The sequence below is a fragment of the Plectrocnemia conspersa genome, unplaced genomic scaffold, assembly GCF_051122295.1.
Source record: "Plectrocnemia conspersa isolate PC_06_02 unplaced genomic scaffold, ASM5112229v1 ptg000005l, whole genome shotgun sequence".
Lineage (NCBI taxonomy): Eukaryota > Metazoa > Arthropoda > Insecta > Trichoptera > Polycentropodidae > Plectrocnemia > Plectrocnemia conspersa.
In genome coordinates, this window is record NW_028277169.1 from 2,143,634 (window position 1) to 2,215,722 (window position 72,089).

At 31.8% G+C, this 72,089-nt stretch overlaps 4 protein-coding genes and 1 long non-coding RNA gene across 6 annotated transcripts in view; 3 read left to right on the forward strand and 2 right to left on the reverse strand.

Moving 5' to 3' along the window:
* The first annotated feature begins 9,812 nt into the window (after nucleotides 1-9,812).
* On the forward strand, nucleotides 9,813-15,498 carry LOC148234655 (acyl-coenzyme A thioesterase 13). The gene is made up of 3 exons (XM_088186302.1): nucleotides 9,813-9,926; nucleotides 10,418-10,608; nucleotides 14,839-15,498. The coding sequence occupies exons 1-3, from the start codon at nucleotides 9,840-9,842 to the stop codon at nucleotides 14,993-14,995; spliced, it is 435 nt and encodes a 144-aa protein (XP_088042428.1). The 5' UTR covers nucleotides 9,813-9,839; the 3' UTR covers nucleotides 14,996-15,498.
* Nucleotides 15,499-18,098: 2,600 nt separating this feature from the next.
* Nucleotides 18,099-24,309, forward strand: LOC148234656 (uncharacterized). Its single transcript, XR_015809618.1, has 3 exons — nucleotides 18,099-18,201; nucleotides 24,001-24,104; nucleotides 24,180-24,309. It is a non-coding gene; the product is annotated as an uncharacterized LOC148234656 (long non-coding RNA).
* Pxn (Peroxidasin) lies at nucleotides 19,946-40,258 on the reverse strand. The gene is made up of 7 exons (XM_088186152.1): nucleotides 40,024-40,258; nucleotides 29,292-29,507; nucleotides 24,660-24,731; nucleotides 24,356-24,597; nucleotides 23,940-24,233; nucleotides 23,594-23,866; nucleotides 19,946-22,997 (listed from the first exon to the last, which is right to left on the reverse strand). Exons 1-7 carry the CDS (start codon nucleotides 40,185-40,187, stop codon nucleotides 20,209-20,211), a joined length of 4,050 nt encoding a protein of 1,349 aa, XP_088042278.1. The 5' UTR covers nucleotides 40,188-40,258; the 3' UTR covers nucleotides 19,946-20,208.
* Nucleotides 40,259-64,294: 24,036 nt separating this feature from the next.
* Nucleotides 64,295-68,646, forward strand: LOC148234658 (uncharacterized). Its single transcript, XM_088186874.1, has 3 exons — nucleotides 64,295-64,629; nucleotides 68,051-68,432; nucleotides 68,516-68,646. Exons 2-3 carry the CDS (start codon nucleotides 68,057-68,059, stop codon nucleotides 68,560-68,562), a joined length of 423 nt encoding a protein of 140 aa, XP_088043000.1. The 5' UTR covers nucleotides 64,295-64,629; nucleotides 68,051-68,056; the 3' UTR covers nucleotides 68,563-68,646.
* Nucleotides 68,647-70,788: 2,142 nt separating this feature from the next.
* The window catches only part of LOC148234659 (protein-lysine N-methyltransferase SMYD4-like), a 13,013-nt gene continuing 11,712 nt past the window's right edge, over nucleotides 70,789-72,089 (reverse strand). For both annotated transcript variants that reach the window (XM_088185683.1, XM_088185684.1), the window contains one exon: nucleotides 70,789-71,396. The gene's annotated coding sequence lies outside the window, so the exon portion shown is untranslated. The remainder of the gene's footprint in view (nucleotides 71,397-72,089) is intronic.

Sequence of the window (72,089 nt, forward strand, 5' to 3'; positions counted from 1 at the left end):
GTTTTTACGATTGTTTGCAATTAAATGATGTGGCATGTATATCATCTGGACACGACTAAGGACTTGATATTCACATACAAGGGGTGCGTAGCAGTGGGGTGCCTGTGCAATTGTGTACGTGCTGTGTTTAATGGGGAGAAAACAAAGCCAAGTTATTTTCTGATGCACTCGACAGGTACGCTTTCATAAACTAGAAAGTTATCCCCAAACGAACTACTGACATAAACAAAATTAAAAATGTTGTATAAAAATATGTACAATATATACAAATTTAATTGAAAGTTTAAATACGAACAGGATAATAATATAAGCATTCACATGATGGTGTCCATCCGAGCAAGTAATTCAAATAACCATGGATCACTTTCGCACCACGCATACTCTAATTGATAATACGCATCCGCAGAGACGTCGTACAGTGCGCGCCGAAAAAGTTGTTTCTGCTGTGGAGCGTAGTATTGAAGAAGACCCGAATGAGTCGATTTGCCATCGTGCACAGCAATTGAAGCTGTGTCCATCCACTTTATGGAAGGTTTTGCGGAAATATCTTGGTTTACGAGCTAATAAGATCCGGCTCGTGTGAGAATTGAAGCCACTTGACGCCGATTAAGAGATTGCTTTTGATCCTCATTTCAACAAAAAAAATGCTAAGTCAATTTTAATACGTTTGGTTAATTTTAAGTCATTTCAACCTTAAATTGTTATGTTTCTTTATAAGCTACATAAAAAATTATATGTCAAAATAAATTATAAATGTATCAGATTATATAACTTTAAAACCATTGTGTTGCGTAGTATAAAAATATTTTTTAATCAATTCAAACGCAAATTTTTAAACATCTCTAAATGAAAGAAACATGACTTAATCCGTTTTCATAATTATAGGCTCAATTAACATTTGTATAGTTTGAAACCTGTCAAGTCGTGATAGTCAATTTGTAATCAAATACGAGGTGACAGAATAACTAATTTTCATCGGTCTAATCAAACAAGGGATAATGTTTACTATTAAAACTAGTCAAAAAATGTACATTACTATATACAACTGTAAAGGATGAAATTAATTTTAGTTCCCTACGGTAGAGTCAAAAAATCACAAAATGTTGCTTTTGAAGTATTTTTAATTTAGCTCTCTATCTTGCATATGATAATTAATTTTACAAACATACTGTTATATACAGTACATGATACTAGTTTATAATTATGTTTACTTTGTTACACTCAGGGCCGGTCCGTGAGATATTTTTTCTTTCGCTCGCTCGCGTGTTAAGTTACGAGAGTAAGGGAGAGATAACTGTGTTCAAATGCACGTCCTTATCTCTCACTTACTCTAGCTATTTAACGCCCAAGCGAGAGAAAAGGTAATTATCTCACCGACCAGCCTTGGTTACAATATGAGTAAAATAAAAATAAAATAAGACGTAAATAGTTAAATTTTAGTATGATTAGCTGAAAATCTACAACAATATGTGCTTTGACATTTTGTGCTTATAAATTCATCGTAGTTTTTAATACGTAAGATAAGTGGGTTATTGTGTAAATATAATACTTATATCGTCAGCGTATTTTTTAATATATATGATTTCGTTTGTATACAAAATAAACAGAAATGGCCCGAGTGTACTTTTATATAGTATCTAATGTTCATTATTTAGAGAAACAATTTAACTTTTAGCACATTAGGTGTAGCATATAATCATGACATACCATGTCGAAAGTTTTTCTACACCTATTTCTATGAATAATGCTTGAAAATTAAAATAATGTTGATACGTTAAAGGACCTGTACTTTTCTATATTCGCGTTTAAAAAATCTCCAGATATTTTTTTAAATAAATATAAAAAGCGTTTTATTTCAAACATATAAAGGAAAATTATGATAATATAGATTATTCAATTATTATTGAAAAAACTGAGCTTTGAAATAAAAATCGTAGTAATATAAAAATATTTAATAAATACATTTTTACGAAAATATGTAGAGAACGAGTCTAATATTGAATTTACTTCATACATATAAATATTTATTAAAATGTTTTTGCTTCTTCACTCTAATTATAAGATTCTGGATTATAGTTTTAATTCTCGGAAATTTCACGATACTTGAAAAAGTCGAGAAGTGTGAGACCGGAACAGGGAAGTAGCGTTCCGATACATATTTTTTAAAACTACCCTACTGCATTTATATTGTCCTTTAATCAGCCCTTGCTACAGGGGAGTATAAATTGCTGATTGAATATATCTGACACTGCTAGGGACGTCCTGTAGGATCCGATATATTCATTCAGTGTCCTGCGGTGCATCAAAAGATCAAAGAACAAGCTTCCAAAATGACAAAATATTTTTAGCACACGAATTTAGTTCACAGTATTTGATAAAAAATGTTTAAAAAAACTTTATTGTAAAAATACAAATTAATAAAGGTGAGCGATAATGTTCGGGTCACAAATAATAACAAAAAACACTGTAAACCATGCAGGCCTGCCGAGAGGAAGGGGAGAGGGTACAAATTCCTGGGGTCAAAAAAAAAGGTTAAAAAATCATTTATAAAAAAATTAAAAACCGATCTAAAATAATGAATCTGAACTAAACTACAGTTGTTTGCGATGTGTGTACTAATGTATTTAGGGTATAAGTTCCTTTAGCCCTTTTTATACATACAAGAAATAAAAGGAGCGGAACATTGCCTTCAAAACCATGAACTTTCTATGTAGTACTTTCATAATAAACATTATTATTCAAATGGACAGATTGTAGTTTTTTGAAGCGGCTCCGTTTGTGTTAAAATTTATTTGCAAATTATTGGTAACTTTATTGCTTTATGAATGAGAGGAAATATTCAACGAATGTAAATTAGTAGCAGTAAATTTAGGTATTCGATCTGAATTTTCTGATCGAATACCTAAACGTTTTTATATATTGTATTATCAGTAATTTGACATATGGATTTAATGCAGAAAAATAAATAAATAATACATTCAGTATCAAGTGGTTATTCCTGAAAGAAAATCTAGAAAAAACAGACTCGAATCTATGACGAAAATATTTTTTAAAATACGTTATTTCAGTAAAATCATATCGAAATACATTTTCACTAGTAGATACATATTTTTACCGTGGAAAATATAAATTATCTGGCAGGTGCTAGTACCTTTAATTATATGATTTTAACTTTTCTATATGTAGTAATATATATATTTACATACTTATCATTATTTATTTACATCTGATGTATAAACGTTACAGTGAATGTATATTTTTTTGTAAAGGTATATTTTCACTATTAAAGTCCAAATACATTTTCACTAGTAGATATATATTTCTACTAGCGAAAATATAATTTAACTGATACTGCTCTAAAATCGTATAAAGCTCAATTTGCCAGTTGCGAAACGTCCATTTGCTGTTCAAACCCAAACCTAACCTAATGAAATATAATTTTTTGAGATCAAGTCCAAAATACAAACTCTCAGGGGAAATTATGCGAAGGAATAAGTATAGACATACATCGCATCTTACATATTGCTCCATAGTTTATCTGCATTTCGATATTATAACTGGTTTCAAAAATATGACAACTATCCTTACCGATATTACTATGGACTTCTAATATAAGAGGGCTGATCAAAACATATTCAAACCGAATTTTGGTCAATAGGTGAGCGCTAAAAACAATTATCACTTCTCAGAAGGCAAAAATTTACGTCAAAAGCAATAAAATCGTGTCGGTGCCATCGCAGTGGGACGCTCAAACGAGCGTTCCCACTGCTGTTAATATTACAAACTAGTAACTCTGAGGTTGCGGGTTCGACCCCCGGCAGCGGAACTCGAATTTTTATTTATAACATTGTGCTTTTATTGAAAACCGGCCCCAACTAAAGTGGCATATAATAATTATAAATTATAATACATATATTAACTAATAAGTATTATTAGATATATAAAAAAATAAGAGGCAAGAAATAAGCTGAGACTAATGGAAATGCGAGTACTCTTAATAAATATTTAATTCGACTGTATATTAGACCAAAACAACATGGATCCTATTTTTAATTGTTTTATACCATTAAAAATAGGAACCAAGTTCACCGATTACGAACTGTGTGAAGAATTAAAATTACTCTGCAGATTGATTAAGTCACATTCTCCGCCACAAAAAGTCCTAAAATGATTTAACGATCTGAATTTATTTGCAGAGATATATCCCAACTGCAATTCGAATAATTTTGACAATTCCTATATCTGTACCCAGTACTGAGATAAATTTTTCAAAATTTAATCCTCATAAAAAAACATTTAAGGTCACGAATAACCGAAGAAAGATTTTGATTCTGAAATGGAAATTGTTAACGATTTTGCGAAGATAAGTAAAGTTAAATTTATATAGTGTTTAAAGTAAATTATAAATTTAAATGACATTTATTTATAATATTAATGTATATCTTAACTTATTTTAATAGTCGATCCTTAAATCAAGTAAGTGCATTTTAAATTTATATTATTGTTTCTGTTGTACAGAGATTGTAATAAATATCTTATATCACAGAAAATGACTGGAGAGGATCTTTGTCAACAATTTAGACATATAATATACAATACAATTTAAAAAAAATAGTAAGCGTAATCTGATTATGGGCGGCATATAGCTTAGGGAACAAACGCTGCATAATAAGAGTTATTAGTAACTGATTCGGAAACCCTAATTCTATATATTATTTCTCAGAAGCTTGGCGTTTGTGCATATCGGATATTGCAACGGGTCTAATTTATATACCTTTGAATTGCCGCTACGATGTACAATGTCTATGTAATTTGTGTTATCAAATCTTTGATTATCGATTTGAATAGTATCATAACAAGGTTATGAGACTAACCAATAAATAGCTCCGCCGAGTAGATACCGCACTCCTGATTCGCAAAATCTATTAAAATGTAATAATGCCATTAATATGATATGAAATAATAATAATAAAAATGTATCAATAATCATTTTGGTGACAAATATGATTAATATTCATATTCGCGAATTTATTAAATTGCGAAGTAATTAAGATTGAATTAATATTAGTGCTCACTAAAAGCGGAATTATAAAATTCGCTTCCCACACAAGCGTCCAATATCATAATTACCATTGTTAATTATATTATTAGGTATAGAACTTTGCAAGTTCTTTAACGGCTTTATTGAATTTTGCTTTGTTGCTTAGTAATATTGATTGCTGCCACTTTTTGCATACCTTACGTTTTTCTGCTTTTTTTGTTAATATTACGAGTGATTATCTCTTTTTTATTTATGTTAGATTGTTTGACTGCTTGTTGTATTTCATCATTGCTTTTCAATGAAATGTTCAATTAGATATTTCGATTGAAGCTTTACCTGAACCAATCCCAATCAGTTTTATGATTATACAAGGTCGGAGTTTGACGTTTGTGGATTAAATTCGTTTGTAATTTGACTAGTATCGGCAAATTGATATGTTGACAGCTCGAACCCTGATTCAGTTAGAATTCGTTTTACATCTATGCCTTTCATAATGAAATAGTCAATCAAGTCAACATTATAAAAATTACATTAGTTTAATATACGATGTAATATAAGTTGTTTCAATCAAATTGTTTATCCGTTATTCTACGAATATTTTAACATTCCTCGGTCCTGTAGCATGGCACGATTTTATTGCTTTTGACTTGGACTATATGCCAACACTGAGCAGCAAGGAAAACACGACTAATTATCAGATAAATATTATGAGTAGATATTATTAATAATTTTTAATGCCCAATTAAAATATTACAGAAAATATGTCATTTCATGAAAATATATTCATTTTTATCGTACCTATTATTATTCATTCAAGAAATTATATTACGATATTAAAAAATATATAAAATGCCATTTTTGTCATGAGGTCCGGAATCATAGTTTTCGTCGGCTCTGGTTGCATTATTACTGCCCAATAATATTATATTATTTGCATCTAAGGACAAAAAATCATTACGATGTACGCTAAGCGTGGCTTATTAATTATGTACTATTCCCATATAGTAAATTATCATATTATGTAAAAAAAAAACAAAGAGGAGATGTTTAAAAACGTAATTTAAAATCATATATTCATATGGAAGATTGCTTCGATAAATATCAAATATAACCAAATATCAAATATGAAACTATGTAAGTAATTGTAATATGCATATATAAATATATTTAGTGTTTCATATATTAAAGTAATAAAAACAACAACGATTAAAAATATGTTGAGAACTGTGGGGGATCTTATTATTGAAATTCACGCAGTAATTACTGTAACCAATGAATGATAAGTGTTGAATTAGACAATAAAATGTAAAGGATGGGACCACACAACAGCCCTTGTTACGTCTAGAAAAAACGGGTTTCACATAAATAACACGCGAATATTTCTTTGTTACGAAACAATATATAACACAATATATTGCACAATTCAACCTTAACCGAGATAAAGAGACACGGCAGACGTGCAGTCACGCAGACATGATCCGACAGGAGATACACTGAGATACGGCCCGTAATGGAATGCCGTCACAAGAGAGGGACTCCGCCAGACACGACTGCTGCAGAGGGACCAACCTCCACTACATCGCCGCTGCCTCACCTATAATACCTCTGAGGATCTTCCTCTGACATCATCTCTCCGCCAGCTTATCCACCACCACTCGGAGAAAACAATCTCAAATTAAAACAAATTTTAATTTTCTATTTAAGCAATATTTTATTTTTTTGTTTAAATACTATTTAAGCAAAATACGAAAATCAATAATTTTAATTAATAATATAAATTATATCATGTGTCAGTATATAATAGTGGACACAAAAACTGATTACCCGGTTAAGTATAGGAAAAATATATGGGTCATGCATTTGACCGGGTCCTAGATCCAAACGTGGTCCTTGTATATTTCTAAATATAATGCACAAATATTGATCGAGAGAGGTCTATTTTAAGTCAAAGATATTGATTTTCGTTCGGATTTAAGAAAAAAGTTATTAGTATCATGAATTACAAAACGGGGAAAAAATTCTTTGCAATTGGCTAATTTATTCGATTTCGAAAAGTTTAATATGCTGATTTTGCTGTAAAATATTCGGAAATAATAAAATAGTTTACCGCACAAAATGGGGTTTTCCGATTGGTATCGTAAGTTACATAAATTTATTCGTGGTTTTTTTCTGAATTCAGGACTAGCTTTTAAACTAAAAGTAAAACTTTTTCCAAAATAATATATACTAAAAAGTCTACATTTCCAAGCTAACTGACGAGCATCTTATAAATAAATCCCGGTTGTAAAATATTAGAAAATTTGTCGGGGGGGGGGCTTATCATGTTTGTATACAGCAGTGGCGTAGCTATGGTGGGGCGGAGGGAGCGGGCCGCCCCTGGCGGCACTTGCTTGAGGGCGGCATATTCGCGATGGGATCGTCTAGTGTGGCTCTTAACCCTGAATACACTATAGCATATGTAAATCCACGGATAACAACAGCTTAATAATAACCAATTTATTATTTTAAGGAATGCTAATTTTATGACCCTGCAAAAAATGTATGGGGGGGCGAAAATTTTAAGGTTCGCCCTGGGCGGCACATACCCTAGCTACGCCACTGGTATACAAACAGTCAACCTTCTAGTCGCGGCCCTAATCAAGAGTCACGATCGCGTCCTCTTCTGATGCCCTTCAGAAATATGACGGCTGCACTAGCCGACATCGTCATCCAGCTCCTTTACCACTTGGCAGTTTTGTAAAAATTATACCACCCACGCCAAATAAAGACAGGTCGTTTTTTACAACTCGGCAGTATAAAGAATGTTGCTCATTGAAGAGTAGAAATAGCAAAAGAATTTGAAAGGAAACACGGTACTATTGTCTGAATTGTGATTTAGGGTTATGTATTGAATGTTTCAAAACATACCATATTGAATAAATTCCATATAAACATTGTATTAATATTACTAGGTTACAATTTTCTAAAAACATCCACAAATTTTCAGACTCCCTTTCTCACCAAAATCCAACTGTTAGTGGTTAATACGTCGGTATTGCACATTGACCTATTTAATATTAGCTACGACGAGCTGGTCCGGTTCGTATCGTTTCGTTTTCTAATTTTTTTTTTTTTTTGCTTCTAATCTAAAGCAAAAGTGTTGAATAACAAGTAATTAATAAAAAATACAAGGGCCGGCCCGAGAATATTCAGCGCCCCGAGCTGTAAAAAAATAGGTCAGGGCTCTAAAAAACCTAGGCTGGAGCTAGAAAAGGTTATTTAAGACAAAAAAAATCCGGGGTTACATTTTTATAGCTAGTTGGACGGGCGCTGATTAATAGAATCAAATAACGCCCCCCATTTGGAATAATTGGCGTCCCAGTGTTTAAACATAATTATAAAACACATTAATTATAAATAAACAAATAACGCATATTTATATATTTCATATAAATTAATCATCATAAATATAAATTGCAATGATTAAAAAATTGTTATTAATCTTAAGTAACAGAATCTTGATTATTGAACGCTTTAAACTATTTTTAATAAATTTATAACTATAAACTATTATGATTAATATTATATATATATATTATATTATTATTAAACTAGATTTTCATAAAGGATGCTAATAACTGACGGAGCTTCAATATAAAATGCGTCTCATCGGATCATCAATAATCAAGAATCAGTATAGTATATAAAGAAAATCTAGATTTGCTCTTAAATTACGACTATGAGAAATACTTAAGAATGATTGAAATTATTAATTAAGTTAAAACAACGAAATAAGAGAAAAATAAAACATCGAATTGTTTTTAAAATCATATGGAACAATTATTTAATTAAGTAGTTAAATGCGTGCTAAACTATATGTGCCAAAACAAGTTAGAAAATTGTTTTACTAATTTGTTCGTAGTTCTTTGTATCATTTCGACTTTACCGATGATAACAGTGGTATGTGCAGAGAGGCGTTTCCCAGAACGCAATACATTGAAAATCGAACTGCGCAGTTTCATTAGCTAAGAGAGATTTGTGGGACTAGCCACAATTTCAGTGGAAAAATATATTACTACATATTTGAAATCTAAATAAAGACAAGAAACTTACCATTAGATTAAGAGAAAGAACATATTACACAATCGAATTTAGAAGTGAAAAATTTTAAAATGAAATAATATATCACGAACAATGTTTATTAGGTTATAATATTCAATACAAGTTATTTTATATTTCATTCATTAATACTTCTAGTATGGATGACAGAGTAAAAGATCCGTCAATTAGTAGAATCCTTTATGAAACTCTGGTTTAATGATATTATAATATATATAAATCATAATAGTTTATAGTTATAAATTAAATAATAATAGTTTAAAGCGTGCAAGAATCAAGATTCCGTTACTTTAGATTAATAACAATTTTTTTAATATTGATTAATTTATATGAAATAATTAAATAAATATGCATTATTTGATTATTTATAAATAGTGTATTTTATAATTATATTTAAACATTGATTAATCATGTTTTTGTGGATTATGGTGAAATATCGTGTGTTCAATTGTCACTTTAGTGAATTTTAAATTTTTATTTTATAAATAAAATATAGCTTAATTTTAATTTTTATATATATAATTCATATAATTTAAAAATGAAATAATGAATTTATATAGCAGATATATTACTTTTAGATTTTATAGACTAGAATTGCAAATGAGTAAATCTGTTACTATTTGATAGGTGTGTAGCATCTCTACGTATGTGGAACATCACTATGATCAATTTTAGGTTAGATCGCATGTCAATTTGAAAAATGACTACTCAGAAAGGATTGACCCTTTTAAGGGTTATTTCTAAATATTTATCGGAAACTAATGGATTCGATAAAGTTATAGACAAGGTTATATTCAGATTTATGTTTATCCAAACGAATAAAACAGTAAAAAATAATAGTTTTTACAATTTTAATTACTGAGAAAGGAAATTCTAGACTAAAAGAAATAATAATAGGTAAAATATACGTAGTAATATATTAGTGAAATACTCTTGAACATTGGCTGCTATAGGTTAAGAATTGTCAACGATTGTTTAAATATGTGACAACTGTGGTCTAGCAATTTTTTTTTACTAATAACTCATGTTAGATGTAATCACTCCTTTAGAACTGATTTGGAGACCTCTTATCCATTTTTTACTATTCTCTCTCTGTACAAAATCTATTTTTCATCACATATAATGCATTATTAATATTTACTATTTTCAAAGGGAAATGAAGTATGATGACTTGATTCCACTCAGCGAAAATTTTGATCATATCGAATCGAATATCCTTTTAAAAAAAGCTAATTATACTATTGATTATCTTCTAATTTTATTCTATGCACTTTTCAGGTGAAATTGGTATCGGGCGGAGATGGAAAATGCACTGCTGAATTCAAAGTTGGCCCCGAACACTTGAACGGAGGTGGAGGATTACACGGAGGCTATATTGCAACTCTAGTAGATTGTATATCCACTTATGCCCTCATGACTAATGAAGGCGCTGGTAGTAATGGCGGCGTATCAGTCGATATTCATGTCAGGTATGATAGTCATCATAATATTAAGAAAATAGCAAAAGCAATTAATAAAAGAAACTTTCACTAAACATTTTAATAACATTGAGCTGAAAATAATGACTGATCTGCAAACGTTTTGGAGCTTCGTCAATTTGACGCAAATAACAAAAAAATTGATTTGATGTACATAAAAAGGGAATCAAATCTATTGTCAAGTGTCGATTTTATAACCACCGGCCAAAGTATTCGAAATCATACTTCATAAATGTGCTTCAAAACTTATTTCTATTCTATTTGCGTTAACACAATCAGTTCGAAAGCTATCCATTTCATCATTATACATAATTGAACTTGTTACACATATGTAACATTATGCAATAGGAAACCATTTGGAAAACCGCAATAATTCACAGATAAAAACCAGGGGAAAAAAGCTACAATTCAGATAAATTATCTCTGTATTAGTTTATTGCCGTTATTAAGTAAAATATTTGAAAAAAATAATAATGAATGAATAAATATATTTTTTTTATTCCGTGTAAATTTAAAATGGTTGCAACGGTTACAAACCAGTTGCTTATAATTTAATAATATATATACTTAAATGCTTCTATAATTTTTTGTATAAACGATTTATAACAAAATACCCATTTATAATATAATATAATTTGCACTCACCAAATTTTTCGGCGTCCATTTTCTGCATACAACTGTCACAAACACATTTATTTTCACAATACACTTATAAACTACACTACATCCTTATTTATATTTATTTTTATTATTTACACTTTTTTTATCCACTTCAATAAAATTTTTTTATAAAAACACACCCGTCAATATGAAGAACTTTCACAACTTCTGCACATGTATGCTCCATCTTTCCTTATTCCATGTGCAGAACAAACACGACATTTTCTTCTCACATATTTCTCCCCACTTTTTATTTTTATTGACATGATTTTTCAACTTAACCGAATGCCTTTTTGTTGGATCGACAGCACTAGCACGGCAAAATGTGATAGAAACCGGTGAAATGTTTTCAAGAAAATTTTTAATCTAATTTTACTATTAGAATTTAGATTCTGATAGACACGAAACGAAGTAAACAATACGCATTGAAATAAATAAAAAACTACATTTTTTGTTTATTCCATTGTTTTTCAAAATATTCAGTAACATGCGATTAACACCATTTATATATTTATTATAATCCATTATACATCAAGACTTATGTATTGTAAAGCCAAAATTCTGTTTTTGAAATTAGGAATTTGTTAGTAAACAATAAATTTTGATTTTATTAAATTTATGTTTGAAAAAATGATTCACAAAAGTATGTGGAATGGAAAAATTATTTTATCCTATATGCTGCTTTTTTTTTAAAATGGCTACTTTTTCTGTCCACTGTATTCCAGAAGTACTCATATGAAGGTCCAAAATTTCTAGCTCCAGTTCTTCTGCCTACACTTGAATAAGCTCTGCAATGTATGCAACTATTTCCATTATACACCCATACCTCGCTTTACGACCTAGATACGTTCCACGAAACTTGGCCGCAAAGCGAAAAGCCGTATAACGAATCAATTATTCTAATACAAATTCAATGGGATCGGTTCCAAATTTGTTAAATATGTAACATGGTTTATCATTTAAAATGCATTTTATCTTTTTATTTCATTTAAATCAAAAATACATACATAACAAGTACATACATTTGTACATAAAATAATAACAGACTCCAAAAACCAACAATAATCCATAAACAAAAATGAAACAACTTCATGTTACATAAAATATGTGTATGAATACATACATATTTTTTTTTAAAATGGCTTTAATCTGAAGACGATGAAGAAAGGTAACCTTGCAGATCACTGTCGTTCTCATTTTTCGCTGGAAAGGATGGGCCTGGCTTAAAAAAATTGTCCAACGTTGTTTGCCTTGCCTTTTTGTCTCTTTCGTTCTTCAGTGATTAATAACAGCTAATGGCTGAGTTAATTCCTCGAGAAACCTTAGCGCTACGTTAGACGTCAGGATCGTTTTCAAGGAAGATGTTTATTCCTTGCTCGAAATAGGAAAAAGCTTTTGACAATTTTTTTGATGTTAGCTGTTTGAATACAACAGGCTCTGTCTCTTCATCAAATGCCAGTTCTGCTTGCAACTGAATGAGTTCCTTATATGAAAGGGGTTCCCTATCAGCTTCAAGTAGATCAAGCACATCACGTTCGTTCAAACCTTCAAAGCCGAGATCATGTGCTAGATCCAAAATGTTTTGCCTAATTTCAGGAAGGCAATTAACTTCTGCATCAGTACTTTTTACACATTCTGGCCATATTTTTTTCCAAACATGGTTCATTGTTGTTAATTTTAATTCCTTCCATGATTCACTGATGCTGTCAACAGCATCCTTGATGTTATATTATAGTTTTTCCAAAATGTTTTAATTGAAGATTTACCATCGGTTTCCCTTATAAGTTGTCGGAAAGTTCGGCGTAGGTAATATGCCTTAAAAGTGACTATTGCACCCTGATCCATTGGTTGGATGAGAGCTGTTGTATTTTTCAGAAGGTACTCAATCATGACATCTTCAGATAGTTCGGATAAATTAGTAGGATGCCCTGGTGCATTATCTAAAATTAGCAAAGCCTTGTTGCTTAAGTTATTGTCTCGAAAATATTTTTTCACTTCTGTGCAAAAGTGATTTTTGAACCAATCCTCTAAAGTAGCTTTAGTCATCCAAGCTTTCTTGTTGGATCTCCATATGACGGGTAATTGATTTTTATTTAGTCCTTTAAGAGGTCTTGGATTTTCGGACAAATAGATTAAAAGTGGTTTTAGCTTAAAGTCACCCGCGGCATTTGCACCAAGTAGCAAAGTTAATCGTTCTTTAGACACCTTATAACCAGGCGCAGATTTTTCGGTTTTTGAAATGTACGTGCAATCAGGCATTCGCTTCCAATAAAGCCCTGTTTCGTCTACGTTAAACACTTGTTCAGGTTTATGACCATCTCTTTCAATAATTCCCTCTAAAATGTTGGGATATTCCTTAGATGCGGCCTCATCGGCGCTAGCTGCTTCACCTTTCATTTTAAAATTATGCAAATTAAATCTATTTTTTAATTTTTAAAAAATCGACATCGAAAATAAGTTTTTTTGCCGGTATAGCGAAACATTTTAGGCCGTAAATCGAAAACGTGCCTTAATTGAAGAGGGCCGTTATAGCGAAAGGCCGTATAAAGAGCGGCCGTATAGCGAGGTAGGGGTGTATTTATTTGGCAAGTAAAAGGATTGATAAAAAGGAGACCATTGTCTCGATGACAATAAACTCCTGAAATCTCCTTTGTTGAAATTTCTTGAAGATGATTAACAAATAATGACACGTTGAATTCACAGCTACCTGCTATTTCCTTCATATTTGGGAAATGCACGAAAGACTTTATCTGCAGATGTGATATCCACAAAAGCAGTTTTGATTTAAATAAGCTTACAGAGCCTATTATGCTAGCAACATCTTTGTCTTTTCCTCATAATTCCAAGAATTCAATTTTCCCAATTTTCAATTCAGAACACCCAAATGCACCAGCCAGCAAGAGTCGGTTAGTATATCAAAATTTTAATTTTTGGCATTAAAATATATTTTTATTCTTTCAAATCAGAGAATTAGAGTTATTAAATCTTTATATTCGAATACCCAGTAATCGATGCACTCCAATAAAGTGTCATCAGAAGTCAGTGCCATGTTGTGACTAATGCGATTAATAATATCTTCTTCACTTTCAGTTTTATTTTTGGTTGAATGAAATTGGAAATAATATCCGCGTCACTCATTATTTGAATGGGCTAATGTTGGTAGACACATAGGAATCGGTCTGCGATAATCCTTGGCCTAGATTATTATGAATCGGACCTGGTTTATTATTTCTTTGTGACTTTTTCGTAATCAATTGGATTTCTCCATGTTGGGAGGTTAACCCCACGATCGAAACCCTCGTTTATCCGGGCTTGAGACCGGCAAGAGTGCAGGCCATGTCCACACTCCAGGCGGAGTTAGTCTTGTCATTTTTATATATAATTTAATATAATTACTTCTGTAAATATTTTTTCTATCTATTTTTTTTCTGAACAGAGTGCATTGGCGTAAAGCTGGTAGTACCTGCATGTGTATTTAAATAAATTAATCAATTATGTGAATTTGTTGATCCTTACATGAAAATCGTCAATAGAAGTAACGTTAAACATTTATTTTTCCAGCTATATGAAAGGAGCTCGAGAAGGCGACGATATACTGATAGAAGCCGAAACGTCAAAGATTGGAAAGACTTTAGCGTTCTTAGACATCAAATTGAAAAAGAAAAGTACAAACGAGCTGATAGCTAAGGGCACGCACACAAAATATGTATCCATCTAGAAAAATACTAGCAAAATCTTAGTGTTAATTTAAAATTTGTTATAATAGTTTTAGTTGTTATTTACAGTGTTCACTTTGGGTAATTGAATTGGTATTATTTTTATATACATATTTGTCTAAATGTGTGTATTTATGTAGGATCTTGGACAGTAATCCTACGGATTTGGGCTGTGAAGATGTGTCGATTCAAATACTTTATATTATTATTTAAACATAATTGGATAGTGTTATTGATTTTTAAGCAGCTAGAATGTTTCTGAAGCATCTTACATTAAACTTTCTGAAAGATCTTAATTTATATAATTTAAAAAATTCATAGCATGTATTGATTTTTGCTATAGTATCCGTAATATGCTTCAGACATGTATTAATATTTCAAAAAATGACGATTTAACGATGTAACTCCATGAGCTATGACACACATCAGAGCTTCCGTTGCATTTACCATTTAAAATCCTACAAATATTTATTGCTTTTTTTTTATAATAAGATTGTTGCCTGTTTTTATTTTGTTTTATTTTCTTCATACCCTTTACACGCATGACATTTTAATTGATAAAAAACATTAATAGTAGAATAATATTTTACAAGAAGCAACTTTTGCGCTGAGACCTCAATGGGCGCAGATACAAGCAGGAACAGTGAAGATTAAAGATGAGTATTCCGAAAATAATACAACTGTATGTAGTTCTGACGACTGATTAGTGACTTCCTTTATTTGTTTAACACTAGATTTGTAGCTATAAACCCGTCAATTTGTAATGGGTGCCATTAATCTATTGTTAATTACTCCATATTTATAGTAAATATTTGATTCTATACACGTGTGATTAGTGATAATTACATATTAATACGCATCATGTGTAAATAATAACATACAATTTCGATAATAATTTATTAATTGCTTTCATTGCAATCTAGAATGGTAGATACTAGCAGGTCCTCCAAAATTTTATAGTTATCATACTTATTTTTGCCTGTTGGAACTGACCCTTCAGCATCGTGAACCAGAAGTGCGGATCTTCGTGACAAAACAGTGGGGGCATCATAGTAACGGCTGATGTGTCTTGATATTCATACCATCTAGGTGGATATTTTCTGGAAAGGTTTTCTTCAACTAAGGATTTAGGAGTGACTTTCGAAGAACGTTAGAAATTTAGCCAGCACATTGCAGAGACTCGTAGCAAATCCTTAAAATGCTCGGTTTTATCTTGAGAAATGCGCGCTACTTCAGGAATACTTTAGTATTGCGCACTCTTTATGATACTCTAGTCCGCAGCATACTAGAAACTAGCTCCATCATTTGGATCCCAGGCGTAATGAATCAATGTAATGAATTGAAGCTGGAAAAAGTACAACGTAAATTTCTTCGATATTTATAATTGAAGGAATACGGGTATTATCCGTTCTTGTTTCCCAGTGCTTTTATTTTAGGAGCCTTGGGATACGTTTCTTTGTCGACTCGCAAAAGTGTTTATGTAATTAAACACTTCTGGAAATTGCTCAAGGGCATCGTAGACAATCCTTCAGTGCTCGAGCAGCTTCAAATGTGGGCTCCTGAAGGTGGTTATAGTTCTCGGTCGCGTCCACTATTCTTGCATGTAAAGTCTAGAACTGGAGCACTTGCCAACTCTTCTCTGGCTAAGGCTATTCATCTGCTCAATTCTGTCCATAGAAATATTGACATTTTCTCTTGCACATATGGAGTTTTGGTTCAGTTCGTATGGAACAATGCACACCTGTTGAGGTGATTTGTGTCTTATTTTATATTGTTTTTTATGTTTTTACTTATATGCTTTGAGTGTGTGTGTAATTATACGTACATGAAATTGTATGTATGCATACTATATATCTATATGTATTATGATATATTTATACTTTTGACTATTACGCATTAGGTTTACCTGTCAGGTCACGATGGTTATAATTTTAATAAATAAAATATGATTTAATTCCCAATTTGGCTTGATCTGACTTCATTTTTGTATCTTCTTCTTGAATGGAGTGGCTCGAATTAAATTTTCGTGTACAGATCACGTCGGTGGCTCACCACTTTTGTGCCGAGACTCCAATTGGCGCAGTTTATGAGCAGAAACAGTGAAGTTCTCCGAAAATAATACAATTTGCTTAATTACTCCATATTTATAGTAAATATTTAATTCGATACAAGTGGGATTAATGATAATTACTTATTAATGCGTATCACGTGTGAATAATCACATACAATTTTATTAATGTGTAACATGTGTCTATAATAATTTATTCGTTGCTATGCGAATTTATTTTAAAAAAATTGTATTTTATACTGATAATGATAATTTAAATTATCATATGAAATTAATATTCCTAAGAATATATAAATCAGCACTATCGATTTGATGTTTTTGTTTATAAATTTACTTTTCTTATATTAATATCAAAATAAATTAATTATTGATTTTTAAATATTTTTATTTAAAATTTATTTTTATTTTACCTGTATTCTGCCTCGCATCGATAAATACAGATTTTTAACAATTTTAAGATCGATCTCCTCTTCCCACACTTTCATGATATGTTTTTTAGCTCGACTAAATTTTTTGATCGTTTTTTTTTCTTAATTGTTGTTTTATGACTGTTTATACATTTTCAATTGGGTTCATATTAATATTAATAATGGATTCCCATTAATTATGAATTGTGTAATCTATAGATAGAGGATTTATTTATCTAGCTATTTGTAGAATTGAAACATATTCTTCGAGATATGCTATTTTTTTAGATTTAACTATGATCGACATTTATTTAGATCTATTTATGATTTTGGGTTTGCCTTTACATAACCGAGGCTATCGTGCTTTAAAAGTTAAAACATATTGTTAATTATTACCGCAGATGCACTTGATCATAAAAAAATACAATAGAACAATTTTTAAGGAAAGAATACATTTTAATAATATAATTCGTGAAATATTGCCTATAAAACTTTCAAAAGGCCACAGCTGTATGTATAATTTTTTATATGTATAAGCTTAATACTAGTAATAATTTAAATAAATTTGTTCTTCTAAAAGAGCTTGTGCGTCAGCTAGCATATTCCCTGAAATTATTTTTACTGGCAACATTTTTGTTTTATGACGTCTCAACACCTCCATCTGTCAAAATTTTGTTTGCAAGCAAGAATTTGTCAAGAACTAATGTGTAATTAACAATTATGTGCTACAAAAGTAAGTTAATATTGATATACATATAACGATGACAGACATATAACCTAAAACTATACGAAAAGCAAAGCTGTGAAGTGTGTCGTAAAAAATCGAATGACTCCCACACTATTTTATAATTTTTTGGTTGAATGCGCCAAAGAGCGTTTATTTTCCGCGATTTAAGAGCTTCCATAAACCTTGACTTTTTAAGATCTAATTCAGTTTAAATCACGAATGAAAAAGATTAAATTTAGATTTAGTATTATTAAAGATTTAATAATAGGTTTAGTCAACCTGGCAAAAAAAAAAAACAATCAAACAAGCCTTGCGAGTATAATTATTAAATTTGTTATTTTAATGTATCGTTTTATTTAATATAAATATTTTATTTTACTTAATGTATATTTTTATATTAAATTTATTTTTTGTATTAATGTTTAAAAATTGATCATTATAATAAGTCAATAAAGGTGAATTTATTGTACGTGTTCTTTTTTGCTTCATTTGCCTTTGATATCTTGACTAGCGGACACTTGATTTATGAGACTTTTCAGTCCGTCTTAAGAATGTCAAAGCAAAGGTATGTGCAGAATTTCAGCTTTCTATCTTTCATTCCGAGATTTTACTTTTATTTCGCCTTATTTGACTGGACTAGGGATTCCAATCCCGGGATCCCGAATCCCGGGATCCCGGGATCCCGGACGATTTTCAATACCCGATGAGTCCCGGGATTATAAAACATAATCCCGAATTTTTCGGATTGGTTGATTTATCAAGCACAATCGAATTATTATTGACAACATCGTTATATTTCGTGTACAAACTTGCGCGAGTTGCACGTGTCATCTGTGAATCTTTGAGGCTGTGAGTCTGAACGTGCTTTTTCAGCAGCAGGCTGCTTAGGAACCAAAATCAGATCAAGGCTAAATGATAAAACACTTGATGCTTTGATGTTACTTCGTGAGTTTTATTCAAAATAATGTTTTCAATTAATTGTGTCTATGAATGTACATAGTATGTACATTCATTGTCAAAAGTTCATTTTTTTCTTCTCAAATAAATATATAAGACCTTCCCTTTTTTATTTTTATTATATTAGTTTCTATTTTAAGTCCAAGACTAAAATTATACGTACTTTATACATTGTACGTTATAAAAAACAGATGTAAAAATATATTGTATTATTCATTTTAAATTATTTTTATCGATAAAATAACATGAAAATTATCCCGGGACTGGTCCCGGGATCCCGGGATCGACTAATTGCAATACCGAAATCCCGGGATCAAAATTTTGGCTCGGGATTGGAATCCCTAGACTGGACTAAATACATATGGTTCAATTTTTTACTATTTTTGTAAAAATAAAAACTGCGAAAATTTTATATTTATTATTTATTTCACTGAGGAGATTATTAACAATAATAAAAATTATCTATAATTGTAAAATATAAAAATGAATGCTGTTATTTTCATTACATAATATTTATATAAAAATGTAATCAATCGATTTATAGTAGTTTTGTCTATACGATTGAGATATTTCACACAAGTTTAATTTATATAATGATATGTGTAATATACTTATATTTGTTAATATCACATTCATTAAATCTAACTATATTAATACATGTAAAGATATAAAATGCTCTACATTATTAAGCCGCTCATTAATTATCAATATTTAATTTACATATTAGACAAATTTTACCAGTTGCGTAAAGGTATATGACGCAATACATATATTTTATTTGAATATCATTGAATTTTTATTTTTTTTTATTAATATTAAAACGAGTTTTAATAGTTTATAAAAATTAATACAAAAGTCTTTTACCATGCATAACCGTTAACCGTGAGTTATTTTAAATAAATATTTGTTGAAAAAGACTATACGGAATATCAAAATATTTACCAATTACAAGTGTTAAGTAATATTTTTGTTATTATATATGGTTTATTTATAATTATTGCGACTTTAACTAGTATTGATAGAGCAGAGAATCTATTAGTTAAGTACTAAAATAACCTAATTATTAGTCAGACTCCTCAATTCTTCCATCATTATTTTTAAATCCTCTTTTAACTTCGCTATCTCTTGTCTAAATTCCATATTTTCTACTTCTCTCGAATGTCTTGATTGGGAGCAACTGCTGCACTTTTTGCAATCCATCCAAAAGCGCAAATCCATGCTTGGAACATCCAGACAGTCGAGCATTTCGTTCTGGTCCGGCAATATGAACACATCTAAAGACACATAATCTAAATTGTCGCTATTATCGCAAATTACCCGTGAAAGCTTAGTATTTTTAATTTGCCCCAATTGATCAGGAGTGAACACATCTGGATCCTCGTACCATAATCTATCGCCGGCTCTCAAATTGTGGAATTGTTCAACCAGCAAACATTGGAAAAGCGGTCCAACTTTACCGCCTTCGACTTGATCTTCTAAAATTCCGCCAACCCAAACGTCTATATTATTCACGCTCCCGTAAACTTCTTTAAGTTTATTTCTTACTTCATCGTCAGTAATCTCATTTTTTAAATCATCAAACGAATCAACATTAGACATATTACAATACTTCCTCCATTCTGTATAGAAAGGTATTGCATGATCTCTGGAACGTTGAATGTTCATTGCCGCGAGATCTAAAGCTACTGCGTGAGCAACGTGAAACAATTTCTCTGTTAAATCAGAGTTTAAATTTTGACTAGGAGTCTTAAGTTTAGCCGGAGACATAAATAGACCGCGTATTAAAGGATCCACGCCTCCTTCTTCAGCCACACGCCAAGAAGCAAAGAACGCCTTGTGTAGCGGTAAATGTCCTTCAGGAATCTCAGCAAAGTTCTCATTCAATCTTTCCAGAATCGGATTTATCAAAGAATGGCCAAATCTCAAAGCTGCAGTTGCGAATACGTTTGCTATGGTAGGATTGACGTTTGGATCGTATCCTTTATATTTAGAATTTAACTTATCGATACCCGATGGACCCAAAATTAACGGTAACCAATCGTGATACGTAATATGCTGCACTTCCGCACCGACTAATTTTCTCGCTTCATTGTAAATCTTCTGACCATTCCAATGAGGATTTATCTCCTTCAATTCTCTAGCTAGGCGATTGTGTTCTCTAAACCATATCGTATGCATAGCTAGCAATCCAACTTGCTCATTGGCTCTTATATCACCGGCTACAAAACACATGATATCTGAATCTAGCGCACCTTTCCTACAATCCATCTCTTGAACCGAAGAAGAAAATGGCAATAAGGGCTTCTTACCCGGATATGTAATTCCTTCTCTCAATAAACCTAAATCAGATGACAGATTCCTTAAATCGTTAGCTACATTATCAGAATATCCATAAACTTGTGAAGCATCTATGAATGAAGTCAATTGATTAATTTGCTCTCTCGGTTGTATTTCATCAAAGAATACAGAAGTCATTCCGGATCCGCACACTGAACTAGATCGGACGAAATCTATGCATCGTCGATCATTAACCCTCTGATCTGATTTAGGTATATCGATTGGAAAACAAGGGGCGGCATAGTTGCATGATCTTTTACAATCGATGCCGTCCCAACTTTGAGAACTGACCGACGGCGTTGCATGGTCCATATCGTGATCTAAAAATTGTCCCCATTGCATCACCATATGTGTTATACGCTTATCACTAGTCACCTCTGCTGTAGATATGAGCTGCATTGATACCAATCTAGCGCTTGGCAATTCATATCCATTATATTTCAGACCTTTCTCCCATCCGACCGGTTGACTGAATCCGTTTTCATAGATAGGTTGCAAGATACGTCTAAAACCTGTGTTCGAAGCTCCCCATGTGGGATGTTGAATGTTGTTACATGTACCGTCTAATGTTCTGTAATTAGAATGGTAGCAATGATCCGAACAATTGTTATAATTTCTATGAGCCATACATCCGGATAGTTTAGCCACAAGATTGATATGATCCGGAGACAAAAGTTCTTTATAATTAAAATCAGATGTTATATTAACTTTTTTACCAGCGTTTACGAGATGTCTTATATTGACTAATGTTCTTTCATATACTTCAGCGGCTCTGGCCAGTTGCCGTTCAGGTGCGTTTGGAAATCGTACAATTCTATACAATTCACTCATACTAGGTCTAGCGTCTTTCTTGCCGAAAAGATTTTCTATCGTATTATTGATAGCTAAGTCGATTTCTTTTACGGCTTCTGCGAATGCTATCTTTACAAATTGATTACCGGGCTTTTGTATCATTTCTTCTAATATAGTCACTAAGCCTGAAGCAGTAGCTCTTCCGTACGAATTAGTCAAAGAACATTCGTATCGACCGCCATCGCTCTCAGTCACGTTTGTTATATATAAATTTCCTCTGAGCGATACTTTATGTCTATCAGTTTTCAACAGATTTGATCCGTCTTTCTTCCAGGCCACAATTAATCCCTCGCTACTGTTAGCTATACAGGGCAATTCAATTTTGCTTCCCGGTATTGCTTCAATGTCGTACGGTTTGATGAGTATCTCCGGTGGATTCTTACTCATCGGTATTACTTTGATCTCGATATTTTCTTCTTTAAAACCTTCACTATTTTCAGCTAAACACATATAAATACCGCTATCCTTTTCTTTCAACGTCACAATATGGATCTTGTGATTTTCTACAATCACTCTCGGAGAAGATTGTATAGTAGCGTGATCTTTGAACCATACAATTAACGGCGGTGGTGTTCCTTGAGCGAGACATATAATTTCAAATTCGATTCCTTCATTATATTCGGACTGAGATGTCGATATTGAAATTATCGGAGGACCTAAAATTTAAATCATTTTATTACTATTCTGTTTAGCAAATACATAAATACTAAGTCACTGCATAAGTTATGCCCCTCCTGTTTTAAACAATTGAGAAATCAGTACTACGTATAGAGTTATTTATGGTTTCCTGTTGGAATCGCATATATGAATACATGCAAAAAACTGTTAACACTTAAAGCGCCGGAATCCGATTAACATGCTTTTTGGGGACTTGATCCTACAGCCGCATGTTAACATACTTTTCTGAAATTCGATTTTTAACAGACTCTTAATGACATCTTTGATTATCTTAGGGCACGAAAAGGGATTAATTATATTTTAGATAGTATATTCTTCTAATAGATGTCGATATTATAATTCTTTCTATACAAAATTAAATAATTAAAAAATGTGGTTCGAAATTTTGTTAAAAACAGAATTTTGGATCAGGCAATTTTCACTAAAGTAACAAGAGCTGATGTATCAGATTTTGGCAATTAAAGTGTTAAAAAAGTAATTATAAATGATTGCAATGAAAATTGTTTCTCTTGGATTTGATTAAAACAAAATGGATTAAACTTATGCATCAACTTAATAATAAAATATAGCATACTTAAAAATTTAAGATGAGCTGTAGCGAAAACTTTGCCATAAATGTTTTCAGCTTCACATCGGTAAGATCCTGAATTTGAAAAGTCAGTGTTTCGAATGCTCAATGTTCCGTTGCGGTAGAGTTTTATGTTCTCATTTAAGATTACTTTATGGTCATTGTGGTACCATAGTATATGTGGCTGTGGATGTCCTCTTGCATGACAATGAAGACTGACTGATTTCTCTTCGGCTCCCACAGTTTTACTCTCAGGAATTTTTGAAAATTCAGGGGAAACTGTGTGAAAAAATAAACTTTAGATTACATCTAAGAACATATGTGTATGCATAAATAAAATTGATACAACTACCGTTGAAATTTGTTTCCCGTTTGAAATTCATTCTCGCTATGTTGGATTTAACTTCTCCTAGTGGACTCTTCGCCATGCATTCGAACACGCCTTGATCGCTCTCATCCGGATTGTCAATCTTCAACGAACCATTTTTTAAGACTGTGTACCTGGGATCGGACCAAGGTATCTCATTTGAATTCCTCATCCAATAAATTTCAGGAACAGGGTCTCCGGCTACTTTACATTCGAAAATTGCAGATCCACCAAACGTGACTTCGATGTCTTCCGGTCCAGTTTCTATATAAGGTTTCACTGAAATACAAGTTCAAATTCAGAATATTTATAAAATTTGTATAAAAGAATAATAAATATAGTTGTATTGAATAAACAATGACTTTGATTCCAAGTTAGAGATTAAATAATAATATGCATACCACAATGTAAACCAATCGGTTCCATCGACTGTAGCGGTTGACCCCTGAACGTTTCTGGATTTTGGCACACGGCTGTGGTCTGGAGAGTTCCTTTGTTTCGCTCCTCATTGATCATCTTCAACAGCCATAACAACGAGCAGTCGCAGATCAACGCGTTACTGTCTAATCTCAATCTTTTCAAGTTTTTCATACCTTCAAATGTGCCATCTGGTAACTTTTGAATGTTGTTGTGTTGCAAAAACCTAAAAATATAACGATTGTAATACATAAAAGATTGTGTATATGATACAAAGAAATGTTATACAGTCTATCCAGCGACGGCAGGTGTGAGAAAACTTCTTTATTTATATTTTCAAGCTTATTAAAATGAAGATATCTGTAAAAAAATATAACAATTAATTAAACACAAGATTAAATTTATGTAATGAGAACAAATCGCTTTGTTTAATTAGGCATAAGTTTATTTTTAAATAAAATTTCATAAGCATATAACATGTATACATAAGTAAATATTTTTACATGACATTATTTTTATGGTATAAATATCTTAGATAGAACTTGCCGGTTTTATCTAAGAACTCACTATATTGATTATTTTCAAGCTATTTATACCACCATATCTCTCTCAATAACGGAACATCCATAAATCACTTATAATTGTCGGTTCCCTTGAAAGCTACTCGAGTGCATGTATCGACATAGAGAAGATAACAGTGAAGTTTATTAATACATCAAGCTTTCAATTATCAACCATGATGATAATGTAAAACTCTCATACACAAATAGCGCAACTATAAACTTAAAATATAAATTAGATATTTGAAATATTTAACCAAATTTATCTTACAGTTTTTTATATACATACATGTGTATATAGTTTATTTGCACAAATATAAATTACAAATGTGACAATTCCAACTTATTGGTCTGGATTAAAGTGAATATACAAAGCGATATGATCTATGATGCTTCCCATCAAGGTCTAAATATTTCCCCTACATTAAATATTTCAGATCCTTAGAAGCAGTATTTAATTATTTCTGGTGTTTATTTTAAGTATAATAATAAACACAAAGTGTATCGAAGGAATGTCTAAAGTGGTTTAAATCTTTTAGATCTTGGATTGCATCATCTATAGCAGTAATTCATAACCTGTCACTTCCCAGATTGAATAATATTTTTGATTTCGCGACCCAAGTAGAGATTAATAAAATGACATACAACTAATATAATAAAAACAACGAGTCGTATTTTTGTGAACCTTTTCTTTGTATAAGTTTTCTAATTTTTGTATCATATTAGATAAGCTGCAGTCTGTTTCACAGTTTGTTTTTTGTTATCTTGACTCACAGATACGTTTTATTGTGAAAGGCTTACTTGTGTTTCGTTCACTAATGTTGACATTCCGCTTTTAAATTAATTAAAGGGTACTTGTGTTCGTTTACTAATGTTGACATTCCGCTTTTTAATTTTTCTAGATTGAGTCGCTCTTATGTGTTAGTAATATTGATAAAATCAGGATGAAAGTCACTTACTTTAATATTAAATTATATTTAACAATACTATTAGTATATCTAAATGTCTGATGATATTTTTTATATGTCAGTTCCAGAAAAAATGTTTCTTCACAGGAACGTCATTTCTGCTTTTTCCAGGGAGGGGCAAAAGTCAGCCAGTGGTTGTTATTTTAATATTTCCATTTTATTTCTGGTCAAATTCAAGTTTAGAATCAACGTCAAAAGCAATAAAATCGTGCCACCGCCGTTGCAGTGAAAACGTTCGGTTATCTAGCGTGCATTTTATAACAACATTCCGACTTATAATAAGTGAGAATCGAATGAAGCATATCTAAACCGAATTTTGACCAGTAGAAGAGCGCAAAAAATAATTATAATTCACGTCAAAAGAAATGAAATCGTGCAGTTGCCGTCACGATTGTATTGCTTTTGTCGTGAATTTTTGCCTTCTTAGAAGTAATAATTGTTTTTGCGCTCTCCTATTGTCCAAAATTCGGTTTGAATATACTCTGTCCATCACTCTTACATCAGAAGTCTGTAGTAATATCGGTAAGGATAGCTATCATATTTTAAAACATAGTATAATATCAAAGTGCAGACAAACTATAGAGCAATATGCAAGATGCGACGTCTGTCTGTACTTCTTCTTCCGCTTATTTCCCCCTGAGAGATGAGTTGGCTTTGGTATCTTGATCTTAAACTATAATTAGTTTTAGAACTTTCATTAGGTTACATTTGTGTTTGTGTGTCATATTGAGCGCTTAGTAGAAATATATCTACTGGTGAAAATGTATTTGGACTTCGCTATTAAAAATATAACTTAACTAAAAAATACATATTCACTGTAACATTTAGACAAACAGTAACAAAAATTACGCTATACGGAGAAACGCTATAGAGCAGACCTTGGAAATCTTTTTTGACTGCGCGTTAAAATAATTAAAATGTGACTATTAAAAACACTATTCGGGTCAGTGAATATTTTTGGTCCTAACAACCATATATGTGGTCTAGTCGTGACATCGTAACACGCTAAAAAATGATATTTGCAGAACTGAAATGGGACACTTCAAATCACCAAACGGGTCACTTGGGGACCCGCGGGTCATAGGTTGCCGAGCCCTGCTATAGAGGGTTTACTGTACGCGAATTCTCAATATACACGCGTTAGAGCGCCACAGTGACGTCGCGATGACGTTTCACGCCGGCGCCTAAATCAGTTCCACAAATACTCGCAGGCGCCGCTGCGATCGCGGGGTCAGTTGGTCATAGATTGGATGATGCTGGACAATTACAAGATATACCGAAATGAGAACATTAAAAAAAGGTTAGGTTGTTTGGTTCTATAGTAATAGTCGGCGCGAGCGGGAGCGAGGCGCCTCTAAGACGATTCTAGAAAGAGACGAGTGAATGCTAAAAAGAGACGCGAGATGTGACGTCGATATGGCGCCCTAATGCATGCTTTATGGGAATGCGCTTACTGTACAATGATTTCGTTTATAGTGGGCCACCACGGCTTAATTGATATAAATAAGAGAATGAGAGAATTTATAATATACAGTCCGTCCAAGATATGAACGCTCATCGTCACAGTATTGGTGAGAAAATATAATAGGGTATCCATGTGAAATTACAAGTGCGATAAATTTAATTTGTTGAGGAAAGTGTAAAATATCACTTTCTTACTTCTTTTGTTTATTTATATACATATTTAACTCAAAAACATGAGAGCAATGTTGGTATCACTCTCCAGTTTGAATATAATATTTTTTTAAATACCAGTCTAATATTACAGGAATTGTTTAATTGTTTACAAAATACCACAACATGACAAAAATTTATAATAAAAATATGGTCACCCTACCCTTAAAGCAGCCCTGATTTAGTATTGGTAACGTTCTCCTATCGGTGTAAACAAATCCGCGGAAAACTGTGTATGTATGCATGCTTATTTCCAACACAACGATGATGAGCGTTAACATCTTGGATGGACTATACTTGGGAGAAGCTCATTCGACACACACACTCACGCATTTTAAGGAAATGTGTGAGCTTGTCAAAAATCGGTTCTTCAATGACTCTTCCACATTCGACACTGACACCTGAATCATTTACGATGAAGAAAAATGGCACTGTACTCACATTTAAGATGGTTTTACAAACTTATGCGTGTAATATGAGAGACGTTTTAATTAGAGATAATACAAATCGACTTCAATTGATTCATTAGGTAAGCAAATGTACGGCTGTTTGTAAATGGTTAAATAAAATAGAGTTCACTCGCTTATTAAACGATCTCATTGACGAACCGTTACGAAACGCCATCGCATTGCGTATTATCAATCTAGCCAAGCTAATACAATCATGCTGTTTATTTATTAATCTGAGACGAGCTGTCAGTGTTAATTATATTTGGCTGTCAAACAATTCAAAGCAATTCAGAAACAAACCGTGGCGATTCACATTATATACAACAAGGTTTTTTTTATTACCGTGCCTCTAATTGATTGCTTCTAAGTTTACGATGGAGTGCGACATTACGTGAAATTGGTCATGATAATATTAGCTAAGTGTGTCGATGACATATGAACCTTTTAGAAACGCTCACCGCCACTCGTTTTATGCGAGAGCTTAATTAGTGATTACGATGTAAAGCGAGAGACACTATGATAGCCAGATACAATGTAATTTAATAAGAAAATGTGACATTCTTCCCTGTCATATTGTCTTGAGAATTTTATTTTATTGACATTAAATCTGGAGAATTTGGAACAAAAGGGCGAATGACGAAAATCTTTGAAGTCAAATTTGTAATAAAAAAAAATATGTCCTTGAGATAATGTTTTAGTATTGCCTTAATGCCTTTTGCTAGCTTGTGATTTGAGTGATAAATCATAAGACAATTCCGTTTTTATTTATTGATCCATTGTTATATATCAAGATACATATATTCATTATAATTCCGATGATCTAAAGTTAGCCTTTTCTAAAACTTATACAGTAATACAATAATTTATGATTTATGTGAGAAAATGTTTCTTAAGATTTGTACCATAAAAAATTCATTTTATGTTGATTTTTATTTATAATTTATTAATTTAACTGACGAAATAATTGCATAATCTATTTACCGCATGACTTTTTATGACTCAGTCGCTCGCAATAAAATTTAAAGGTTACACAATATAAGCGTATATAGCAAATGTATGCGATTGGTTTCATTGTAACTATTAGAAGTATAATAATTTTACGCTATTTGACACAAAAAAATAATCGTATGTAATAGCTTTTAATTTTACATATATTGTGGCAAATATTTGTGATCAAGTCTAACCTTAGCAAAATAATGATATATAGTACAGCTAGCAAAATTTTGGTAATCATTTGATTTTGTACACGCTGCAAACATTTTTACTTACAGATGTGATAATGCACTTAGACCCTTGAAAGCCTCGTCGTCTATGTGATGGATCAAATTCTTGTAGAGATAGAGATATTTCAGTTTTTTTAAACCCTCGAAGGTTCTACCACGAAGCATTGTCAGCTGGTTGTTGTTTAGCAGAATAGTCGTCAATGTTTTTGCACTGCTGAAAGCTCCTGGTGGAATATCGCGAATCTTGTTGAATCTCAAGTCTCTGCGAACAATAATAAATATATGTTAAATTATTAAAATTTCAGTTTTTCTTCATAGCAAGTATGTGTATCTAAACCTTGAACTTACTGCACTCTGAATATATTTATAGAAACGTTTCTGTTCTATCTATATTGGATTATCTAAACACTAGACACACGAAATATTTTTACTGAACGTTGAACTGTTTATTTAACTTTATCAAAATACATTGTTATATAACTATTCAGGAACTATGCATTGTTATATAACGTGTAGTTGAATCAATTATTATAAACATATTGCCAACGGATTACTGCATTTATTATTTAATTACAAAAAAAGTACGTCAAGTTTGAACAAATGTAAAAAATTTTATAGTTATTTATTTTTCAAAATAACGATAAAATTCACGTTTTACGCTGATTGCGTAAGACAAACTAAAAAATAGCTTTTGATTGTTTTAACGCGATAATGCACCAACTCATACTTCACTACTAATTCGTGATATTTTGGACAAAAACAGCACCGTAATGATGCTAAAAATAAGCTAGCTAATGTGTACCAGGATAACTTTAAAAGGGATAATTAAATATATTCTTGATGATGAGTTAAATTTAGAAACATAAATATATTTTGTCAGTAATGAACTAAAAATTATCAATATTTGAAGAGATAATTATGGTATTAAATTCTAGTTGATTATAGTGGATAAACGGAAACACTCGATCATGTGTGTATTTTTTTTAAACTATGAATACAAATATATTATATAAATATCACGTCAATGGATAGCCTATAATTATGATTGATTTGATGTATAGGTTTTACATATTCATGAATATGTAAATCATCTTAATGTGTATTCGTACGATATACAATATCCTAAATTTAATTATCGTTAAATAGTTGTTTTGAAATAGATCATAAAAAAAAATTAAAGATATTTTATAACTATATTCCAAATACTAAAGACGTAAACGAGTATTTACTTTGCATGCGCAAAATGACGAGAAAGTGTATTCTAATAGGGAAATCTAACGGTTCGAGTTAATATAATATCTTATCGATATTATAGATATTTATCTATCAAAGGTATAGTTAGTAGGTCAAAGCTCCGCATCGATGTCATATACAAATGGTGTTTTCACTTTCCTATACTTCAATATACGTATATGGTATTGAACAATTTAGTATTTGTAAATGAATTATTTGAGCATATAATATAGTATCTATTTATAAATCAACGCTTTAAAATCTTAAACAGATGTTTAAAATACATATTTTTGTCGCAAAAACAATTTATATGTTTAATGGCAATAGTTTCGTAGTGAAATTTCGGCAGATACAAAGTGTTTTTTATTTATTTTTGATTAGCCGTTATTAATTGGTAACATAAAGATAATAAGCTAAAATTCACATAACAAAAAACGCACAATGACTACTTGTGTTGTTGTAAGACTTTAAAAAATTAATACACACTTTTGTTTTTAGAATTAATCAGTTTTTTAAATTATGAACAAATAGTTTAAAAAATAGCGTGTGACTTTAAATTCAATTAGACGCCCAAAAGACTTGTAGCAGTTTATTTTAATAAATAAAAAAGCGTGTCGAGTTGTATTATTGTCAGCTATATTTTCGGTAGAGCGTATGGGATTGTCGTGATGTATTCTATGTAAGATCCAGTCTCTTGGTTCATCTCTGCTGTTGTGATTCCGTAGCGTCTCTGTCTTTGTGATTAAATTTAAAGTGTCACATATTTTACAATGATAGTTTGAAACAGCTCTGGATTTTTGCATTGTTTCTTGAACATGTTCACGCCTTGATGATCGGTAACCAAAGGGTAGAACAGCAATAGTAATATGTACTGGATTGAATGTATTATCAATACTATATGTTCAGTTCGAAAGCCATCCATTTCATCATTATTCATAATTGAGAAAGAGATGGTTTACGCCCTTGTTATTAGCTCTAAAGCACATGATACGACTTATATTTTGATCAAATTTATAGAGATTAAAATCATTATCGAATTACACATTACTACACGAATTCTATTATTAAATGTATTATTTTCTTAAAACTTGTTCTATTGTATTTTTTATGATCAAGTGCATCTCTGCTAATAATTTACAAGATATTTTCATTTTATTGCAAATTTATCCCAACACAATTGTCTACGATCGCTCAAATAACTTGAGAATATGCGAACAAACAAGGTCTGACTATATTTTAAGGTCCTTGTCGAAGACCTTCTAAGCGATGATTTTTTAAATTGTTGCTAATCGAATTATAGAAAAATGTTTTTTCGATAATGTATTTATTTATTTATTGTGCATTAAACATATACACTGCTTAGTATAGTCGTGTTATATACTACATATATATAAGTACAAGTGAATTAACGTATACGAATCGAAATGGTTCAGCATCGCTGGACAAGATAAATTGTGTTATTTATAAATTTACGGCGATTACCTCATGTATTCCAGATGCGAAAAGAATTTTTCTTTACTGTTCGCTTCCAGCCCGGGATTAACCTTTAGACAAATGTATACTAGAGCAGCAACAGTTCTCAAAATATATTTTTGTATATTATAAACACAATCCGAAACGCGTCGTGTGATGAAAAGATTTCACCAATATTTAAAGAAAGATGAACCGAAGTACCAATATCAATAAAAATATTAATACACTCTTTAACTAGGGACATAAATAGAAAAAAAACGCTGTGGTATGTTTGTTTATTTTGCGAATATGCCACTGTTTTTTGCGAATTTCGTGCTTTTAAAGCAGAGAGGAATGCAATTTTTTTTTTATTAAATTAAATGACAAAGCACCATGTTTATTGTGCGATGATATTATGTCTGTACTAAAAGAATACAATATATACGTCATCATTACTAAACAAAATTCACAACTCGCAGAAAAGTATTTTTTTATTACAACGCACATATTTCGCAAAAATATAATAATGAAAATGATGCTGTATTTCAAGTCAGTAGATAAATAACTAATAAAATAAAGTGAATTAATTATTGTATATGATTGTTTCATCATTATTTCAATCCATTGGGCTTTCAGTGATAATAGAGAGAAAATTATTTTGAAAGATTTTCTTTGGCCTCAATTAGTCCTTTTTTTAAACGTTTTAGATTCTCAATTTTACTTTGCTAAATAGCAAATATTTTTTATAATTAAAGTGTAGGATAAAAAATACTATAAATAGTAAAATAACAATTTTTTGCTGCTGCTCATTCAATTAAGCTTTTTTAAGTGATTAAATAATTGGCTTCTATGAATGGAACTGCATGTAAGACAACAATATGTTTAATGAAGTTGAAGAAACGTTAAGAATGTACGTAACAAATGTGTCACATTTGATTGTGGCAGAGAATGTGTCCAAACTCTATCATTCTTCATTATATTATTCACCAGCAGGTTCTCTGCAGGAAGTATCTCAATCTCTCATGTGTTATTGAACCAGTTGTGTCAGCGGTAAACTTAACCATCGTTTGGAAGCCGAATATCTTGACTTGCTCTACCATACAACAATTCGATGGCTCAGTCACTCTTAGACATTATGATTTCCCGATGTTTTTCATTTCTATAGAATGAGAATCCTTGTTTTCACTTCTCAAAATTTTTTTTTAAATATAGTATGTGAATAAAATATTACCGTATAAATTATTGATGAACAGAGAATAGGATGAAACTTCAATAGAATGATGTTTTGTTATTAAGGACCAGAACGAATCGATCTACTTTGATTAATTACAGAGAGTTGAATTACGAAGGATTTTCTGACTACAGAACATTTTTCATATTAAGATAAAAATTTAAGTTAGCCGACAAACAAATTTTCTGGCGTAACTCTGTAAAGCCCTTATATATTTTTTGCAATCTGGCGATTCATAGATTGCCGAAATAAAAATAAGGCCGATTAGAAATCGTAAACAATTATTTGCCTTTCAAATTCTTTATTAAAAGTTTCAAGAAATATATTTTCAAACATCTGGCACAGGCGTACCTTTTATTATGCAGCGGTATAAAAATTGAAGTGGTTATAAACCATTTGAAAATATTCGAAAAAATCATAAATGAGAATTTTTGACTGACTTTTTTTTTAATAATACTACATTGTCAAATGCTTTCTCAATATCTATTTATACGTCTTTTTGATTTTAGATTTTCTCACCGTTTTGTTGAAAGAAAAAAGGTTAGAAACAGTAGAACGTATTCTGTAATGTAAATGAATGATTCTGTATTTTTTTAAATATATACATCCCGATGAATCACTCTATAATTATAGAATCTAGACTATAATTGAAATTAATTATGGGCCGATATTTTTGGATGCAGATGGACGATTTTAGACACGTATTACATGGGCCTTGGCTGCCTAATTACACGAATAAACGCAATTTAAACGCTTCACTGGGCGTACCTTGTTGGCTTTACGTTACATACATACATATGTACATGTATATGCACACACTAGTCATCGGATTACAATCGATACTCATAAATTGTAGCGACAACAATGGTCATTACTATGTTGATGATGTTCGATGTAAGCTACGTCGATGGGTCAACATATACTTGGTTGAAGCTCGAGATGCATCTTTCGATAGTCAGATATTTTTATTAGATTACTGGTATTAATTGAGGATACCATAAATTCATTAAATAATATTTATTAATAATAAGATATAGACTCTTCTTCCTAAAGTTCACAGCTGCACAATAATAAATATGTAATTAATGGAATTTCCGCAGTTAAGAAGTGTTTTATATGTAATATTATGTTTATCGTCTATTAGTTTTTATAGCTATTTTTTAGAAATACCATTAAGACAAAAAGGACCTAAATGAGCTGTAAATATAACAGCAAAAAAACGACTACAAATGTTGTCGCAATACACAAGATACACAACTGTGTTTTTAGACTTGATCAGTTTTTTTTATGTTTTAAGAAATTGAGAAGATCAAAAGTTACCAAGGAACAAATTATAATTGTATTATATGATTTTTGCTAAATAATGTGTCAAGCAATATATACATATATTTATTCGTTTCGCTAAAAATGTGATGGATTAAGATTATATGTGTTTGAACAAAAAATATTAAGCTTTAAGCTCTAAGAACTCATTTGAATAACTTGTTCATATAAATATAGATATAGCATATGAAAAAAAGTTTATTTAAATTAGAATTTATATATATATATATATATCGGCGACCTAGAAAAATATGCTTGGACCAGTGTGACATTAAACGCCTCAAATATCTCACAAAACGACATTTACAGGAAGTTGTTAAAGTAAACTAATTAATAAATCGTAATGTCCAAATAAAAGTTTTGTAGAATATTATATTCTATGCACAATTTAGATTGACCATTGTTAACTTTTTTATCACCGCAATTAAATATATAAAAATATCTGAGCAACATCGTAGGTAAAAATATTGAAATATAATTTGCGATATTTAACACTAGTCTAGTGATAATGGATTCTTGGTAATTGAGACGGAGTGCTAAATCGTAAAAGGTTTCAGACGTTTGTGTCATGGTTAATTTGGGAGCGATTCCCGTAGATTTTTTTTAAGCCAATCTGTGACAGATTCGAAAGTGATTACACTTAAGAAATATTTGAGTCGATTTCATCGTAAGATTTAATGTAGCGGTGGCGAACTTAAGGGTACAACAATGCTAATTTAAATAAAATGAGTACGTTGTAATTGTCATTTTTATAATTGGGTAAATAATTTTCATTTAATAGTAGTGGAAATGTAGAGGATGATATGGCCAAAAAAGTGTTTATGAATAGTACAAAAGTAACTAAAAAAGTCGTTAAGACTTAAGAATATGACAAGAGAGATCGGCGACTTACAAAGCCTTTAAAAATTGAGGGCGTTGTGCTTAGTAATTTCTGAATCCCTATTAGAGAAATTGCTGAAGAAGCTAGCACAATGCAAAGCAATTTTAATCAAATTTGAATAACACGGCATTATGAAGCACTCGTTAAATAAGTCACTGATGACTTGATCCTGATGGGTGAAACAAAAAAAAGTACGTCAAGTTTGATCAATTGTCAAGGTTTTCTTAATAAATAAGTACATAATTTTACTTTGCAGTTTGGGTAAAGTAATAATTGTGGCAAAAAACACACTTTACTTCTAATTCGTAAATTTAGCCAAAAACAACACTGTCGTGATGCCGCCACCGATATTTTCATTTGATATGTCACTCTGCGATTTTTTTTCTAATTCCCGCAGGGTAAAGAATATTGAAAAGACAACTTTTTGCAACCATAGAGAACAGAGGCGTCATTTGAAGCATTTGGCTCGAAAAATGCATGTCACTTATTAAAATATTATGAATCTTAACCCTTTAAAAAAAATTAACAAATATTTATAATTTAACTTCTACTCAATGGGTTAATTTAATCGACACAAAAATAGCGATCAAACACTAGCCGACTTTTACCTCCCCTAAAAAAATCTGGAATGACATTTTTGATAAAGGAGATAAAGGCAAAATCACTAAATTATTTTTTACCGTTACTTGGTTACCAATACATTAAATACGTATGGTGTTTTTCTTTACTAAAATTAGTTGACTGTTATGAAAAACGCAACAGAATAAAACAAATAATCGCGTGTCTTTTTGTTTTTTATATAAATAATAATATAACAGGTATATTACTAAATATATAAATATCGCAAAACTGCGTTTATATTATATAATTTAATATATTTTTACTTAGGATTTTAATTTATATATTTAATTTAAGTTTAACTATACTTCTTTATTTTAACTTATTTTTTATTTAAACTAAAGATTCACCATTGATGTGGTTAATATCCTTACAAAAATACATCCTTAGATCATTGCTTAGCAATTTTAAGAAACAACATCGAGTACAGCCAAATGTTACATACATACGTGTTCAGATTTTAACTTACTCAATTATACTTATGCGTAGCGGTGAATAAAATTAAACTTTAAAAAGATTACTAGCATTTTATGATTCGTAAGAAAATAATGAAAATAAATACTATAGTAAATATTAAAAGCTAATATTTTATTTTTGTTTTAAAATGAAATTAAATTAAAATTCATAATTTATAATCATATTTTTATTAAATATATAAATATAATATCAATACATAAAAGAAATGTTAAATGCTATTTTTTCTAATAAATTTATATTTGACAGTTTATTTTCTACAATTAGTTGTTTTTATGTAGATAAATTTAGATACTATGTATGAAAAAAATAAGTGTTAAAACCTAGCCACTCGAGACAGATTTTGATAGATATATTAGTTTAAGTGTTTTTAAGATAAACAACCCGTCTTGTGTTTATATATTAAGCCGCAAATAAGTAAATGATGTGACATTTGTTTGGAAAAAAATCACGAGCTTAGGATATCGAGGAAAATGGAACAAGATTAATTATATGCTTCTATAATGTAACATTGTAAAGACTAAATTTAATACTACTTAAAATATGATACTATTAAAAAATTGCTTTAACTTTCAATAAAAGTTGTAAATAATGCTATGTAAATTATTTTTAATACACGAAAGATTAAAATATATAAATATGTGTCTATTCATGGCATACTGAAGATGAAGCAACTGCTTTTTTCGAACTTGTAAAGATTGTCGCGGTACATTCGGCGTAGCTCCGCTAGTTCTGTGGTCAAGTTCTGACGCAAGTGTTCTAGCTTAAGTGCGTGTGCAATTAGACGACATCGTAATTTTATGGAATGTGCAATACAAATACTTGGCATTGATCTTTTTTGTTAAAAGAGTGTCCAACAGTTTCGGAGCTGTTAAATATTCGTCAAATTTATTTGTATTACCACTATTTATATTACCCTTTTGACGAGTCTTTAGGCACTAATTTTGCCATAACGATTATGGATGCACTACAATCATATTAAATATATTTTTAAACCATCGCTTTCATTAAAATCCAATTTAAAATATTATCTAACACATAAAATTAAATTAGCACATCGAAAATGTTGTGAGCGACTCAGAAATAGAATATTATATAACTATTTCTGGGTTGAAATGTACTTAATATTCAATTAATCGCAAATGCAAATAAAACTTAAGAACGTGTTTGTGCTATAAACACGAAAGCTTATTAAATACTGTTTGGTTAAGTTATTTATAAAAAATGACGGGTTTTTACCATTGAAAATATACTTTACGCATAGCTGGTTTCATGATTTTTCTGTCAAAGGAAAATGTTGTCGAAGAACATTAAATATATAGCTCTTAACTTTGGAATATATCAATGGTTTTACATTAATATGTTCAAGGAAATCATAAACATAAAACGTCAAATCGTAAAATTTCTTAAAGCGCTAAAAGTAGATGGAATAAAATCGTAATTACTCTGCAAAACAAACGTACGAGAACTTGATTCATAAATAGAAAGAACTAAAATACCAAGTTAAAATCAGACGTATTAACACTTAAATCTGATAATTGTATCTTAATGAAAAATGTATGTATTATTTAATTTGCTATAATAGAAAAAAACTAATCATAAAATTAAAGTTCATACATTTCCTTAATAATGTTAAAAGAATTGTAGCGATTTGAATATTGAGAAAATTACTTTATCTACTTTTTATTTATTTATGTAGTTATTGATTGTGTTAGCTTGGTTGTAACGCATTAAAATAATTAAATATAAAAAAGCTAAAGTAAATATTACATTATTTAATTCACTACAATTTTTTTAAATATTATCATAGAAATGTACAAATTTTATTTTTATAATGATTTTTTTGTTATAGTAAATTTTATAAAAAATGTATTGCGTTACAACCAAGTTAACACAATCAACAACTACCTAATAAGTATTGGGATATCAGACTGAAATCAGTCTGTAAATCTGTGATATTTACTTTATAAATTATTAACTAATATTAGCTCGATTTTATTTTAATATTTCATCACAATGTTCAACCGTGTGAATATGAAAATCTAAGAAAATTGTATTTTCGATGCTTGATTGGAATTTTTTATTTTTTATTTATCACCATAAAAATATTAAGTTCTATATGGTGTTTAAAGTTAGGTCGTTCAGGTATTAATCACCGACTTTACAACTGGACGATAGCTAACAATGCTTACTGTCTGTGATTTCTGAACATCGTATATACATTTAACTATCATTATTAATAATTACAAAAAAATCACACATTCTAGAAGACATCAAATTATAAGTCGTAACTCTATATTTGAATATGGTAATTATATTTTTATGGTACAATATGTACTAACCGTGTTTTTTTAGAAAATTTACTGTAACTAAAAATATCATTATAAAAATTAATTTTGTACATTTCTATGCTAATATTGAAAAAATTGTAGCGAATTTAATAATTAAATATTTACTATAGCTTTTTATATTTAATTATTGTACTGCGTTACAACCAAGCTAACACAATCAATAGCTACATAATAAGTGTTGAGACATCAGAGTGTAAATCTGTGATTTGTACTTAATCAATTATTAGCTAGTATTAGCTCAATTTTATTTTAATATTTCATCACGATATTCAATTTGTGAATATGAAAATAAAATTTTTCGATTTTTCTAGACATGATATTATTATAAAATTATTAAGTTCTATATGGGGTTCAAACCTAGGTCTCTCAGGTATTAGTCACCGACTTTAACACAGTTTTATTGTGCTTATATGACGAAAGCTAACAACTGTAATTCTTGAACAAAGTACATTTCAATATCGTTACATAGAATTGTTAATTATTAATAATTACAAAAAATCACATGTAAAATCAGCCGTAACTCTACATTTGAATATGCTAATTATATTTTATGGCACAACATGTACTAACCGTGTCTTTTATAAAATTTATGAGCAAAAAAATCATTATAAAGATAGCTTAAAGCTCACAAAAGCTCAGTTATAAATGTATTAAATATGCACTATGCATCACTCTAAATTGTGTATAATTATTCATTACAATTAAATTTAAAAATAATCTGAAATAAAACAATGTTATTTTAATACCAGAAAAAATATTAATTTAACCTAAAGCACAAGTATTATAAATTAATAGAAATGTACTTTGTATCATAATCTATAACAATCAATTTACATTAACTTTCATTTACACTAATTTAAAACCGTTATTCTTTTAAGCAATATAAAATTTATTTTGAAACAATTTTGTTTATATACATACTTTTGTTTTTTAAATAAACTTAATGATAACATAACGTTTTAGTATCAAATTTTGTATTTATACATCTTTGGAAGCTAAAGCCAATTTCTCACTAAGCAAGCCTCTTCCAAATACAAATATAATACAAGTTTGACAGTATTTTAGGGCTCGAAACGTTCGCTCGACACAAATAACCAATTGGGCCGTACAAAACGAGAAAGTGGATATGGATGAAGGTCACCATCGTTCATGAGAGTAGGTATATACAGTAGAAGTGTTGAAGATGAAGCGGTAGAAAAAAAACCGAGAGACTTACAACATCACAGTGTCCGGAGGAACGAAGGGAACGGCTTCCATCCGAAGATGCATGCACCTGATGGTCCTGTCGAAGCACACGCATCCCTTGGGACAGGCCAGGGCCGGATCCAGGATGGTGATAGATAAAATTAACGTCACAAAGGACGTGTATCGCGACCACATAGCGACACGATGCGAGCCGAAGCGTCCGTCGGCGGCGACAGCCGAAGCAGCACTGAACGACACCGAGCACGTTGGACCTGAATTAAACCAATGGTCCTCAGACACCGACTTAGACCGAAACTAATGATGGAATACTCAAAACAAATTGTACATTTACACAATTAAGTGAATAGTTAATACTATACACTTAAGTTAAATATACATAATTATTAAATGAAACATTAATTTATTTACAGACTCAGACAAGTTTTTCAAAATGTATTCTTTCCTTAAAACTTGTTCTATTGTAGTTTTTATGGTCAAGTGCATATGTGGTAATAATTTACAAGATATTTTATTATATCTTGTAAAGCCTCCTCAGTTGCACGTTAGTCTCGGTTATGTAAATACAAACCCAAAATAATGGAGAGGAATAATCTCGAAGAAAAGGTTTCAATTCTAGATATATCACGATGAGTGGGGCTTAGTGGTTCTGCTATTCGAAAATGTATTAAAAAATATAGCGAAACAGGAATTCTAGAGCGGGTGCAAGAGGGTGGTCGGAAGCATATAACGTCTACTTGAGAACCCGCAGAATAAAGAATATCATAAAAAAATATCGATTCAAAACTGCTGCTGAAATACAAACAGAATTGAAATCTACTTCAAACTCGAATATTTCGAGACGGACAGTGAATAGACGTTTGGTTGAAGATGAATTTAGAACGCGAAACCCAGCATATAAACACTATTTATTGAGAAAATAAAAAAGAATCGCCTTGATTGCTCAAAAGCTCATCGCCATTGGACCGTCTAAGATTGGAGAAGAGTGGCTTTCTCCGACGAATCCAAATTGAATCTGTTTGGAGCAACCGTGCGCCGTATAAAAAGCGAAAGAGTTGATCCCTTATGCATTAATCGATTCATCAAGCATTCACCACCATGTGATGATCTACGGGTGCATGACAGCTTATGGATTGGGCTCTATAAATTTCGTCCAGGTTTGTTTTATATCGAAATCCATGTGAATTCCACGTCAATACGTTGAGCTCCATCTTAGAAGAGCACATCTAGATATTCTAACATCATCAAGGTGATTTTCATTTTTCTGGAACACTTCCCAGCTTGACTCTGATCTACTGGAGCACGATAAGTTGTGTAGTGGACATTGCATCTGAAAAGGGCTCCTCAAACTGTCTGATTTGCGGACGCCCAGATGACGACAGGCATTTTTTCAAATGCTGGTTTCATCGGCATCTGAGCAGGAAATTGATCCAGTTCGAGGTTATAAGTGTTCCAGATTCGAGGGTAGCAAAAGATGGGCTCTGATGTCTCTTTTGTATCGTATGAAGATACTCTTTGTAATTAACTGGATATTCTCCTCCGCATCCAGTACATTTTGCAGGTGTGTCGCGATTATTCTTGAAGCAGTTGATTGTGTCGTGGTTGCTGGTGCATTTTACGTATCTATGGACGCACTGGCAGTTCTTTGAGACGTGGCCAAACGTATGGCATCTGAAACATTGGATAACATTTTAACACACAAATTATTGCGTTTATACCTTTCAAGGGTGGCTTTTGCGAAGTAAACCTACCGGAAGCTTTTTATAGCGATCAAAGTTGTGATGTGGTTGAATTGGACTAGTTACAGTATTTTTTTTTTTTTTTTTTTGTTGTGAGGAGAGGAAATCTTCGAAAGACACCACCAGCCTCCAGTTTGCTGGTGATAGTGCCGGATTCCGCTGCTAACAGCGACCTACCGGCTAAAACCTCTCCCCAGCCCTCTCCTGAACGGTCGGTACTATCTTTCATATATTGCACTTCGACTCGTCCAGTTTAGAGACTCTGTCCCGCTAGGGCCGCTATACAAATGATTGTGTTTACCTGAAAGTTACGAAACCGAGACCATCGCTTAACTTTCAAGTAAACATCAAGATATAATAGCACTGAATTTAAATCTTGTATGTTCGTCATAATAATTTTATTGATATATTTAAAAACAAATATATTCATTTAACAAAAAAAATGTTTTGTCCAAGAATGATATTCAGAACATAGTATTGCTTGATGATGGTTATTTGGTGTATTTGCACGTTGTTTTGGAAAAAAGTGTGTGACGAACAGAGGCGGCGATTGTGTTCACTCGCATGACGATGGTGGAGGCACGCAACAGATTTTTGGCGGCACGCAGCATATTGGTGGCGGGGGTGGTTCACAGCATACTGGTGTAGGAGTTGTGCAGGGTGGTGGTGAAGGTGGTTCACAGCATACTGGAGAAGGAGTAGTGCAGGGTGGTGGCGGGGGTGGTTCACAGCATACTGGTGTAGGAGTAGTGCATGGCGGTGGTGGGGGTGGTTCACAGCATACTGGGGTAGGAGTAGTGCAGGGTGGTGGTGGAGGTGGTTCACAGCATACTGGAGATGGTGTAGTGCAAGGTGGTGGTGGCGGTGGTTCACAGCATACTGTGGTTGGAGTAGTGCAGGGTGGTGGTGGGGGTGGTTCGCAGCAAATAGGGGTTGGAGTAGTGCAGGTTGGGGGTGGTTTACAGCAACACTGAGGTTCCGTTTTCGGGCATCGGTCAACACATGCCGAGAGACCTCCCTGTAATTACATATTGCAAATTAATATTTTATTTCAATAAACCAATGTTTTTTTGTAAAAATAATTAGGTTTTACTTGGATCACTAGAAGGACGAGGAGTCCGCAGAGAGATGCTTTGAACGCCATCTTCGCCGAAGAGGAGAGAGCAGATTGATGAGTTCTAAGATTTGACTTCGCCTTTTATAGCAACTGAGAGTGGTATATGACGTAGGTAAACGTGAAAAAATGCGCTAAAAGCTATCAACAAAACCTTTGCTACGTGAAAATTTACTATCAATTTGGCACGCATTAAAAGTGTTGTGATAATAGCTATCTTTGACGCGTGCCTTACGTGCCACATGCTTCTCTAGCAATCACTAACAGGCTTTGATAAAAAATTTTACTTAATTTTTAGTGTAGATAATGAAAAAATCTTCCCCTGAAATAGTCGTCATTCCTTATTTTGACAAAGGAATAGACATGAAATGGAGAATGAGAAGTACTGCGAGCTAATAATGGATGCTTACATTTCAGATGAACAACGGGTTTTTTTCCATAAGGAAGGAATATCTTTCTCAGTATTAAAAATTCTTAGCTGATTTTATCTTCTTTTAAAGTTTTGCTTTAAGCAGATTAAAATTAATATATTAATTATATTGAAGTTCGTTTATAAACATTTTTACAAAAAAATATAAAGACAAATTATTCTCTAAATAAATAGAGTCGATCCCAATTTGTTAAATGTGTATAAATTTGATTGGTAATTAAAACAAAACCTAATTTATTAATATTTATTCGGTGTTTTTCTTTTGGAAATATGTTTTGAGAAAACTGAAGGATCACTTATTGATGAATAACTTTGACATATTTATCGTCGGGATTTGTTTGTATACAGATATTAGGATATATATTCTAAATAATATGTTTCGATTTAATCTACCGATTATACTTTTTAAGTGAAAACATGGTAAATCGATTTGAATAAATATTTTTTTCGATTTTGCACTTATAATAATAGAGTAACCAACACAATTTGTATTCTTTCTTCAATAAGTTTTTTATTGAATTGATTCGTTTATTAACCGTACGAACAAAACTTATCGACCTCGTAACAAATAGGAAAAAAAAATATTTTATAAAATCGATCACTGTCGGACCCCTGGACTAGGGCCCCGCAAGCCTGTGTTATTGCATAATTGAAAATCTTATATTGTCGAAATAATTCAAACAACATATTTACACCTGGAAAAAAATATTCCTTAATCATTTTGCACTCCGCAAATGTTTTTTTCTTTATTGCTAACAATTAAGCTATTTTAAAAGAATGGTTAGATCATAAAATTAATATTTTTTCTTTTTCTTAAATTCATTTAAAAATAATTTCTTTTGTTATATGAATTAATATTAGTTTTGAAATGATGTACATATATTATTACTTTTTAGCACTAAGATAACAGCGTTGCAAAATATACCAACGCATTTCTTATCCTAACAAATCATTCGAATTATGTCGACGACTCCATATAATAGGTTTATTTTCAAAAGCTGTTATTTTATCAAATATTTCGTCAATCATTTTATTTGGTCCTTTCAGACTAATCACACAAATATGGGATGGTGCTCATCTATTTTAGGTTTGCATCCTGAGTATTATAAAGTATTTAGTGGTATTATTTAACATTTTATGTCAATCTTTAATAATATGTCTGTTTGAGAATGTATGTATTTATACTTATAATGAGCGTATGTTTGAGTATGTGCATATTTAAGTACGTAAAATTTTTAATATAAAATATCAAGATAGTCAGATTTATGATAAAAAAAATATTGAATTATTATAAAAAAAATCTGCTAAAACAAAAATTTTAAGAGAAGAAGCTATCGCTATGTATAAAATCAGCTAAGAATTTTGAATACTGAGAAAGATATTCCTTCTTTGTGAAAAAACCCATTGTTTATCTGAAATGTAAGCATCCATTATTAGCTCGCGGTATTTTTCATTCTCTATTTTGTCTTTTCCTTTGTCAAAATATTTCAGGGAAAGAATTTTCTCATGATCTTTACTAAAAGGTGAGTCAGAATTATTTATCGATGCGTGAGTGATTGCTGGAGAAGCATATGGAACGTAAGGCACGCATCAAAGATAACCGTTATCACATCACTTCTTATACGTGCCAAATCGATAGCAAATTTTCACGTAACAAAGGTTTTGTTGATAGCTTTTAGAGCATTCATTCACGTTTACATATGTCATATATCATTCTCGGTTGGTATAAAAGGCGAAGTCAAACCTTAGAATTCATCAATCTGCTCTCTCCTCTTCGACGAAGATGGCGTACAAAGCAGCTCTCTGCGGACTCTTCGTCCTTTTGGCGAAGAAGTCCGCAGAGAGCTGTAAGACCGTATCTTAAAAAAATATCTGGTTATTGAAATAAAATATTCATTTGTAATATGTAATTTCAGGGAGGTCAATCGGCATGTGTTGCACGATGCTCGAAAGCTGAACCTCCTCGTTGCTGCTCTCCATTACTAGCAACATGCGCCACTCCACCAGCAGCAACTCCATCCCCAGTTTGCTGTGAATCAACAACCTGCACTACCCCATCACCAGAATGCTGTGAACCACCACCACCACCACCCTGCACTACTCCTACCCCATTATGCTGTGAACCACCCCCGCCACCAATATGCTGCGTGACGCCATCGATCTGCTGCGTGCCGCCAAAAATCTGTTGCGTGCCTCTACCATCGTCATGCGAGTGAACACAATCGCGGCTTCTGTTCGTCACACCACTTTTTTCAAAACATCGTGCAAATATACCAAATAACCATAATCAAGCAGTACTATAATTCTGTACATTATTCTTAGACAAAACATTTTTTTCTATATATTTGTTATTAAATATTTCAATAAAATTATTATGACGAACATATTTACTATCTTTAATTTTTAAATATTTTTCTATACCAAAGTACAAATTAAGTTGTAATTTTAAATTCAGTGCTATTATACCTTGGTGCTTACTTGAAAGTTTATGAAAGCGATGATCTCGGTTTCATTACTTTCAGGTAAACACAATAATTTGTATAGCGGCCCTAACGGGACAGAGTCTCTAAACTGGACGAGTCGAAGTGCAATATCTGAAAGATAGTACGGACCGTTCAGGAGAGGGCTGGGGAGAGGTTTTAGCCGGTAGGTCGCTGTTAGCAGCGGAATCCAGCACTATCACCAGCAAACTGGAGGCTGGTGGTGACTTTCGAAGAATTCCTCTCCTCACAACAAAAAAAAAATCTGGAACATGGAGCTGAATCAGCCTGAGGAGCCCTCCTCAGATGCAATGACAACTGCAAAGCCTCGCCGGATGCCGATAGTGCTCCAGTAGATCAGAGTCAATCTGGAAAGTGTGCCAGAAAAATGAAGATCGCCTTGATGATGGTCAAATATCTAGATGTGCTCTTTTAAGGCTCAACGTTTTGAGGTGGAATTCACGCGGATTCCGAAATAAAACTTGAGTACTGAAACTTCTGATCGATGAGTACAAACTTGATATTGTCATAATCATCGAACCTTACCTCAAACCACATATCAATGTTTTAAAACCGAACTTTGTCTGCCTCCGGAGGGACCTTCTCTCGAGGCCAAGACGAGGATTCGCGATATTTGTAAAAAATCGCGAAACCAAAATAACAACAAAATACGTCTAATATCGATATCGTCGCGATCAGTAGCTTTTGAAACATGGTATGCGGTCAAGGGGGGGGGAACAAAAACTATATTTTAAAATTTATTTGATGAACATATTATGTATTTATTTATTGAAAATTAATTTTATTCTACACTCTTATATTATCTTTCATTAATTAAATAAGTTCACTTTTCAACCTCATAAAATTAAAAATGTTTCATACGAGCGTTGAAGTGACATAAAAAGTGGTTCTGGAAAATTCTTTTCCTATTCCTTAAAAGTCACGTTTAAAAGTGCCATAAATTTTAAATTATAAATAACTTAAAAACAATCGGTAGTATTCGTGGAAATTGTTTCAAATACACCCATACCTCGCTATACGGCCGCTCTTTATACGGCCTTTCGCTATAACGGCCCTCTTCAATTAAGGCACGTTTTCGATATACGACCTAAAATGTTTCGCTATAACGGCAAAAAAACTTTTTTTCGATGTCGATTTTTAAAAAAAATTAAAAATAGATTTAATTTGCATAATTTTAAAATGAAAGGTGAAGCAGCTAGCGCCGATGAGGAATATCCCAACATTTTAAAGGGAATTTTTGAAAGAGGGGTCATAATCCTGAACAAGTGTTTAACGTAGACGAAACAGGGCTTTATTGAAAGCGAATGCCTGATTGCACGTACATTTCAAAAACCGAAAAATCTGCGCCTGGTTATAAGGTGTCTAAAGAACGATTAACTTTGCTACTTGGTGCAAATGCCGCGGGAGATTTTAAGCTAAAACCACTTTTATATTTGTCCAAAAATCCAAGGCCTCTTAAAGGACTAAATAAAAATCAATTACCCGTCATATGGAGATCCAACAAGAAAGCTTGGATGACTAAAGCTACTTTAGAGGATTGGTTCAAAAATCACTTTTGCACAGAAGTGAAAAAATATTTGCGAGACAATAACTTAAGCAACAAGGCTTTGCTAATTTTGGATAATGCACCAGGGCATCCTACTAATGTATCCGAACTATCTGAAGATGTCATGATTGAGTACCTTCCGAAAAATACAACAGCTCCGATCCAACCAATGGATCAGGGTGCAATAGCCACTTTTAATGCATATTACCTACGCCGAACTTTCCGACAACTTATAAGGGAAACCGATGGTAAATCTTCAATTAAAACATTTTGGAAAAACTATAACATCAAGGATGCTGTTGACAGCATCAGTGAATCATGCAAGGAATTAAAATTAACAACAATGAACCATGTTTGGAAAAAAATACCATTACCATTTCTTTATCGTCTTCAGATTAAAGCCATTTTAAAAAAAATTATGTATGTATTCATACACATATTTTATGTAACATGAAGTTGTTTCATTTTTGTTTATTGATTATTGTTGGTTTTTGGAGTCTGTTATTATTTTATGTACAAATGTATGTAATTGTTATGTATGTATTTTTGATTTAAATGAAATATAAAGATAAAATTCATTTTAAATGATAAACTATGTTACATTTTTAACAAATATGGAACCGATCATATTGAATTTGTATGAATTTGTATTAGAATAATTGATTCGTTATACGGCTTTTCGCTTAGCGGCCATGTTTCGTGGAACGTATCTAGGCCGTAAAGCGAGGTATGGGTGTATTTCGAAATATCGAGCTTTATACCTCAATTTCAGACCTATATTATTATCGTGATGTAACTCTTTAATCTTGACTTTGTCTCATAATGAGCCAAAATATTCTTTTTTGTTATTCAAAAATTCCACAATTTCACTTGAACAATTAGATATGTCGAATGTTTTTTTTCGTACAAAATATCAAATAAAATATGTGTGAAAATAGATTGAGATAGAAATTAAATTCCAAATTTTGTAGATAGCTTCTGCATTAACACAGCATTAGAATCTCATCGATCTTCATCTTCGTTTATTTGCTCAAATATTATTATTAATTTTCTTCTGAATTCACAAACCATCTTTAAAATTCTACTATTATAATTCCATAATGTAGGAGCAGCCGCAGGAAAACGTTTTTATATTTCACAATCGAGAAGAGATACTCTTCTTGAAGATTTACAAAAATCATTAACATATTGAGATAAAACAAGATTCAATCTGTGAGCATAGCAGTGTACAAATATGTAGTTATGACAAATATCTCGAATTTTTTTGCACTTCATTGTGCTCCTCAGACATTACAGCCGCTCCGTCATAAGTATGAGCAATTAATTTTTCTATACATCCAAATTTCACCATGATGTATTATGAATATGATCGAAAAGAGCGACAGCTGTTCTATTCGGACTTATAATGGGAAAATAATGTACGGAAATGTGAATTTATATAATAATATTCCTAGGACGGTCAAAATCCGCATGACACAAAAAGCGCTCTATGGTTAGTCACGCCCCACGATATAGGAATTACATCGTGGTCACGCCCCGACTTTCGAGCTTTTCGGACGTTCCGCAAAGTTTCAATGTTTGAGGCGGCCATTCAGCTTCGAACGAGCCGAATTTTTGCTGAGACCTTCCTGTGCTGACGGTGAATTGATAGAGACTATCTGTAAGGGAATCGCCTGAAGATAAGTGGAGTTTTTATAATATATTAATTTTGACAGCGCAACGGCGCCGCCATTTTGATAGCGTGCACGGGAGTTTATGTTCTCGTCCCCACCGTATTAATTTTTTGCCCCAGTCGTCCGAACGCATATTAAGCGACGCAGAAAGGTTTTAAGTTTAACTTGATATAATAATCGCCGCGATACGTAAACTTTTGAGCCCGTGATGAACACTTGAAAAGAATAAACAATGGACATATATACCCGAAACCCATTTTCATCGCGTCTCCACACTGTCAATTTTGTGCCCCAGTTTAACAAGGGCACATCAATCGAAGCAAGAGACTCTTGAGCGCCCCGACATCAATATCACCGCGATCCATCGAGATTAAGGCAAACTATCGTAATTTAAAACAGTATATTTACAGGTTACCGTGGCAACCCGCAGCCACGCTCGCTAATAATAAATAAAATTAACCCTCTGACCGCGTTCAAAATTATTTTTACCGATTTCATATTAAAAGCAATTTCACATATTCGGTGTAACATATCCAAATATTAATAAGTCCAGATTCAAGCCTACTCCCTGTTACATATAGAATATTTACTAATTAATGTATATTATCACGCATAAAATATAATGAAGCTTCTTTTGGTCAGAGTGTTAATAGCTTAACGACCGGTATTTATTTGCCGAGCTTTGCTTGGTGGAACGGAAAAATCGCTAACAATTATGTTTTTCAGTAAATTCCCTATAACTTATAAACCAATTAAGATATTGTATTCAAATTTAATATGTAGCTTCCTTATGATTTTTCGCATAAATACCTGTCAAGTACGTCATTTAACCAGTGTTTCTAAACCTGTGGGTCCAATTTGTTTGAAATAATAGTTTCGAAAACAAATTTATATCATTGGCAAACATCTTACAAATACAAAGTAAGTGAGACTCTTCAATAGATTAGTATTAATTACCTGATTTTTTATCACTTTTTAAATTTAAAAATAAAAATTTCGATTTGTTATTTCTGGGCCACCGTGTCTAACCATTTCTATGCCCATACTCACGAAATGAATTTACGGTACACTTCACTAAAAATATTTTGCTTATTGCACTTAAATAAATTAAAAGTAACATGTATGCTTTCAATATATTTTATATTCATCATTTTCATTCTTTCCATAATAATAATTTGGTATTATATAGGTGATATAAACAAAAAACCAAACATAAATTCTCAGAACAGTTTCTTTCTAATTATATTGTATGCTTTGAGCGAAGGCCAACACCCATTTCTAAAAGGTTCATTATTGACAATTTACTACCTGCACTTGCGATAGATAGATTGGCTCTAAGCTTAGGAAAGATATTTTCTACTTAATTTTGTATTGGTTATTTACATGAAACACAAATTAGATCAGCCCACAATATTCGCATATACTACAAGGTGTTTAACAATTCACAAAAATATTATGATAATATTTTATTTAAGAAAAAAATTATTATTAAAAAAAATAGTTTACGATTTTATCTAATGTTATTGTTAATTTATTATTCTTAATCTTATAGCACATCTAAGCACTATATTTTTTACCAGCTTAACGCCCGGTGTTTTTTGCCGAACTTTCCTTGGTGGCCGGGAGATTTCGCGGAATAATAGCAAAAAATCACCTTTTTTAGTAAATTCCCTATAACTTGTAAAGCAAATAATATATTTTATCGAAATTTAATTTGTAGCTTCCTTATGATTTTTTGCATAAATATATTGTATACGTCATTTAACCAGTGTTTCTAAATTTGTGGGCCGCATAATTAAGTGATATAACGAAAAAAAACTTGTTTACAAATATAATATTCCATATTTACTATAAATTACAATCAACGTTATTCTAAAAGGGTAAATCGCCACTACCGACCCCGTCTTATCAGCTTACCTTGTGCATACCTTTTAAGAATTCATCTATTAGGGTATATGACACTTTTTTTATTGTGGAATTCCCGAATTCGGGAATTCCACACAGATAAAAAATGCATTTTATAATCGAAGTAATGCAGTATATTTTGTCTTCTCTAAACTATCGGTCGAAACGTATCGCGAAAATTGCTCTTCTCTCTGTGATCTTTTATGATTGTGATTTTGATTTAAAAATTTTATTTTCAATCACGGCAAAATGGACGAAAGAAATTAAACCTTTTTGGATTTTTTTTAAGACGCGTTGTCCAACGCCCCCAGTGATTGTGAACATAGTGATATGTACGAAAGTAATTCTAATTCGCATTGCGTGTGACAAATTTGCACTCATCCAGTTAATTTTCCTCATAATGACAAATGTTTTTACACGTATCACTCAGTGTAATATGCTCGAGACAGTTGTACGCAGAAAATGGACGCCGAAAAATTTAGTGAGTGCAAATTATTATTTATTATAAATGGATATTTTTTATAAATCGTTTATACAAAAAAATTTTGAAGCATTTAAACATACATGTTATTAATTTAATTATCACATTTTTAAGCTAATGTGGTGCTCAAAAAAAAAACGTTGTCAAATTTCAAAAATTTCTTAAATGATTATTTAACTATTTTTGTAAATACGCAATTCACTGTTTTTATTATTATTAACTAACTTTTACTATAAATTATCACTTATTAATAACAACAACAATAAATAAAAATATAATATTCCATAATGCAAAAAATATGGTCACTGTAAGTGGGAGCGGCTTGGAGAACCGTTACCAAACAACACACTAGCCCAAAATATTAGAATATAACAATCTAAAATTGGCGACGACTCGTTGCATTGCGACGCAGTGGGATAAAACGACTCTTTTTACGAAAAATTAAAGTTAAATATAATTTATTTTATATTTTATATTATGTGGAAATAGTATACTACCATCTCGCTTTATAATATAGGGGTAAACTGTATTGTATCATAGTGTATTTTTAATAAAAGAAGACGCATAATGCAGGACGCATGGGCGAGTCCTCAGCCGCTACAGAAGGTTCTCTCAGGACTCGTGGGTGAGTCCTCGGTCGTTAAGCTGTTAAGTAGATATTTTTATATGTGAAATTGACATGAATATTCTTTTAGATATAGACTTAAGATTTAATAGTTAATAAAAAATACCCGGTTCAGTTCCGGGTAATTTTTATTAACTTCAATTCAAATTCAAATTTACGAATATTATATATCTTGGTATGTAATATAAATTAAAATATTTGTTTTAATAATTTGCTTAAATAGTATTTAATTAAATAAATAAAAAGTGTTTGATTAGAAAATTAAAACAGATGTATAATTGGTAATATTTTATTCAATCGTAATATTAATGTACACAAACATATTGTCCATACTTCAAACAAGAACATAAAATATAAAAAAATACTTAATTAAATACAATATTTTATTAGATACATTATTATTACACACATTACATTTCTTAAATTATTATTAATTAAATTTACTACATACGTTTTCATACATTTTTTTAAATTCCAAAGCCAAATTTAAAATTCATTATTGTTATTTTTTTCCAAAAAGTAATATTTTAAAAATATCAATGCATCTAGGGCTTAATATTTCAATTAACGAATTTTTGTTGAAAAATAATTAGCAACTGAAAACAATTGACAGCAAGCAAAAAAAAAGTTTTTCTAAGATTGGACTTCGTTTGCCTAATTAAAATGTTTTGTTAAATCCCACGAATCAATTGCTATTGTAGCTTTGGTGTCATTTGCTAATGAATTTATGCTTTTTTTTTCATTTCTTGAATTAACAATTCAGAATCTGAAGTTTTTTCAACCATAACTTTTTCTGAATTATTTTCTTTTAATTTAATATCATTCTCGTAATTTGTGGAAATGATCTTTGCATAATATTAGAACTATTGTATATATTTGAATTGACTCGGGAATTGTTTTCGGAAGCGTTGCAGTTTGATGATATATTAAAATCGTGTTAAATATTTTAATCGAAGGGCAAATAATTTACAGTGCATATTTGAAGCCTTGTTGTCGATTGAGCCAACATCAACCATTCACGGCTGAAATTATTTGAAACGTGACATTTTTACGTGTGACATAGCGTTTAAGTCAACCTTGATCTAGACGTTAAAATGTATTGCAAAGATTGGTGCAGCTGAGAACAGCTAAATCTAAACACTGATTCAGAAGCATTTCGTCAAAGTCATAAACGATAAATGCGGAGAAAGCCGCACGAGTCATAATTAAATTTACGAGCACTCAAGCGCATATACAATTCTCGTGCAGCATAAACTAAACCAATCGGTTGCAGTTTATTTCAGACATAATGCTTGTTGAAATGTTTAGACTTACTTCCAATATTGCTACGCATTAAGAAAATATTTACATTATCTACACAACCGTCTGGAGATAGCGCCGCTATTTTTTTACTTTGTTAATAAATATACTTTTTCTGAAATGAAAGTTGCACTTTATAAGAGGCGTAGACAGAATTATATATTTTTTTAATTATAAGGTGTAAAATAAAAAAATGTTGATTTTTGTAATGCAATAGGGTAAATTCGACACTTTCCTCTAATCGAAGATTATTTTTATACGTTATTTTCCGTATTCTTACACATTCAAAATGAATGTCTTAATATTTTTTATAAATTTATATGAACTCTCTTATGTTCCAATTCTAAATAATCAGATGGAATATCTATATAAAGTGCTGACATGCGAATTCTAAATGAAAATATAATTATTCAGAGTTCAAACAAGTGATTTGGCAACCTTGCACTAATGATTTCTCATTCCATTGTGCTGCGTAAATCATGGTTCAAACAACATGGTTCATTTGCTACGCACGTTATTTACAAAGACCTATCAACTTGCGTACTTACGGTGCTTTGAACATGAAAATGTGACAAGATCGAAATAAACACTTTGTACCTATCAATGATTTTTATACTTTACCTTCGTGACTTTATATTTTAGCGATATTTTGGCTTTTGTAACCTGGACCAAGCTATACTAAAATCAATGGATATATAACATATTATTCAGGACACCCAAACAACAAACATATAAATAGTGTTGCTATTATTTTAGGAAAAAACATGTAGAAATTGGCAAAAATTATGAAAGTTTGACGTAGATTATTTTTGTCTATTTTAGAAAGAAAAGTTTCGATCTTCAGCAGAAAGTCAAACTTTTCATTTGGGTTTTTTGTTTTGAAGATCGTGTTAATATGTCTTGTTGCAGTCGGTCAAATACATTATTCATAACACGTATGATTTTGTTATCTACTGAACGCTCAGCATCAATTAATTTGATCCAAAAAACATCCAACGATTCATTCTCAAATATTTTTTTAAAAGTTAAATTGCACGATAATTCAATCAATGCATTTTCCTGAAATAATGTGAATGACTATTTTCAGAACAATCGAAGTGAAAAACCGATCTACCTCCCACAAATACGCAGATCATTTTCAGAAGGAAAATATTTAATTAAATTATTAAAAAGCATGTTTAAATGCTTTATCTGAATAAGATTAGAATTATCATTGTCTGCATTAATCGTGGTTGCAAATAAAGAAAACATAGAAAACACTCCTTCCATTTTTCACTTCCAGAACATAATCTTATTTTTAATGCCTCAATCTTTTTTGCTACACTAAAATAATTAGGTAATGGACTTTAAAGCTGTAAATTTTATTTATTTACATATATTAAAAGAATTGTGTTTTCCTATTATTTATTACTTATTATTTAACTTTTAACTTAATTAATCTAATTAAATTTAGTTATGTGATGCTTTAAAATATGCGACCATTAAAATAAATATTTTATTTTATATAATTGTATCTTTCGTGTATGTGACGCATTAGTCATATAGTTTCCGAATTTTAAAGATGATTTTTTTTATTTTTCATTCTCAATACAAAATTGCCTTTTGGATTCGACGCTTTTAATTTACGCGAGCACGAAAATGTTTTCAGTTTTAACACGAATTATATCAGTTCGTTTTGTTTAGTACAGTTTTAAGTTGAAGCCATTTATTTTTATACCATTGCTTTCTTATATTATTTTTAATTTTAATAAGTTGAATTATTTCTAGGGTAAGTTCTATGTTAATACAAATATTTTTACGCAACGGAATTGATGATAATTTGGCCTGAATGATCACGGATGCTAAATAATGAATAGCATTGATAATAGTTTTGATGTCAATTGGCGTATAATTCTATCGTTTAATTAATACCCGAGACTCTAACATGCTTCTAAATCTCTTCTAAGCAGCCTTGCATAATAAAAAATGACCTCTGACACGATCTCGACATCACTGTCCAACGTAAAAAACACTGCAAGGTGGTCCTAAGACAGAGCCTGAATGCAGTGCATGTTTGAAACCCGAGAGTTACCATTGACCAATGTAATATCCAGAATTGACGAAGTTTCTAATTAATATCACAGATTCTCCACAGCGTCAAAGTCGCACTGGAGAAATCCATCACCAGGAGAATTATACCCCGCGATAATTATTATTATTATAATATCCAGTTTAATTTGTATCTCGACGGTTTCGAGATATGGGCGTGTTTGGTTAATTTTTTTACAAATATCGCGACCCCTCCGCCTGAGAGATTTCGGTATTAAAACGTTGACATGTTGTTTAAGGAATGGTTCGATGATTATGACAATAACAAAATTGTACTCACTAATCAGAAGTTCCAGTGAATTCCACGTCAAAACGTTGTGCCCCATCTTAAAAGAGCACATCTAGATATTCGACCATCATCAAGGCAATTTTCATTTTTCTGGCACACTTTTTAGCTTGACTCTGATCTACTGGAGCACGAAGTTGTGTAGTGGACATTGCATCTGAGAAGGGCTCCTCAAACTGTCTGATTTGCGGACGCCCAGATGACGACAGGCATTTTTCCAAATGCTGGTTTCATCGGCATCTGAGCAGGAAATTGATCCCGTTCGAGGTTATAAGTGTTCCAGATTCGAGGGTAGCAAAAGATGGGCTCTGATGTCTCTTTTGTATCGTATGAAGATACTCTTTGTAATTAACCGGATATTCTCCTCCGCATCCAGTACATTTTGCAGGTGTGTCGCGATTATTCTTGGAGCAGTTGATTGTGTCGTGGTTGCTGGTGCATTTTACGTATCTATGGACGCACTGGCAGTTCTTTGAAACGTGGCCAAACGTATGGCATCTGAAACATTGGATAACATTTTAACACACAAATTATTGCGTTTATAACTTTCAAGGGTGGCTTTCGCGAAGTAAACCTACCGGAAGCTTTTTATAGCGATCAAAGTTGTGATGTGGTTGAATTGGACTAGTTACAGTATTTTTTTTTTTTTTTTTTTTTGTTGTGAGGAGAGGAAATCTTCGAAAGACACCACCAGCCTCCAGTTTGCTGGTGATAGTGCCGGATTCCGCTGCTAACAGCGACCTACCGGCTAAAACCTCTCCCCAGCCCTCTCCTGAACGGTCGGTACTATCTTTCATATATTGCACTTCGACTCGTCCAGTTTAGAGACTCTGTCCCGCTAGGGCCGCTATACAAATTATTGTATTTACCTGAAAGTTACGAAACCGAGACCATCGCTTAACTTTCAGGTAAACATCAAGATATAATAGCACTGAATTTAAATCTGGTATTTTGGTATAGTAATATGTTCGTCATAATAATTTTATTGATATATTTAAAAACAAATATATTCATTTAACAAAAAAAAATGTTTTGTCCAAGAATGATATTCAGAACATAGTATTGCTTGATGATGGTTATTTGGTGTATTTGCACGTTGTTTTGGAAAAAAAGTGTGTGACGAACAGAGGCGGCGATTGTGTTCACGCAACGCAACAGATTTTTGGCGGCACGCAGCATATTGGTGGCGGAGGTGGTTCACAGCATACTGGTGTAGGAGTTGTGCAGGGTGGTGGTGGAGGTGGTTCACAGCATACTGGAGATGGAGTAGTGCAAGGTGGTGGTGGGGGTGGTTCACAGCATACTGGGGATGGAGTAGTGCAGGGGGGTGGTGGGGGTGGTTCGCAGCAAATAGGGGCTGGAGTAGTGCAGGTTGGGGGTGGTTTACAGCAACACCGAGGATCCGTTTTCGGGCATCGGTCAACACATGCCGAGAGACCTCCCTGTAATTACATATTGCAAATTAATATTTTATTTCAATAAACCAATATTTTTTTGTAAAAAAAATTAGGTCTTACTTGGATCACTAAAAGGGCGAGGAGTCCGTAGAGAGCTGCTTTGAACGCCATCTTCGCCGAAGAGGAGAGAGCAGATTGATGACTTCTAAGATTTGACTTCGCCTTTTATAGCAACCGAGAGTGCTATATGACGTAGGTAAACGTGAAAAAATGCGCTAAATGCTATCAATAAAACGTTTGCTACGTGACTATTTGGTATCAATTTGGCACGTATGAAAAGTGTTTTGAGAAGTTGCTATCTTCGATGCGTGTCTAGCGTGTCATATGCTTTTTCAGCAATCACTTACAGGTTTCGATAGAAACTTTACTTAATTTTTAGTATAGATCATCGAAAAATAAATCCCCTGAAATGTTTACTATTCCTTATTTTGACTAGAGAAAAACACGAAGCGGAGAATGATTTTAAAGTACCGCGGGCTATGAATAGATTGACAATAAAGCTTTTTACCACAAAGACGGAATATAATACCACTAAATATAAAAAACGATTGCACTGCATATGGCTTTTCAGTAACCTATATATTTTTTCAGCTATCTATCGCCAAAAACATATTTGTGCTTAGCAAACTCGTTGAGAAGCTGAATGGCTTGTGCAACGTAGAAAAACTTTCTCGAGCGCTGGCGTCCTGACCGCAGGAATAAGGGACGTAGCTGATTATCGCGGTACGCGACAATTGGGCGACGGACAAATGGGCGATTCCGGACAATTGGGCGACCGTAAATATTCTATGATATTTTTTCTATTGTACCTCAAAACTTTTATAAAAATTCTTTGGTCTATTCTTTTTATAAAGATATCCATTCCAAACATATTTTTCCTTGTCTTTTTGACTTAATATGCCTGAATTATCCATTTATGAAGAATATAAACTGTGGTAACTCAAATTAGTCGTTCTTAACAATGATCTATAAAAACCAATTATCTATAAATAGCACATAAAATATAACCCACATGTGAATAAAAAGACACATACTTATTTTCTTGCTGTACTGAATTTTTTACCAAAAACACAATGACACTGTGACAAAGTGTTTTAAAACCACGACAAAAATAATTTTCAAAGACGCAACGAAACTTTTTGCGAACATTTTCAGTCAAAATTCAAAAGTATACTTAGCGCTAGTTATGGGTTTTTATATTTATATATAACTACCCTATCTAGTTTTAAATAGATAACTGTAAAATACGCGATTTTTGTGAATTCCCAAAGTTTATTCTCACACTAATTTCCAAGGCGCAAAACATAAAAAAAATTCGCGTTAAGGGCAAAACCCACGATAAACATTTATCAGCGCTAGTTCTAGATTATTATATTTATATATAACTACCCTATTCAGTTTAAAATAGATAACGGTAAAATATGCGATTTTTGGAAATTTCAAATGATTGTTCTCACAGTAATTTATAAGTCTCAAAACATAAAAAAATCGCGTAAAGGGCAAAATCCACGATTAACACTTATCAGCGTTAGTTCTGTGTTATTATATTTATATATAACTATCCTATCTAATTTAAAATAGATAACTATAAAATATGCGATTTTTGGAAATTCCAAAGGTTTGTTCTCAGAGTAGTTTCCAAGGCTCAAAACATAAAAAAAAAATTCGCGTAAGGGCCCACTATAAACATTTATCAGGTAGTATACTTATAATAAAATTACCGACTTAAGCCGTGTGTTTTAAGTGTTTTATGATATCGGGTAATTCTCTTAAATTCTTGAATAAAAAAATCACTGTTTAAGTGATATTTTATGATTAAATAAGCACAAATGATAAGTAAATATATACATACTATATCTTATGTAGGTATATTATATTTTGTTTAGACCAAATAATGTTTTCATCTTTTAATTGTATTCTAAAAAATATTACTTATATTTTCGTATGTACGTATATATATAATATACATATATATATTTTTTATATGTATTAAATTATGTTAATTATTTAATTAATTATAAGATCATGATTTGCATCACATTTATTTGTAATGCATTATTATTGTATCGCCCAAAAGACCATCGCCCATTTGTCCGTCGCCCATTTTGAATCGCCCATTTGACCGTCGCCCAATCGCCGTCGCCCAATTGACCGTGTTCCGATTATCGACACCGCCCACTAGTAACTTCAAAAAATGCTTCTTGAGTGACACGGGTCCTTTTTAGGCCAAAGGCCAAATATATTTTTTTCAAATAATATAAGGGCCAGCTCGGGCTAGAGTAAAAAATACATATTTTGATATATTTCTAAAAAAAAAAAAAAAATACATAAATCATATATGTAATTAATAATTTACTTTCTGTTGTAAAGATAAAATTTTTGATACATATTCGATGTTGTTTCATCGCATGTTGATTCGGAGTTGTTTCATCGCTTATTTTGTGAGAAATAATAGCATGTAAAATAAATCACCAGAATTAAGATCAGCTACGATTGAATTAATTTAACATAATTGATTGAACATTTTATATCAAAAGTTTCATCAAATTTATTGTAGGTACATACAATAACAAATAATGTTTGATATACATAAAGATCAGATCCGTATCGGTGATTGTTTTGTGTAGATTTTCATATACATTAAATAACTAGAAATAAATTAATCGCGATCGAATTATTAAACTAATTCAAATAAAATCTTTGCATCTTAAAATAACATATACAAATAACTTATAACTTGCGGCGTCCATAGTTTTGGATGCATCGAGTCCAGGGGATTCTTATGTTGATTCCCGGGATTCGCCATAATTTTAGAAGAGTGTAAATAAAATAATTTCGTCCAAATTTTTTGTGTTACGAACGCAGTTAAAAAAAATGTTCGGGTCCAGACAAAAAGGCATACTTTTTGAATGGGTTCACGTAGGGACAAATTTTAACGAAAAATACTGTAAACCATCTTTTACCGTTTTGGAAACTTCAGTTTTAATTTAAGAATTCTGACTGTAAGCTTTTAAACACAAATTATATCACAAATGCAAAAAATAGAAATTTACAAATTCGTGCTATGTACGCATTTTGAAAAATCCAGAAAAGTGTTAGAAGTATTGGTTAGGTTAGGTTAGATTTTTTTTCGAAAAACGATTGGGAATAGAATGTTTGTGACGGTGTTTACTATGACCGAATTCGCAGAATTCGTTCGTTTAAAAAAACAACAGGTAGAAAAGGCTAACCCTTTATTATCGTTTAACGCTTATCTTAAAAACAGGTGTACGTCGCAAGCATTATTTGTATATGTTGTTTTAAAATTGAAATATTTTCTTTTAATCCGTTTCATAATTAAATCACGATTAATTTTATTCTAGTTATTTAATTTATATGCAAATCCGCACAAAACAAACACCAAAACGGATCCGATCTTAATGTATTTAAATTTATTCCAAACATTATTAGCTATTGTATATACAATAAATTCGAGAAATTTATTCTATATAAAATGCTCCATAAATTTTGCTGAATTAATTCATTATTTATTCATTTCAGTCAATAGCCACAAACACGGGAAGATTTTAAGAATTTCTGACGCAAGAGAACCGATCATATAACTTTACTTCTAAAAAATTAACTAGCGTGTTTTCATTTTTCCAAATTTTTCAATGCAAAATTGACTTTTAAAACTGAAAATATCCAACCCCGTGCAACCTTACTTTCAATAAATAAACTGACGTGCTTTCTTTACCAAAAACAAAGTTCTTTGCTCACAACATTGACAAATGACAAGGATATATAGAAAAACGATTACTTTGAATTTCAGTTACGAATTATCCTACGAAAAAGTTTATAGTATCTATTCGTCAAAAACCAACGCTCATCTCTTCCCAAATTCAAAACATTTTCTCTTTGTCCGCTCAAACTTATACATAACTGACAAGAAACAAATTTTCTAATATTTTTTACCGTAGTACTTTCGTATATTTAAAATTGAAAAAAATAATGAACTTCGAGGAAAATTGTGAAAATTAGTTTAAAAATATAAAGAAGACTTAACAAAGCAACAAAGTTTTTTTTTTAAATTACAAATCAGCATGTTGCCACAGCTGGAGCAAGTTACCGCGTTGCCTAAATTATTGTCAAGCTACATATTAACGATGGCAAATTTGTTAAAAATTGGTGAATTGATTTTCTGACAATTGGTGAAAAAAGCAAAGCATTTTGGCGATATAAGTTTATCTGATAGTACAGTTATGAGACGGATCGAAGACTTACGAGCAAATATTGTTTTTAAGCTAAAAGAAAAGGCATCTAAGTTTACACATTTTTCATTGGCAGTCAATGAATGTGATTACTTTATTGCTAATTTTCATTTGTGGAACAAATTATAATTTTGAAGTAATTAAAAAACTAGCAGGGGATAGTAATAATTTATATTTAGTGGTATTATATTCCGTCTTTGTGGCAAAAAGCTCTAGGTCAATTTAAAATATAAGAATCTACTCATAACCCGCGGTACTATAAAATCATTCTCCGTTTCATGTTTTTCTCTAGTCAAAATAAGGAATAGTAAACATTCCAAGGGATGAATTTTTTCATGACCTATACTAAAAAATAAGTAGGATTTTTATCGAAGCCTTTGTGACACGTTAGGCACGCATCGAAGATAACAACTTCTCAAAACACTTCTAATACGTGCCAAATTGATACCAAATAGTCACGTAGCAAATGTTTTTTTGATAGCTTTTAGCGCATTTTTTCACGTTTACCTACGTCATATAGCACTCTCAGTTGCTATAAAAGGCGAAGTCAAATCTTAGAAGTCATCAATCTGCTCTCTCCTCTTCGACGAAGATGGCGTTCAAAGCAGCTCTCTACGGACTCCTCGCCCTTTTAATGATCCAAGTAGGACCTAATTTTTTACAAAAAAATATTGGTTTATTGAAATAAAATATTAATTTGCAATATGTAATTACAGGGAGGTCTCTCGGCATGTGTTGACCGATGCCCGAAAACGGATCCTCGGTGTTGCTGTAAACCACCCCCAACCTGCACTACTCCAGCCCCTATTTGCTGCGAACCACCCCCACCACCCCCCTGCACTACTCCATCCCCAGTATGCTGTGAACCACCCCCACCACCACCTTGCACTACTCCATCTCCAGTATGCTGTGAACCACCTCCACCACCACCCTGCACAACTCCTACACCAGTATGCTGTGAACCACCTCCGCCACCAATATGCTGCGTGCCGCCAAAAATCTGTTGCGTTGCGTGAACACAATCGCCGCCTCTGTTCGTCACACACTTTTTTTCCAAAACAACGTGCAAATACACCAAATAACCATCATCAAGCAATACTATGTTCTGAATATCATTCTTGGACAAAACATTTTTTTTGTTAAATATATATATTTGCTTTTAAATATATCAATAAAATTATTATGACGAACATATTACTATACCAAAATACAAGATAAGTTGTAAATTTAAATTCAGTGCTATTATATCTTGATGTTTACCTGAAAGTTAAGCGATGGTCTCGGTTTCGTAACTTTCAGGTAAACACAATCATTTGTATAGCGGCCCTAGCGGGACAGAGTCTCTAAACTGGACGAGTCGAAGTGCAATATATGAAAGATAGTACCGACCGTTCAGGAGAGGGCTGGGGAGAGGTTTTAGCCGGTAGGTCGCTGTTAGCAGCGGAATCCGGCACTATCACCAGCAAATTGGAGGCTGGTGGTGTCTTTCGAAGATTTCCTCTCCTCACAACAAAAAAAAAAAAAAAAAATCTGCAACATGGAGCTGAATCTGCCTGAGGAGCCCTCCTCAGATGCAATGTCAACTGCAAAGCCTCGCCGGATGACGATCGTGCTCCAGTAGATCAGAGTCAATCTGGAAAGTGTGCCAGAAAAATGAAGATCGCCTTGATGGTGGTCGAATATCTAGATGTGCTCTTGTAAGGCTCAACATTTTGACGTGGAATTCACGCGGATTCCGAAATAAAACTGGAGTACTGGAACTTCTGATCGGTGAGTACAAACATGATATTGTTATAATCATCGAACCTTACCTCAAACCACATATCAACGTTTTAAAACCGAACTTTAGCTTTCTATCTTTCATTCCATGGTTATATCCTTATTTGACTGGACTAATTCGTTTTTCAATCGTTGAAGTAACCTTGCTTTACTCGTTCATCTTTAGAAATATTTCATTATATATCAATCGAAGGAAAAAATTGTGAATTTATTAATTTACTTCTCAGTTGAATATAAAATTGTTTATTCGGTAAAAATATTTATTCTTTTGTTTATATGTTTAATTTTTTCCATAGCGTAAATTTATTGATATACAAATATATTATCAAGTGTCAAAAAATTAACGTCTGAACTCAATTAAAGGGGGTGTACTGTTGGTGAGTTCGCAAAAGACTTTGGTGAGACTAACCGTTAGAGCATCTTGGTGACGTCACGCGGGCCGGGGTCACTCGCCGTTTCCAGGGTTGTCAGACGTCGCTATTTGAGCGAGACTGTCCCGAGTAGACAAATTGTTTCTGAAAATTCCGACTTAACAAAATTTGTAAATGTATAAAAATGTATCAGTAAATTATGTATTAAGCTTCTACTCATTCAAAAACGAGACATCAGTTAGTATAGCGGATTCAATCACAAAATAGCGGTTTTAAAATAAATTTTATGGAATTAAAAACCTTAATTAAAATATTATTGGAATTGGGTTTAATCACATACTACACAAAGCCGTTATCGTCGCAGTGGGAACGCTCGTTACAATGCGTTCCCACTGCGGGTACGGTGTCGACACGATTTTATTGCTTTTGACGTGAATTTTTGCCTTCTGAGAAGTGATAATCGTATTTGAGCTCTCCTATTGACCATTATTCGATTTGAATCCATAGTAATATCGGTAAGGAGCATAGTGTAATATCAAAATGCAGACAAACTATGGAGCAATATGTGAGATAATCATCGCAAAAAAAAACTGTACCTGGTCTAATTAAGCCCTATCACAACTTTGATCGCTATAAAAAGCTCCTGGTATATTTATTCCGAAAAAGCTATCATTAAAAGGTATAAATTTAAAATTTATATATTATAATGTTATCCAATGTTTCAGATGCCAAGCGTTTGGCCATGTCCTGAAGAACAGCCAGTGAGCTCCCTGATGCGTAAAATGTACCAGCAATCATGCCACAATCAACTGCTCCAAGAAGGATCGCGACACACCTACAAAATGTACTGGAGGCCTATATTTTCTCAGCTCAGATTTGACGAGCACGCAGAAGTCACGGCAACGAAGAACTCGCCAAACTGATGCCGATCGTTAGCGTACCCAAGTACAAAAGATGATAACTGGCATCCTGCCTGTCGACTTGGCTGGATTGGAAAGGCAGGCAACATACAACTGGCAAGCTATGGAGCTGACCATAAGGAAATAGCAGGAGCAGTGGTACGCCTCCGGAAAAGGTCAGTGGACTCATTGTCTTATTAAAAACCTAATTAAGTGCAATATCTGAAAGATAGTACCGGTCGTTCAGGAGAGGACTTGGGAGAGGTTTTAGTAAATTGGAGGCTGGTGGTGTCTTTCCCTTTTCTTTTCCCTCTCCTCACAACAACAAAAAAAGGCGGCCGATGTTGATGAATTTTATAAATGATAAAGCCAAGGTCATCTCTAAGTATTTTTTGAATAGCTATTTTTTTCTTCACTTCGAGCAGACTATTTCAGGAATTCCATGTTATGTGAAATTTGTAAAATACACTCCATAAATCTAATACAATAATCTTGCCTCTCTTGCTTACTTCTTCGCAGTTCTAAATTATTAATTTAATTTAGCTTTTTTAGACATACTGTGCATGCTGAAGAAAAAGGGGTATCTGTTAGCACCTGGGTCACTTTTTCATCAAACATGGTCATGGACATTTAATGTTTTTACAGAAACAGTTTGATGTTCTGAAATGATGATTTGAGTAGGGCGAAGCTTGAAAATTTCGTTTTCTATATCTAAAACAGATTGACTTATTTTGGCAGGAGTTCCTTTAGTGAATTCTATAAAAATTGGTCGACTTTCTCAAATTATTCGATTGTTTTTGGAGTTTTAGACCAACTTTAAAGGTACTATTGAAGCAATAAAAAGATTGGCGTCTGAAATCAGCTCAAATAAAATTTGTTTATACTCAGCTTGGCTCAATGATCCACCACCTCCCCATTTTACGAACAATATTATTGCTATATATTCTGATACATCAACAGAATCAATTTTGATAATTATTTATTAAGTATAAATATAAATAATATAAAATAGTAATAAGCTATAATTATATCATCTACTATTTGTAATAATAATTAAAGCCTTTTATTTAATGCGAATTTCAGTGTTTCTTATGATTATATTATATTGAAATACACAAAATAAAAATATTATTTTCAATATTCAATAATGTGTATTTTATTTTATTTTCGGTATGTTACAAAAAACTTATGCTGTTTTATTGTTAAATTTCTGAGAACGATTATATAAAAATGATATTTATAAAATTAATTTTCAATGTACTAAAACTCATATTTTCCTTGTGTTTTTATTGAATTATAAAAATATATATATTCATCAATTTTTATACCAAATTTCATATTGATACTTTCATTGGTTTTGGAGTTATTGAATTTTGAGATGATTTAGAAGGTTTCGCCACAATGTGCGTCGGTCTTTTAATATAATTGGTTGCGAACCCCTGGAATTATAGTTTAATTATTAACACTAATTTTTTAAATAGTCGACTGTCGTTCTGCTTTGAGTGAAGTGCTCCGAGCTTGGTGATATCTGTTCGATTCGCGATCCATCAGTAAGTTGATAATTTATTACGTGATTGAATACGAAAACGATGCAGTCAGAAATGGCGCCGACGCCGTGAATACATCAACAACGTCAGCATTAACAATGTCAACGACACGTTGACGACAAATATACAATTGTTTTGAAGAAAGTGATGTAGCAAGCCACCTACCTATCTAATATATAAAATTTAAATATTTTATCATTCGTGTTCTTGATCTTTGTTACTGACCATCAAAATAAATTAGCGCTCAGATCTTAAACACGACTTTAATAAATTGAAGACAGGACGTTCTTCTGGGCCTGATTTGATTTTTGATTTAATTTTGAAGGGTTACGAAGTCAGTCTCACTGCTCCTCTAAAACGTATTTTTGATCTAATTAATTTACTCACAAAAGTCACCCCTATTTATAAAAATTATCTATAAAGAACAGTGTTGTCAGCTCTACTAAATTGTTTCACATAGTTATTCATAGATTCTTTAATCACTTTATGCAAGTTTTGTTGGATGTTGTTACTTACCTTCTGTCTTTCACCAAAACGGTGACAAAATCTTTCGTGAGCGAATTCGAGTAGACGTCATTAAAAAAATTATCGAACCTCAGTTGCTCGGATGATTTAACTCGGTTATTCTCTAATTATTTGAGTTTGTAACCTATTGCGGTCGATTGTCGAAAAAATATTTCACCCCTTCGGGGATTCCTCAAGGGTTCAACCTGGGCCCTCTGCTCTTTATGTTATTTATTAATGACATAAATACGACAGTTACAAATTTCACTTTTCTTCTATACGCAGATGATTTAAATTGTTTAAATGCATTCGATCTGTTGCGGACTCCTCTCTACATAGTGATTTAGACTCTCTGCCCTTTAGTATCGGAAAGTGCTATACTGTGCCGTTGGAAATCAGTTTATTCCTACTGGTGGGAACATTTTGACTAGAGAAACTTCCAAGTGGAGGTTCTTGAATCTCCTTCTTGAATCCGAATATATAGTTTTGAATCCCCGAATAGTGAAAAAAATCAGAAACGATTTTTAAAATACATTTGAAAAAAAACATTTGGGGTATTATCCGTTTTTATATCCCAGCGCCTTTCTTTCGCCTTGGGATACGATTGGCTGAGTTCTCGCAGAAAGTTGTATATCGCTAAGCATTTCTTCAAATTACTGAAGGGTGCAGCTATTCCAGCTATGGGTTCCAGAGCGTCTTCGAGAATCATGATCGCGTCCTCTTTTGATGGCTGTTGGGGCTTGCCGACTCGCCTATGGCTGTGGCTATCCAGCTCCTTACGCTGACATTGCACATTGACCAGTTTAATGTCAGCTACGAGGAGCTGGTCCAGTTCGTATCATTTAATTTTGATATTTTATTATTATTTTTTGTGTATTGAAATAATACAATTATTGTTTTAGACCATCGTGACGCATTGGGGTAACCTGTTAAGTTACAATGGTGTTAATTTAATTTAAATAAATATTTATTTGTCACATGACAAATTAAATTAACCATGATATCATCCTCAGAAAGACCTTTGGAATCTCGATATAAACATCGCGCCATCGACACTAATGTTTGTCAAGCATATCAATGTACAACCATACAAGTCAATGTACAATCGCTGGCCCTGGTGGGAATAACTTACCAAGCGATTGACAAGTTTTGGCAAATTCATACACTTGATTGTGCAAACACAGTTGCATGCTAGGCAAAACACAGACAATGGATTAATCATTATCAAAAAATGAGACGGGCAATGACCGAATTTCGTAATGCTGCGTGCCTAGCAGGTATCAGCATTATATAAAAATCGCGAATCACACCAAAATCTAAAGCCAGTTCATATTTTTTAGATGTTTTAATGATATTTTTGTCTGCCTATATAAAACAAATTAATCTAAAATATTGTCTAGTGGGAAAGCATCAACAAATGTGAATAATTCGACTTGTCCGTCACACTCACCCGAACTGGAACGATCACTTTTGTCTCCTGGCTACGTTTGCTTCCTCTTAATCTTTAATTTCACTATTTTAACATTTTATTAAATTATATTTTCAGTTGAACATGGTTTGCCAATGGCCTATGATTAAACTATCAGAGATGTCGAAAAATCAAAACAATATTCTCGATGGTCTGCCAACTTCTGATAGTTACTTTGGTATAGATGAGAGTCCATTTATTACACTGCAGCCAGTGTTCGTTAATAATGAACCATTTCTAACATCTAATGAAAATTTGACAAATCTTACTAACCACGAAGAAAGCTACTCTGGAAATAATGAGATACAAGAAGAAGTATCAGAAGAGATAGCTGTAGAAGTAGCAGAAGAGATGAATTCGGTGTATGAAAATATTTCTGGTTCTCCTGCGGATTTGGAGGAAAATTCCGCTACAGTTGAATTGGATGCACGTCAAGAGTGCACTGTTTCTCAATCAATGGGTAAGCTTATCGCCATATTTTATTTTATTTCATATTTATACACTAAATATAAATCTAATTTAAATATTATTTACTCTTTCTAGCAATTGTTGACAATGAACCAAACATACAAATTGTATTGAGGAAGTAATCTCAGGATTAAACGGATCTGTATATACAATCACTTGTAATAAAATATATGATTCTAATACAATATTGGGTTGTTTTAAATATATTAAGTTGTTTTATTATACATATTCTTAATAATTGCAGAATGTAACCTCTAAAATGATAAAATACATCCTCTATGTATTTTTTTACTCTATAATCTACAAGTGGCCGATCATGTAATCCTGCCTCTACAAAATTGACCACAACCAGTGATGTAGTGTGGTTCGAGCTTACGGATTATCTCAGAATTTCGAGTTAATAACAAAATTATATAACTTCTCGGAACCAAAAGAAATATTAATAAATGCAACGTGAAAATACAAAAAGATCCTCACTACATTTCGCATACTGTTCAAACCCAAACCTACATAAACAAATTAACCGTTATATTCGTTCATGTTAGCTTTGGGTTTTAACAGCAAATAGACGTTTCGCAACTGTCAAATTTGACAACTATAAAATATTTTCATATTCATTACCATTCCATATAATTAATTGATTGACTAACAGGTGCATGCGCACAACAGTGAGATCACTGGAAATGTAACGGAGAGTAACAACTGCTAGTTTTTGAGCATGGCGCCGTGCTTACTAACAAGTACCAAAATTAATACTTTCATTTAATAGAATCATATTTTGTTTATAAATTAAATACAATATCATTTAATAAATGAAAATGGGAAAAAGTTTGATTTGCTAATTTCATTAAATTCACAAAATACAGTTGAAAAATTTATTTTATTATTCGAACATTTTATGTATTTTATTAATTATGAAAAATAATATCAATTAAATGGCCACCTGTGGACCTCTTGCAGCAGCCGCTTCTTTCGATGTAATTCTCAATGACTTGTTTGTACATTTCAACCAGTGTCTCCAACAATAGTTTGGTAGATGTTGGGTATTAGGTGCTCCACGGCCAGTTGCCCCTTTCTTGAATTTGCCAAAAAAATGCATGTCATATAATGAAATTAAAAATGGGCAAAAAACAATCTATCAATCTTGTAAGTTGTTATTTTGATGCTGTAATAATATGCTAATTAATAATAAAATAAAAATATATCATCTTCCTTACATTCAATACAACAAATTATCAGTATAACTAAATTTTTTCTTCGGTCCCGTGAGCTTTAGCTTTCATAGGTTTGTATTGTTTAAATTTATTTAATCACAAGATTTTGTAATTAAATAAATTTCACCACAAGGATTTCAATAATAAAGAAATAAAATAAGCTTAATATTTTATAATTAATTTTTATTCATTATAATCACATAAAACAAATACAAAAATATAGTTTAATTAAGTGATTTCAAATATCATATGTAACATTTAGCCGATACAACTTATATTATAAGTCAAATTCTTTTCTTGGTCTCTAAATTACCCTCATTTTAGTCCACAGTCTTAGACCTTATCATTAGATTTTAAAAATATTTGGAAACTTTAGAGATATGTAACAATATGATACCAATAATACAGAGAGATTTTTAATAATTAACATGAAAATAATTTGAGACGTCGTTGTGAACACGTTGGACACGGACAATTCTGAGGTGTTATCATGTTATGAAATCAGGTTCATTTTAAAAATCCCACATAAATTACCCTATTTTGGTCGACAGTCTTAGATATAATCACGAGCAACATTTTTTTATCATTAAATAATTAATTTACGCCGAATTATAAAGCAATATGAAGAAGCTCTAATGAAATAAGCTATAAAAATATAATAAGAATTCTTGCTTGTAATGATTTTAAGAATAATATTAATGAAACATTTGCAAAACAATTTTTGATTAAAAATATGGCATTAACATATAAATTTTTTCTCTAATCTTTTCACATTCTTAAATCTAGAGTACATTCGAACCGGCTTAATGTACATGCAATATAATGTATTTAAAATTTAGTTGTGAAAAATATGTTTTGTATGATTATAACAATAATTATAAGAAAAGTGAAAAAATCAAAATAAAAAATTCCCCACACGACAACAATAGACGGCACGTACTCGTCTACCTTTGCCGTTAAAATAGGGAATGGACTTATAAAATAATAGTAAATTGAATAAAAACTAAATTGCTCACTGCTAAATTAAAAATACCTTCGATTATATATCAACTAAAGGAGGTAGTAGATTAGACTATTACATAATCTTATTTACTGGTAGACATTGAAAGTGATTTTTGCATATATAATATAACCTTTTTTTTCTTAAGCACCGATATCTTAAGGATACTAAATACTGATTTCAAACCAAAAATTAAATTTTTAATGGATCAAATTGCAATTCGTAATTACTTAATGTTTTTTAAACGTATTCTAGTTTTTCATGGACTGAAAAAAGCAATTTTCAAAAAAAATAATAAAAAAATCAATATTTCTAATACTACTAAATCTATTACATCTTATGACTCATTCATATGTATGTTTCATATGACATATGTATGTTTCATATGACATATGTATGTTTCATACTTTATTAGCATTGCCTTAGGTTTCATAACGTTTATGAAATTTATCTTATAATTAGTTTAAATCTAAAGTCATAACATCAATATATTTTTAAATATCATATCATGTAAACTATATAAGGATAAATTTATCAGTTATATAGTTTTGACAATATAATTAAATACACAAAATAAACATTAATATGCTAAATTTTAATCCCTGTTTACTTGGTAATAAATTACTAGTCAAAATTTTTTTGTGTTGATATCGAATGGTGAATGTCAGATGATTCCACTTTAAGATTGAAAGAGTAACTCCAGATTCAGGACGCATGTTGTAAGATCATCACAGCCAAAGATCTGTAAATATTACAATGATTAGTTTGGTATAAAACAAATTATTACAATAACGACTAATTAAGTAATAGTAATGACAAATATTATATACAGCTGTGTCAATTGAAAATTTCATAGGCAATATTTCACGAATTCTATTTTTATAATGTATTCTTTCCTTAAAACTTATTCTATTGTATTTTTTATGATTAAGTGCATCCGCAGTAATAATTTATAAGATATTTTAACTTGTAAAGTCTCCTCAGTTGCACGTTAGCCTGTTAAATGGCGTCATATGAGGGGAGTAAGTAAAGGCGTTTGCCCCTCCCCCACCCCTTAAATTAAACCAGAAAAATGCATGTCATTTAATGAAATGCTATGAATCTTAATGAAATTGAAACATTAAAAAGAACTATTACTAACTAGCCAATTTTTGCCCCTCCCCCTTATATCTGAAAAAGATCTGACTAAAAATTGTATTTTGGTAAAAATGTAGAATTCTTATGCACCCCTAAAATATTTGCTGGCAAAATCAAATATGTCACTTTTTTGCAAAATGGCGTCAATTTTAAAAACTTAAACACTCTTTTTACGCCTACATAAAAGTTAGCTAAATAAAAAAAGTTAAGAAGCTAAGTGTGTCGTCGCAGTTGGCATGCCGTCGCAGTTGGCATGCCGTTGCAGTTGGCTCGTTACCCAGCTTTACTACTGTGACGA

Excerpts from the sequence above, each read along its gene's own strand:
- LOC148234655 (XM_088186302.1), top strand. The coding sequence starts at position 9,840 with ATGACTACTCAGAAAGGATTGACCCTTTTAAGGGTTATTTCTAAATAT. Across the intron at positions 9,927-10,417 it reads TCGATAAAGTTATAGACAAG|GTGAAATTGGTATCGGGCGG; the intron begins GTTATATTCAGA and ends TGCACTTTTCAG. Across the intron at positions 10,609-14,838 it reads TCAGTCGATATTCATGTCAG|CTATATGAAAGGAGCTCGAG; the intron begins GTATGATAGTCA and ends TTATTTTTCCAG.
- LOC148234658 (XM_088186874.1), top strand. The coding sequence starts at position 68,057 with ATGGTTTGCCAATGGCCTATGATTAAACTATCAGAGATGTCGAAAAAT. Across the intron at positions 68,433-68,515 it reads CACTGTTTCTCAATCAATGG|CAATTGTTGACAATGAACCA; the intron begins GTAAGCTTATCG and ends TACTCTTTCTAG.
- Pxn (XM_088186152.1), bottom strand. The coding sequence starts at position 40,187 with ATGTGGTCGCGATACACGTCCTTTGTGACGTTAATTTTATCTATCACC. Across the intron at positions 29,508-40,023 it reads CCTCCGGACACTGTGATGTT|AGACTTGAGATTCAACAAGA; the intron begins GTAAGTCTCTCG and ends TATTGTTCGCAG. Across the intron at positions 23,867-23,939 it reads ACGGGAAACAAATTTCAACG|TTTCCCCTGAATTTTCAAAA; the intron begins GTAGTTGTATCA and ends TTTTTCACACAG.